Source organism: Larus michahellis, chromosome 6 (genome assembly GCF_964199755.1).
Source record: "Larus michahellis chromosome 6, bLarMic1.1, whole genome shotgun sequence".
Classification (NCBI taxonomy): domain Eukaryota; kingdom Metazoa; phylum Chordata; class Aves; order Charadriiformes; family Laridae; genus Larus; species Larus michahellis.
Window position 1 is genome coordinate 53,894,925 of NC_133901.1, and position 71,853 is coordinate 53,966,777.

General features: G+C 45.8%; 1 protein-coding gene across 2 annotated transcripts; it reads right to left on the bottom strand.

Moving 5' to 3' along the window:
- Positions 1–8,846: 8,846 nt before the first annotated feature.
- CXCL12 (C-X-C motif chemokine ligand 12) lies at positions 8,847–27,674 on the bottom strand. Of its 2 annotated transcripts, XM_074591951.1 has the most exons (5): positions 27,475–27,674; positions 22,049–22,166; positions 18,544–18,630; positions 14,747–14,844; positions 8,847–12,946 (listed from the first exon to the last, which is right to left on the bottom strand). In XM_074591951.1, the coding sequence occupies exons 1-5, from the start codon at positions 27,533–27,535 to the stop codon at positions 12,915–12,917; spliced, it is 396 nt and encodes a 131-aa protein (XP_074448052.1). In that variant the 5' UTR covers positions 27,536–27,674; the 3' UTR covers positions 8,847–12,914. The 2 variants fall into 2 exon arrangements, with proteins under 2 accessions (XP_074448052.1, XP_074448054.1); XM_074591953.1 differs by lacking the exon at positions 14,747–14,844 and having other exon boundaries at positions 27,475–27,672.
- Positions 27,675–71,853: the final 44,179 nt, after the last annotated feature.

Genomic DNA, 71,853 nt, shown 5'->3' on the forward strand with positions numbered 1-71,853 from the left:
AACAGGGTGAGAGCAAAGTGCTCTTGTACATCCCGGATGGCTTGGGCTATCCACCTAAGCAAATTCCATCCCCTCAGAAGTGAGTCTTCTGTAACTGCAGTCCCGCAGCACCTGCCTAGAAATTCCTCCTTTCTATATCAAAATGCTCCCTTATTTAAAAAAAAAAAAAAAAAAAAAGAACCAAAACAAAAAAAAAAACCCACCAAAATATACAAACTCCCCCCTCACAATCTTCCAGGCATTGGGATATTTTGCTGTACAATCTACCGAGGAAGTTTCAGGACCGAGCACTGCTCCTACTGCTGAGGGGGGTGTGTGGCAGCACATATCTGACCCACGGACAACAGGCACATCTCTGCGTTTGGGAAACAGCAAGCCTTCCAGCTCTGATGGTTTGGTTTGTTACTCGTTATGGTGTATTAGCATGGGTTTTGTCTCAGCCTTCTCTGCATTTCTGTCCCAAAGGTTGCTCCTCAGTAGGACATTTGCCAAAGTCTGAGCAACTGGGACTGCAGGATGAAAGCTACCAATAATCTAATTTAATTCCTCTGAAGGCAAATGTTCAAAGAGTTAGGATCCACAGGTCCTAAGTAACTAGTAAAATGAAATGATGAGAAGTCCAAGGGGAGGATACTTGGCCAAGTTCTAGTACTGGTTATACAGTAAAAATCCAAAATAACTCCACAGACTTTGTTCTTCATGTTATTAAATCCACATACCTGAAACTATTTAGCCCCCCCTTTTTTAATCTTTTTTTCTAGGTGGACAAAATAACTTGCAGTCATTTGGACCTGATCCTGCTTTTACAGAGACAGGTGTGTGCAATGAGCAAAAGCATGCAGTTGTGCTAGAGACAAGCTCTCTGTGTTAAAAAGTCAAGAATTAGATCGATTTCTTATACAGATATGACGCTTTCAAAGCAGTTTCACAGATATATCTGATTCAGGAGACAGGTAAGGTAAAAGAATAGATTGTTCTCAGTTTGGAATAAAATTGCATTAAAAACTCTATCTTCACCTTTGGTTGTGGTGAAATTTTGTGCCAGAGATGGGGGAAAAAAACCCAACCCACCTACCAGGGACTGGAATGTCTGTCTTCTTGCGCAGTACTTGCTTCTGTGGTGGTCTGGGTCCTGATTGTACAGACCAAGAAGGACTAGAGGTCACAGGTGTACTGTGCACATCTGAACATGGACTCCTGCCCCAGACCCAGAGAAAACCAGAAATCGTCTCTCTCATTTTTCGTCTGTAAGATGCTGTTCCTTATTTCTAACATGGACAAGATTTAGAATCTGAGATTTTGCCTTTTTCCTCAGATTAACATCTCTCTGCTCTTTCAGTTCACCCACCACTGAGGCCCCAAATATTGTGCCGGTAGGAAAAGGTCGCACCTTTGCCCTCCTCCCCTGACTCTCCTACTTTTTTTTTGGGTGATGTTGAGGCAGTGCTCTGCACCCCGCACAGCTGCTAAAGCGAAAAAAAAGAGAAAGAGGCAAGCTGCAGAGGTTTAATATGAAACAGGCAGCATGACCAAAAATACCACATTTATAGATTCATATCTTGAGCCTAATTCAAATCCATTGCACAACAGCCCCCAAAGGGAAACGTACATAAAAGACTCGTCCAGGTTGGCTGCTGCACACGCTACTTTCCACGGTTTTCAGGCACTGATGTTGCCAGAGCATCGTTGTTGGGCACCCCCACACCTCCACCTTCGAACCACTAAGGCTCCCTGCTGCTGGGGACAGGGGCCAGCAGCACGGCAATGCTATGGTATGGCTGGGTGCAAAAATTCTTCTTCTGTTCCCCTTAAGCTCCTCTCTCCCAAACCAAGGTCTTGAGAGGCTGCTAGGAGCGGGGAAAAAAAAAAAAAAAAAGAAATCTCTTTTTCCTGAGAACTGCTGATGTTTTGCCGTTTGTTTCCATTACTGGTTGGCTCAGGGGAAGTAAGAATATCATAACTTCTTGCAGGAAGACCTTTTCCACAAAAATTATTTGATTTGGGATTATATTTAATTTCAAAAAGATAAAACCATCTACTTTTGATGTTGCCCTGTTGTGTTATATTATTAGATCATATTTGAAATAGTGAAGTCAAAACAAGCCATTTTACCTTATCAGGACGACAGGTTTCAATATTAAGAAAATGAAACAATTGAGCACTATTGAGAGTGAATGAAAAAGTCACCTCAGAGCATTTGGACTTTCCCACTAAAGTTTAACCAGCATGGCCATGTTCCCACTGAATGTTTGGATTCCAAGAAAATCAGTCTGACAAAAAAATTTTTATCCAGATCTGTTTGTTAGAGAACAGGCAAGAATAATCCCCCCTCTCCTCTTTCTGCTACCTGCCCTCACAAGGACGGTGGGATTCCTGTTTGGGGTGAGCCTGTGCAGACCCACAGAATAAGCACATGCAGGTGCCGTGGGACAGAGGTGGAAGAGTGGGACGGGCCCCAGGAGTGATTTCTTCATGTGGAGTGTGCACTTCATATGAAGTTTGGGAAGCCCTCCAAGGGGAAGGAGGCGCTTGAGAAGAAATAACGCTGGCAGGACTTGGGATTGTTTATCTCCCGATCAATAGCCGAGAATGATTTCCCAGTGAAGTTGAATAAGCTGAAGAGTGGCAAATAAAATAAGGAATAGCAGCTAAGTGATAACTTGTCAGAAAATTTAGAGGCGATTGAGAATTTTCTGCCAGAGTATTTGCGCACTTAAAAGTAGTTTTCATGAAACTGGGTCCATCAAGAAGAGTGTGGCCAGCAGGTCAAGGGAGGTCATCCTCCCCCTCTACTCTGCCTTGGTGAGGCCGCACCTGGAGAACTGTGTCCAGCTGTGGGCTCCCCAGTTCAAGAGGGACAGGGAACTGCTGGAGAGGGTGCAGCAGAGAGCTACCAAGATGATTAGGGGACTGGAACACCTCTCTTATGAAGAAAGACTGAGGGATTTGGGTCTCTTCAGGCTGGAAAATAGATGGCTGAAGGGGGACCTTATCAACACTTATAAATACTTAAAGGGTGGGTGTCAGGAGGATGGGGCCAGGCTCCTTTCAGTGGTGCCCAGGGACAGGACAAGAGGTAATGGGCACAAACTTGAGCACAGGAAGTTCCACCTAAACATGAGGAGGAACTTCTTTACTTTGAGGGTGGCAGAGCACTGAACAGGCTGCCCAGAGAGGTGGTGGAGTGTCCAGCTCTGGAGACATTCAAAACCCACCTGGATGCGTTCCTGTGCAACTTGCTGTAGGTGACCCTGCTCTTGCAGGGGGGTTGGACTAGATGATCTCCGGAGGTCCCTTCCAACCCTATGATTCTATGAAACTGAAATTTTTCAGGGGAAGTTTGCAGAAATTTTTGTACTCTCTGCTGGGGACAAAAATCCTGATGAAAAGATTTCAACCTGCTCAGTGTTTGTCCAAGTTCCCAGGCTCTTCCTCGTGCTCTCAGTATCTTTTATAAGTTAGGTGCTATGGAGAAACAATAAACCTCATGAAACCCCTTTGGCTGACATGTTCCAATAAGTCATAGATGGGCCACAACAGCAATGCAGCACAGGAGATGTAGACTAGCCTGGAAAACCCAGGATGGTGTGGACTGCTGGAACTACAACTCCTATGAGTCAGTATGATATGTAAGCAAATCCAAGCCTCTGTCGATTTGAGCAGAACAAATGACTTTGTCATTTCCTGATTGAATCCTTTCCAAACTGTCCATTCCATTAGAAAACATGATATTCAGACTTTTTCTGTCCTGCTTATAATAAAAACAAATGTCAGAGTATTGGGAATCTCTCCCTCTTTCTCCTCATTGAAATTCTAATTCTCAAGCAGCTCTGGGTGCTGGGCAGAGGAGCGTCTGTGCGCGGCATGTGAGCCACACGCTTCCAGCCTGATGCCCTGCTCCGTATGCCTCTCTCTGGCTGTCCTTGTCACGGAGCCATGGTCCCTTTGTGGGTTTCAGAGAGAGGCAGAAAAGGAGTGGAAACGTTGTGCCGTTCGCTTCTGTGCTCTGTGAGGATTTTCTGAAGAGCGTCCAAGTTGCTCATTGCAATCAACTACCCTTTATTCATTGACGTTAAGGGAAAGCAGACATTTGAGATATTCACGTCACGAGCATCGTGTGGCTTTCATGCCTTCTCTTCCAAGGCAGCTAGATTGCTGAAGGCCAGAAGGCACTCTGAGACACACTGCTGTAAATCACGAGCATTTCCCTACTCCCACAGTGCAGAGCGAGCAGAATCAGGCCCTCCCACTGAAGACGCAGTATTGCTGGGGACATAGCTGGGGACTTTCATTTGTTTGCAATTAGGTGCTGGCACCAGGAAATCCCTGAAGTCACCATGGTCTCTGGGCAACAGATAAAGCTTTTGTCTTTGCACAAACGGAAGGCAGAGCAGGCCAAGCCAACGCACAGTGTGTGAGCACTGGGAAGCCTGATGAAAGGCAGTAAAGAATGTCCAAAGTCAGCAACAAATAATATGGCAGCAGGAAAGAGAAATCTTTAAGTAGTTAAAAGTGAGGAAGGAGGGAGGGGAAGCGGAGGGGAGGGAGAGGAGGAGCCAGGATGGCTGGGTGCCCAAAGCAGTGATACACGGGGTGAGCGCTGCTAAGACTCACATGGGAGCCGGCCACGTGGGAACCGTGCAGAGCGAGCTGCGCAGCTCCGACCTACCCATCTCCTGCCCGCAGAGCATCCCTCTCCGGGCTTTATCTCTTGTAACTGAATGACTGGGAGGCCTTGCTTCTCCTTGTCACTTCTGCATTATCTTTTTACACTACTCCGCCCTTCCAAGGAACTGAAATACTTTCTGTTAACCGAATCTTGCATATGGTGAAAGAGGAGAATGTGACATTAGATGATCTGTTCTTCTTTACTTGCTTTACAAGACATCCCGTGTCTGGTGTGATGCTTCTCCAACACCCAATGAAGAGATAGAGATTTGCATTTCTTGCAGCATGTATATTCGCTTCAGAGCCCAGCAGAGCAGATCTTCAACCATGAAATCTATCAGGTAGGGACTTGTCTTTATCACTTTGTGTTTGTGCAACTCCTGCACAGTGGGGCCTTGTCCCAGTGATAATAACAGTGGACAGAGAGAAAATCAAACTGGGAGGTGGGATGCAAGAGTAAGGGAGTGCAGGCTTGTACAATAGTTACATTCTGGAAATGCCCCTGAAATCTCCCCCCTTTCTTGGCACCACCAGATGTCTGCTCTGGAGATCCCAAGGGGCTGGGGAGGGTACCAGTCCCTCAGTAACAGGGCTGGGGTAGTTTGCTTAGCAGGCAATAAGGCAGATAGAAGGAATAGTGGGACAACCAAGCTGAGGAAAGCACTGAAAGTTACTATGAGGACCTTAATTTTGAATGTGGGTATTTCGCATGATGGTAGCCACCCAGCTGCTTTTGTGGCTGTAGATCTGGCATACAAGGTTTGATTCCTGTTTGCATTCATAGTATTTATCTTTTGAAAGAAAGAAGTATTTCCTCTCTTTTTCCTCCTTCTTTTCAAAATATTTTGTGCAGAACTATTTTACTAGTGCTCTGCCCTGTGGAAAGGCTCATAATTTAGAAAACATGGGCCAGGCTATGCAATGGGGCTTGGCATTTGCTCATGTAAGTAGTCTTCCCTTTGCGTAGGAATTGTACAGTGTAGTCTGAAGTATTTTAAGTGTCTCTCTGGTGCCCAGAGGCAATCAGATAGCGTGTGCTAGATGTTAAACTTATATTGATTTTATGTATTGCTGTGGTACTGTGTATGGAAGGACTTGGCGATTTGGGTTTTGTTACACACTCTGAACCACATCCAGAGAGTCTTTCCTTCAGATTTGCTGTTTTTACAGGCAACGTACAAACACATTTCAGCACAGCCAAAATCTTCTTCCAGGCACTGCAATAAATCACGCGGCATGCTAGGCAGCTGGAAGTGATTGCAGATCTTTAGGGTGGAAGAATCACACACGTTTTGGAGGTTTCAGTCAGCTACAGCAGCATTTTAAACCTCTCTCCTTCTGTTCTTAGGTTGTGTTCTTCCACCTCTCCACAGACTGTGCTAAACTTCAAGCCGTGGTGGTCTGGCTTGGGTTTGCTGAAAGCCTAAAGCACCCTCTTCTTTCTGACAGCTCACAACACCAGTGCATGTTTCAGGTCACTCTTTGCTGGCAGTGGGAAGGAAGCAGTAACAGGTCACCGTTTTTCCTCGGCAGCTACGGTGCGGATCGGCTGGCTGTAGAGGGAGGCGCTGGAAGGCATGAGAGCTGAGGACACGCTGATGAGCCAAAGGGTGGTGTCGTGTCAGGCAGGGGACGACAGATCAGACTTCACAGGTGGGAATGAGTCCAAGAGCATAAGCCAAAGAGCTCCACAGCACCGTTCAGGCGGCTCCTCTCCTAAAGGGCCCTGGGTCCTGCTCTGATACAGTGGCTGCAAAGGACAGAAAATAAATGTCCTACCACCTCTTTCAGACCCTGGAAATAGACCACTGGCCCTAATCAGAGCACACCACAAGTGTGAGGAAGCCGGAAGGTGCTGATGACTTGTCACTTGAGCTTTGGCAACTGGGGTTGAGAGGAAAGAGGAGGTCCTCAAAGAGACAGAGGAGAGAATGAGGGACAAATAAGGGTCGGGGTAAAAGGGGACAAAAGAAGCCACTCAGGGAGTTCCTATGAGAAAAGATCACCAGTGTGAGCACTCCTGCCAGAGAGGACCTATGTGAGCAGACACCCCCCTCCAGAGTCAAGGGGGTGCATGGAGCAGGGACAGGGTTGCAGCCTTCTCTCGCTGCTATGCCTCCATCCCTCCAACTGAAGGGCAACCTTTGTGACCAGAAATAGAGGCCTTTTACCCCAAATCTGTCTCCTGTGTAACAGCAGGAGCCATCCTCAGCCTTGGTCCAAGCAGTGCTGGGATGGCTGATGATGTACTGGTGTTATTAATCACAGATGGACTGAGGAATGCTCCCTTGGAACTGGGGCTTTCTCCATATGGATTGCTGAAGCCAGAGGGATCATTAGCTCATCTCATCTGACCCTATTGGTAACAGAGGAAAGAGAACCTCACCCCACGTCTCCTGAGAGCCCAGCAAGCTGTATGTTGCTAGCACCACAGCGTTCAGCCCCTATCTAAAGACATAGGAAGGATGGGGGCTTTCCCCCCCTCTCTTGGGGAATGTGTTCCAAAGGCTAATCAGTTCCACACTTGGAAATCTGTTTTCAGTTTGAATTTCTCTGGCTTCAGCTTCTAGACCTTGTTAGTTTTGGGGTTTTTTGTTTGTTTTTTTTTTTTTTTCATTTTGCCTTTGCTAGTCTCAAAGCTACATATTTGTTTTGTCTGAAGGACTCTCAGGATGACTTGGGAGCAAGTAGCTTTATAAAACAGGAAGATACTCACCAGAAGCTAGTACTGAACCTGGTCTTGTAGCATCACAGCAGCTCCTAGATAACACCCTCAGTGGCAACATCCCCACCCAGTCCCAAGAAGCAGGGGCATTTCCCATATTGTCCTCTGACCTATACCACACCAGGGCCTAATAAATCCAGACCATAATGAGTGTCAGGATGGCTGAGGCCACAAATGCAGCTGATTTCCTTCAGCTTGCTAATATGGGAAAGCTGCCTATGAAGAGAGCCAGATGTGCTAATAAGGTGGGTTCACCTCTAATTCCTAGGCAGTTAGTGGCTACATCACATTGACGTTTTGCTGAGGAACTAAGAACCCAAACTTTCACATTCAAGAGAAAAGACCTGATGAAAGGAACAGCAAAGTGCTCCAAAGATTATGGGGCCTTTCCTTAATATTAATGTGTAATTTTGTAGCTAATTACTCCCAACGCTTTTCCCAGTGGCCTGGGAATCTCTCACTGACCATCTGCGCTCACAATTACCTGCTCAGTTTTTCATTATCTCTCACTAAATCATTCCTGGATTTGCAAAGGGATCATCAGTCGTCTGGGTTTCCTTTTTTGCAAGTCTTTTGCTTTGCATCAGTTTGGTCAAGCAATATTTATTGAATAAGAAGCTCAGTAAGGCTCAAGCACTGTGTCATTGCTCTGTTAAATTATCCCTAACCTTTGCTCCAGCCAGAGGTCTACGTGGTGCTGGGATTCACCTGTGTTGTGGAAGTGGCTGAAGGGAGGAGGACTGGCATACTGGAGCAGGGCAGCAGTGGAGGGAGCAGGATGATCTGAGGAAATATTTTGCCCCTGCCTTGGGGGCTCGGAGGTGGGGGAAGGCACGAACAAAAGCCAGTTTTCAACTCATGGTCGTGAAACTCACAGCAAATTCCCTACGACGTCATCCAAGTTAGGATTATACCTCCAGGATCTCAGGTCAGTCCCCAAAGCCTATAAAACCATTCCCCACTCCAAAACTGTGGGAAATGTGTGTGCCCTGGGAAAGCCATCCCCAAGGTGGGTGATGTTCACAACATCTGCTCTTTTGTCAAACGCATCCCCTGACACCCCTCAGGCTCTTCACAGAAACCCTCAGATGATGATGGCATCCCTGTTGCTGGAGCAAAAACAGCTCATGGTTTTCAGTTCCACTGAAGTCAACCTGCTGCAGGAGGTTGACTGTTGGGGAAAAAAAATAATTAAAAAGAAGTCTGGGCTTCTGTGTAAGGTGTAAATGGTTAAGCCTTTCCTTTGAAGATGGCACATTTCAATCTGCTGGGCTGCTGCTCCCTGCCAAACCCCGTGGGCACTTTGCCTCGCATTCCCTGCAGAGTCTGAGCCCATGGGGCTACACGGAAGCATCCTTGGAATTGCACACTTAAACTACACCTGGATGTTTTTTCTGATGGGAAGCTTTTAGCTCTTTGTATGTGAGGAAAACAAATTAGAAGCAAATAATAATTTCATTTGGATAGACATTTTTATTAAGAAAATTTTAAGTGCATACAGATTTATGGGAGAAATTACAACAATATAAAAGTGATTCTTTTCAAAATATTCTACGAAAGGAGTAATTTCAAAAGCATAATACAACTCCTCCATAAAAGCTGCCTTACAGGAACACAAATACAAAACCCTTTTCACATTATTTGGGAAGATATTTCTTTTTACTTAATAAAAATATAAAGTACAGTATTTACCACATTCTGACAATACTGAGTTCTTAAGGAGTGGAAGATGGGAGGTTCATGCAGCCCTTTCACGATGATACGTTTTCTTCTCTGTGGCCACCAGAGTTTCATGTTTGCAGACAAAGCTTGTCTTGGTGGGATGTTAATAATGAAAAAATAACGGATTTTAGGTGACAAGTTCTCAGAAAACCCTGGTTACTGTAAATCACGTCACTCAACACAAGTTGCCAGAGAAAAGAAGGCTCCTCTAGGTGCTAACAAAGAGAAAATAGCAACAAAAACTTCTATAGGAACTGCATTTTCAATGAAATGTGTATATTTAACCTCTAATGTAGCCTTCATTGCAAAACGATCAGTCACCTTTGCTCAAACAACTTAGTTAAAAACACATCAGAAAGTCACCCTTCATCCTTCCTCAGGCAGAATTCAGATAAGATATTCATACATACAAGTCTAAAGCTAGTATAAATAAAAAATTGGCACAGCAATAAATACCATCGATTCTTTAAAAAAAATAATAATCCAACCTTATGATTCAAGAGCTGCACTTTGAAAATACCACACGAGACGATTTCACATTTACGGAAGCTGCTTTTTCAGCACCGGTTCGGCGTCATCTCTTTTCCCGCCTCTTCACGTGTGGTCCCTACATCACTCCCATCTCCCCATGCTTCCTTTCCCTGATTTGGTCTTTGGTCAACGGTTAAAGGCAGAAAGGAAAACTGAGTGCTCTCCCCAGGTGGGTTTCTGCTACGCGTGCACAGGAGGAGCGGCGTGTGATGCACAGGGTGGCGCAGGGAGCCTGGGGCAGCTGCGGCATTGATTTCTCTAGTGCCAAGGGCACGGCTGCCCTCCCTGGTGCACCATGCAAATAATGCCAGGCAAAGAGCAATGCTTCCCACTCAAGGTTGAATTTTGGTCTAAAGCAAGAGAAAGCTTTTGTTAGGTTCTCACTTAAGTCCTCAGTTACTCCTGGACAGGCCTGTGCCAACCTTGCGTTCACGCTGTGCTCATCAAGGGAGGGACATGGTGCTGGCCGCCGAGAGCATCCCTGTGCCCTGAGTGGTCACATGAGTAGTGAATCGGCACCAGCGCAGCAGTGTCAGGGCCCAGGCCACAGCGTGAATCTCAAGAAATGTCAGAGGCAGATGGCCCACAAGGCACCCAGACAACCACCACCTGGCTGTAGGTGTTCCCTAGCCTTGCAGGGAACCCCTTTCCTTCCTGCTGCTACTCACGCATTTCTCCCAGAAGCAAATGCCCTTCCTTTAGCACAGTCTACCCCTGCAACACTCACTAGTTTGCCCTCAGAGAAGGTTGACTGGTGACCCCATTATCTCTTCTTCCTGGATATACTGTCCAGAGCTGGGACCCTGGGGTTTGGCTGGGGTGCTCCAGCACTACCCATCTCAGCGCTTCTGGCAAAGTAGTCCATTTGCATTACAGCCCCAGCTGTAATGTGAGGCTGGCATGTGCCCAGAGACCTTTCCCTGCAGGCGCTGACCCCAGATGCACTCCCTGTTAACGAGGACCGCAGCAGAGCACCAACGAGGCTGTACAGTCACATCTACCCACCCCATCTTTTCACTGGAAAGCCTACGTTTCCCCTAGCAACAAAATCTTTATGGCCCCTATCATCATTAGCAAGGTATGCTATTGAATCAAAACCAGAGGATTGTTTAATTCTTTATTTACTCCAATGGGAAGGAATCAGACAAACTGTCCTTGGATGGGAAGCATGTTTGAAGAATGCACTTTCCTGGGTGAGAAGGGCAAGCTCCGTGTCTGTGTCAGAACCAAGATTCTTCCACACTTCCCCCAAAGTCATTCTTGGCTTTGACACTCACATGTCCACCTCTGGCAAACCACTAGTAATTGAGATGTTCATGTGGGGACAGGACACGGATCTTAGGATATAAAGTACTGCCCAGGGAAGATACATGAAGCTCTAGTTTTCTCATAAAAGTTCTGTCTTTACCTTTACAACAGAGGATCTGATCCTACTCACATTGAAATCAACACTCCAATTCTCATCAAGTACAGTGGTACCAGCCCTTTCAAAATGGAGATACAATATACTCAAAGCACCAGGTTGGTAAATATAACAATAGAAGGAATGTCAAAATCACACACACATACATTTTAGGCACAGCAGTTGGTTTCTACGTCAAGGTAAATGAGGTGATGTGGTCCCAGCTGAAGCACTCTCTGTAATAGCATTGTTTTGCAGAGAGGAAAATACTTACAAGGTTTTTACTTGAATCCACATGGAAATAAGATAATCCCTGGCTAGCCAAAGTGCCTCTTTGGCACTAAAAGATGCCTGCCACAGAAGGGAGTGCTTAGTAAAACACCGCTCTCGGTGTCCCCGGCACAGGCTGCAGGGAAGAGGGAAGATTTCTTTTGAAGCAACCCGCTCAAAAAAAAAAATACATTCTTACAACATTTTTTTGTTTACAATACACACACAGATACATACAAACACAAGCATTGTGCTGCATAAATGTGCTTCCCCCCCGGATCCCAGTGCGCAGCGTAACGGTACTGCGTATACAGGTGGGAACCGGGAGAAGGGAATTTCTGGCTGAGAGAGGGTATTGGTGCAAGAAGTGGTCCCTGTCTCCGGGTGGACTTTCCAAAGGAAATTCCAGAGATCACCCTGTTCACCAGCAAACCAGGGCCATAACCACTGGTGAAAAGCGAGTGTTGGCCTTCATTTCCACACACAAGAAACACCACTCCTTCCACAAACTGGGCAGACCCTCTCGTGCCTCAGGCATCTCTTTTCTCCAAAGATATGGCCAGACATCCTCTTCTAGGTATCTCCGGAGCAATCAAAGAAGTTACTGCCCTCAGGTATGTATGATTGTTCAGTAGCTGAGGCTACGGCATCATTGGTGAAGGGTCATGTGAATGCATCTCCGCCTACTTCAGTGCAAAGCTAGCCAGGCCAGCTGAAGCCACCTCCTGTGGATGGGTGGGAAGAGACACCTGGTGCGTGGCAGCATATCCGACTTCTCCAGCAACTTGCAACATGATCGCGTGGTTAGACACTTAATAACTCATTGCTTTTTGTGCTAAAATTTGTCATCAGAAACACAGGAACATAGGAAATGCCAGGTGACATCAGATCAGTGTTGCGGCTCCTAACACACACAACTACTACAAACTAAGTACTAGGACCTTGCAATACCAGATGTGCGTTGACCCAGCTGCTCATAGCTGTCACCAAGGTCTCTGATCTTCAGAGAAGAGCTTTAGCCCCATGGCCCTGAGTTTAATCCCTCACCCAAAACACCTATAAATACCACGCATGGTAATGCTGTTCACTTTCATCAATGTCTGATGCTTTTTAGCCTTCCTATGTTCTTGGCCTCAATGACTGCTGGAGGCAAGAAGTTCCTCCACTACTTACACAACATCATTGCACTGTACAGTTCATGTCCTTCTAGGTTTAAAACTCCAGGAGACTTGCATGAACCAAAAGAAAGTTAAATAAAGCAAGACCTCTACATAGCAAAGGAAATAAAATATTATATAATAACGTAGGGTTAGTTTAAATTCATATCTGCCCTCAGTGCTAGGTAATAAACCAACCTGTATAAAAACATATTTTTCTCAAATAGTTACATCTTACTATATAAAAATAGCACTGTGAAAGCAAGCTAACCTGTGCAAAAAAAAAAAAAAACACACACCAAAAAAAAAACCAAACAAAAAAACCTTTGGAAATGCATGAAGCGTTGCTTTGTGCTGCATGATAACAGTGAAATGTATTCATTCCCTAATACTGGTTATCTGCTCTCTGGGTCCTACAGTAAGAAATCCTGTAGACGGCTTACAATGCTTGACTCTTACATCTTGAACCTCCTGTTGATGAAGAACAGAGTGAAACACTATTAAGGTTTATTTCAATTGCAAAAGCTTTGTTATCAGGCCTAGTCAAACAGCAAATCTGTGTCTGGACTAACCCAAAGGCATTTCTTTTGCAGCCCCTCCAACCAGTGTTTGCCAAACATTTTGGGGGAAGTTCTCCACAAGGAGCTACTGGGACCCAACAGGGCAAACCCAGCAATGGGAGTTATTTGGGCAGGTTGTGCTCATCACAGTTAGTAAGGTGTTCAGAGCTAACATAGGAGGAAGGCTGGCTAGGAAGCTTGTTCTGGACTTGAAAGCCAGAGGAAAGCATTATCGGTGGGCAAAGAGACTTGACAATAAAAACAGCAGGGAAAGGAGGGATTAATCATTTGTGAGCAGCCCCAGTAGTGGAGCAAGTGGCACTGGGAATGTCTCCTCTACCTGCCCCTACTCCACAGCCCTGCTGAAGATCAGGGACTGCAGCTCCGCAGGGTGCCGGCTCTCTGTGAGGATGGAGGAACACAGAGGGAAGCCCATGCTCTGCTTTTGTTGGTGTTCAGCTCCCACCATGGGGTGGCTGGAGAGCAGAGGCACCCGAGTGTGCTGCCCAGCCAGGAACCACCCCCATGGCCTCCCTGCTCCGGGACCCTACCTGCTGTGAGCAGCTGGGCAGCATGTCGCTGCTCGTGGTGACCAGCTGCCCAGTGAAGGTGGGGTGACGGGGAGGGTGAGCAGTGCAGAGGTAGGGAGCTCAGGGTAGGAGACAGAAAAATCAAGTCTCCCATGCTCAGTGTGAGCATGGTACCCAGGAGGAGTGGTGGGTTAGGTATCACAGTAAAGTGCAAGGGTATTGTGTGCAGGGTTCACTCAGAACAAGGAGCAAGTCTGTGCTGGTGGCCTCCAGGTTTTTCTGGTGGCCCCTTCTCCTGCTCCAGGCTGATCGTCCTTTTGCAATCTAGGCGAGGTCACTAAGGCTGAGTTACAAGTGCCAGAGGGTAAACACCAGGTATTCAAAAGCCCTGATGTTCCAGCATGTCTTGTCTAGCCTACAGGATCTGAACAAGGTCTGCTGGACAACTGACTGTGTGACCAGAGCTAGAGACACTCTCAGTGAAGGTAGCCTTGGCAAACTCATCCAGGCATAAAGAGGATGACTAAACTATGAGCAAAATTCTTCTCTTTAAAGATGTCTTTTCCAATATCCCACACCAGTAACCCTATTTCTTTTGGTGCAGAAAAGCAGGACATACCTCTCTGATGGGAAAAAAACAACTGGGACATCCAGAGCATTGGCATATGGAACACCGTTCTCTGGGACTTGCCTAGCGTCTCCCATAGGAGAGGTGTCAACCAGTCACCAATGGACCAAATCAGGTTGTCACCACCCAGTGCTGCATTTGTCATTAAAAAATGCCAGTGACAAATTCACAGCGGTTTTTTGTAGTGTAACTCCATCAGTTTAGTATTGGACGAATATGGCCAGCTAAAAGAAATAGGGCTTCCAAACCTTTACCCTGCCTTTGACTTTGGCTTTGTTCAGGGTTACTTTGGCCTCTTTGGATGTCCATTTTGCATCTGTAAAATGGGAAAATTTTCCCACCTCTGTCATGGCCGAACTTTCCCCCTCTTTTAAATGTTTTATCTATATAAAATGCCTTTGCAGGGAGGGTACAGATGTTATGCTCAGCAAATATGGGGAAAAATGGAGGTCTGTATAACTTAATGTATTTGCTCAAGGTCATATAGGATGGTCAGTGGAAGAGCAGGGACTTGAACCTGAGGTATCCCAGCTCAGAAACTAATGTCTCCTACCATTCTTTCTCCCTGGAGACTTTAGTGGTGTTGCACGGGAAGGGCAGAGTGGGCCCCGTTTCTTCTGTTGCTTTTTTTTATGAGTGCGATGACGTGGTCTAAATTAAAAGAAAAATACAAAAAGACTGCCATAAATTATCCATATACAAAGGCCTTATTCACACTTATTCTATGGTCCCTTCACATCTTGCTGGCAGGGTGCAAATGACGATAACATCCCCTTTCATATATGCTCTGCCTCAGAGCAACGCTAGGCAAATGAAAGTGCCCTGGAGACAGGACATTTGCAAATTCTGAGGCCATAACAACATTTTCCCCCAAAACACCGAAGCCTCCCAGAACTTGTCAGCCAGGAGCCTCACCATCCACACGGTACCACCTGAGGTACAATGAAAGCAGAGGGGAGGGCTGGATCTCTGGCTTTCCACCCAGCATTCCCACTGACATCAACAAGAACCGGTGGCTATTCTATGGGATTTGTGGGCATTCAGTGCCTTAAAATGAGTCTGTGAAGATGTTCGCCTACGTTGTCCCCCACCATGTGGGTTATTCACCCAGTACACACTTGGTGGAGTACTGGGAGGTAGTTGTTCTGGAGTCTTGTACTTTAGCCCTTATTTACAGATGAGGTCAGAAATTAGGAAGAGCTGCCACACTATGAAGGAAGGCAGCAGCAGGGCTTGGCTTCCATCACAGCCAGCCCCTAGAAGTTGGGAGTTTCCTTTCCTTTCTTCCAGCAGGGCTCAAGGAAAGGTTTTTCCTATTTTGTTATCTTCTCCAGATCCATCATCTCTCTCATCTGTGCCAGCAGTAGTCACTGAGCTTAATGCACTCCAGCACCAGTCACTGAGCTTAATGCACTCCAGCACCGAAGGCTGAGGGGAAGTTCTGAGGTGGGACTGTATTAACGTGACAGCGGACAAGCAAGGATCGTTCTCTCATTTCTGTTTACTCTACAAGGGACTGATTTTGCATATCCTTGTGTGAAGGGAGAAGGGAAAGGCAGTCAGTGTACTGTAAATGATGACTGGGATTGCCTGGAAGTGATAAAGGACTTGTTAGCTATTTCAAGAAAGGATGGATTTGCCCCTTGTCTATAAAATGGATGAATGTTGAATGATGTTGGCCACAGCAGCTGCACGAGGATTTTTAAAGCCAGTTAAGGAATTTGGTTTCCTGACAGCCTGAATGTATTGTACGGATGTTTCATAAGTGTGTATATTACATGGAGATGTGATGAATATAAAGCAATAATAAAGGCTAAGCAGAAGTCGTGAGCAAAATAATTCCCTACCAAAAAACATCTCTGGTTTTACAATGAACTGCATTGGACTACTGTATTCTATGAACTTTTCCTTGCCTTTAGCTGCAGATTTTAACATAGAAGATACACTTATATTGAAGTGCTTGTATAGATTAAGATGGTTGACACTTTGGATTTTTCTTAAGCAATTACAAGAGCCCTTTCTACAAAACGTATTGATTTTATTCCAGAAAAATAAATTCCCATGTACAATTGGGTTTTCATAACATGAAACAATTAGCCATTTTATTGCTAGTGCATATAGGGTAATGTCACATTTCATACAATTTCAGTACAAGTGAAAAAATATAATATATGGCTGATTGAAATTGATAGCTACATTAACATTTATAGATCTATATAGATTTATTTTACAAGCTGTTAGTAGTTTAGAGGGATATCGGTGTTTTAAACTACCAACATTCATATGGCTCCAATTCAGATATATGAATTGTTTGATGCGCTATAAATATATTCCGAAGTACATTTCATTGAAGAAGTCAAAGCTGTGCACTAAAATATATCAAAAACATGCCTTGTGAAAATGCTACAGACAGAACCGTGACTGTCTGTGGAGCATGAAAATGCCACTGGTGCTAGCATTACTAGTTGGAAAATGAAAATAATGCCATGATTACAGGATTAGGTGATGGAGATATATGCTTTCTGTCACCTTATTTCATAGAGCTGGGACCAAATTCTCTTCTGTTGCTCAGTCTAAACCAGGATGAAATCCACCAAATTAGCAGAATAGCTTCTGGATTAGTGCTAGGTAAACAAAACCCAGAATCTGGCTAGAGATCGGGCACAAGCTTTACTGGTTTCAGTAGAGCTGGCTCCGGATCTTCACCAGTGGAAGTGAGAGCAGATCGTGTTCCAGCTGAGTTGTTCCCCTAAATCAGGCAGGCAGGATCTGAGCACATAATCACATTTGCCCAAACCCTACAAATTTCTTCAGTGTCTCCTAAGTTTCAGGTCTTATGAAGAGCACCAAGGGCTTCACTGGGGATGACAGCAAACGGAAACTTAGGCAGGGGCTTGAGAATTTTCCCGAGTTGGAAAACAAACTACCACAAGCCCCTAGGATAGTCAGCATGGGCCACATCTTACTCTTAGGTTCGGTTGTGCCTAAATCCAAAGCCATCCTGGCAGTGTTAACCTGGATTACCTCTGCAGAGAATTTGCCCAGAGGACAAGAGGGCTGAGTGGTGGCAGCAAAGAAGGCACTGAGCATCGGATGAGATGGGAAGAGCTGTCAGGGCTGGAATCACAGTCAGTTTGTTAGCTAGCTTCCTCCCCTCCTCCTCCTCACTCTTGGCCCACTGGGGTCCCAAAAAGACCGCATGGAGGAATCTCTCTACCTCTGGCAGCATTTCTCCCCTTGCTAATTGTAAAAATTCAGGGGAACAAAGACTTTTTCTTTCTAACTCTACCCCTTGTTTGGCAGATGCCTTTGCAAAGCAAACAGTCGAGGGCATTCAGCTACCTGTACTGCCTCACATCTGCCCTGGGGCCATACCCTTCCCAACACTTCTCCAAGAACGGATCGCTTTTGCAAATGACTGGATTCCAGCCCTGCCTTTACCCTACAGATGCGGGGGGGGGAAGGTTCAGCACGGTTACAGCGGTTACTGAGGGGTGGGAATGTGGTGGCGAGGGTGGGAGGGATACTGAGTGCACAGGTAGGCTTGCTGGCCAAAATGCCACTGCTGGATCAATCTGGATCAATCGCAGGGGCCTGGGCAAACAAGGAAATGCTTTGTACCATCATTTGTCTCATCTTCCATCCCAGGAAGGCTGGAGACCCTCCCTTGCAACTCAGCACAGGTACGTTCTCTGTGCTGCTCTTGCTCACCATAAATACGAACTGAAATAGTGTGTGTCCATCTCAGGGTAGCCATGATCACCCGCTTTCAAGGGGAATAAAAATAGATTTAAAAAGTCTGAATTTGCCAAGTATGGCTGTTTTTTTCTTGGCCTTTTGGGAGAACCTTATTCATGGCAGCGCATCTCGCTTTGGCTGATATTAATAGCACTCCACACTGGCCAGCAGAGAAACAATTTTTAACACCAAGACCTCCTAGGCCTCAGCTGCCTGTGCAAACAGACCCCAGTGTGACATGGAAAAGGGGCTCCAAAGAAACTGGAACAATATAGATTTTGAAGTAACTGTAGTTCGGCTTGGAGAAGTAGGGGCATAAAGGAAGCATTTTCCTTGGGAGAACGGCTTTTTTTAAAAAGGATGAGTTGGGGACCCCAGAACAGATTCATTAGGATAGATTTTGCCTGAAACCCTGGCAAAACTCTCAGTTTAACATTTAGGATATACTAGAAGGTGTTGTTTTAATACAGACTAGGTCAACTCCAAACCCATCTTCAAAACAATATCTGATTCCACGAGTACTTTGTCCACATGGTAAAAGCCAGCCCTTAATGTTCTACCCTTTAATAACTCAGGATGTTAGCTGTTAAGTCCATTTGTCTCTTGCCTTACTTGTTTAAAGCTTTCTCCAGATATTCCTGGATCCACTTTAACTTGGGATCAATGCACACTTGCTTGCTGTTGCTCTTGAGCCTTGCACTGCCAAAGGAGAAAAGTCAGAGTGAGTCTAGTGCGAGACGCTCCTCAGCCCACCCCCACACGCCTTATTTCGCACAGAGGTTTGTGATTCCACTACGGGCAGTACCTCGGGTGCCAGTGCTGCTCTCAGTTAAACCAGGAAGAGGATGGGTTATCCCTGCCATCCTCAAGGCAGCTATTATAAATATCTCCGGGCTCAAAGCACAATTTGTCTCCTCTGATGCTGATTCTTGTGGTCTGTACTGGTACGCATGTGGGGGTGGGACAGATACAGGATTTAAGTTGAAGTTTTCCAACTCATACCTGTGCTGCTATGAGTTCAGTGCTGGGAACAGCTAAATTTCATTTGGAAATAATGGTATGGTCATTTTTGCAAGGAAGTAATTAAGAACAGCTTTCAGATTCAATGCAAAATTGAAATTTCATGTGTTTTGAGGGCAGACACCAAACCGTACCTCTTGGATGTTCTGAAAGGGTCTGCTCACTCATTAGCTTTTTGTTGTGTACAAGACTGGACAAACAGGTGGCAGGCAGGAAGACAACTGGAAGTACCATAGTGCCAGAGGCAAGTTTTCCCTCATGTGTTCACTCAGCATTGGAAACAAAAGCAGAAACCTCCTGAGGGGTTTCTCCTGGATGTCCAAGCTGCACTTTCCAAACCAAACTGCTTAGCTAATCTGAATTCCCTGGGAATTTGGCATTTGGGCTATCTGCACCTTTCATACAAAAGCAGTACAAATAACTTTTCACCCGCATCAGCGGGTCTCGCCCTGCCTCCAGGGATCTCGGGGCCTCTCGAGAGCACTGTGATCACCCAGGTCCCCCAAAGCGCCCTGCCTCTGTCCCAGCTGCCCAGAAATTTCCCCTTAAACAGCCTGCCTGCCATGCGAAAGTGCCAAGAACAGCAATTTCATGGAAATGCCCATAGGAATAAGTTCAGTACTTGTTTAAGCATTTTGCTGGATGGAAGCCAAAATGTCCCCTGCTCTATAAAATGAAATGTGCAGGATATAAAACTATGGTGTAAGAAATAACAGGTCAAAAAGGCTCCTCGGTCTGAAGTTATGCAACAGCATAGTTGTAACATAAACACATCGAAGATCCAGTCTTGCAAGCCCTGCGCCAATAAAGAGATGAATGGGCCTAATTCATATTTCCCTTATAGCGGTGCCAAGCTGGAGTATTTCCAGCAAAGTGATACCAACACAGAGTAAGAATGGATTTGCTGATGCTAGCAATGCCTGGGAACTCTTGGTCTGGCCTCGCAGGGTACAGAAGCAAAAGCACACGTAAACAGCCTCCAGGCACATGCAATTCAGTTCCTCTCACCTAATATTAAGACATTGATTTTTTTAGACATTTATTTCTCAGCCCGTCAGCCCCTGCTCCTTGTACAGTCATGGCAGAGACCTAGGCAATGGTATGGAGTGTTAACCTAAACTGGTTTAGGTGTCTACTTTAGAATGCAATTACTTGCATGCTAAAAATGCCTATTTCCCTGTACTGAAAAGCAAGGAATTTAGGATGGGCTTTGCAGAAGTAGACACTGACAGAGGAGATTTCTGGATTTGGGGAGATGACTTCCCACAGAACCAAAGACAAAAGCCTGCCCTTAGGCCTTTCGTTCAGGTACAACTCCGCTCAGCCATAAAGGGGGAAAAAATACAAGATCTTTCCTTGAAATGTTGTGATTTTACTGAGGTTCTCTATTCCTGGAAATGGTACCTTTTAAGTTACTCACACCGTCACTGTATAATGCATATCCGCTAAATTCAGAGTGTGGATAAAACCACCAAGATGAGAAATTTATGTGTTAGTTTTGATTTGGTTTCAGCTTCTGCTGCAATAAAGACCTAGTTCGTACTCATGATGTTTCAGGGGTATTTGGAGGCAAGTTTTTAAGTACCTTGCTTTTTAAACAAAAGATAGTGAACTATAGGTTCATGTGTTCTGTGTGCCACTGAATCACATTCAAACAAACACATTTAGGTCAAGAATGGACAAGAACATGAGTTGTTTGTGTTTCTGCATTTCACGCTCTTATCTACCTCTAATGACTATGATCCCACTTTAATTAAGAGATAAATGTATACTCTATCCTGTCTTAAATGCCTGTCATTTTCTTGAAACTACTCCAGAAAATTCCTAATCCTCTACAAAGCCCTAGTGCTGGGACCCTTCTGACATCCACTGACAGTCCCAGAGCACAAATCCATACACTATTGCGTTTTGGATGCTTGCCTCCAAAATTGTTTATAGGTAGAGATCACAGCTGGTTTTGCCATTTTTGTGAAAGGAAATTATTTCTCAGCTGAGGCTTACATTTTTCTCACTGTCCTCCAGCAAATCCTGAGGCAGAGGCACACATGAGAACATGTGTAAGATCTACCCAGAGTGGTTTAAGAAAGGAAAAAAAAAAAACTATGAATAAAAAATCGTTCATGAATGGATACAGGCTTTTCAATATATCTGTACGTTCCTGAGAAATCTCATGAAAACACATTAATTTTCTGAGTGCAGAAATGTTTTGGATGACAAAAGAATGGGCTTCTACAGCATTTAAGTTGCAACTGGAGAAGCTCAACATGGATCGAAGACAGAACTGGTGATGGAAGCACAGCACAGAAACCCTGTCTAGTGACTGAGACCTTCTTACAGATGTCAACAGATGTCGATGGTAGTAGGGCTCCATTGCAATGAAAAGATGAATGGTAATTTTCTTCTTTTGAAGATTTTGAATTTTGGGAGAGGAGGGAGGAGGTCACTCATGAACAAATGAACCAAAAAGACCTTCCTAAAAACACACATGCACACACAGATCTACAACCCCATTTTTCCCGAAAATCAGTGTTTCTTTTTCAGCAAAAATGAAGAGGTTATTTTCCATTGGGATCCCACCATCTCTGTCCTGCTGTGATCTGTGGTTTACCAGAGTCAGTCACTGCCTGGTGTGTCCCTAGCTCAGACCAGCACATGTTTAGGGTCTTTACCTCCTGTGGAGGCTACACGAAATCCAGGAATTCCTTTTGCTTGTTTAGCTCCTCTCTGTGGAGAAGTGGAGCATTAGAAAACTCAGAACACTGCAAAGTCTTTTCCCCAAGGTGTGAAGCTCCACAGCCAAGGCAATGGACAGCCTGTCTGATGTTCCTGCTCACATACCCATGGGCAAACAGGACATGGGATCACAGAGTCACAGGACAATCAAAGGGGTAAAACACAGCTGGGAAACATCTACCTGTAACTTTGTGTGGGGTAAAGAAGGTTCCAGCTGTACCTCACACATGGGGTGAAGAGATGAATTGGAAATCACGGTGTGGAACACAGACCAAACTGCAGCCACCAAAGCACGAACCAGCTCTGTGACTCTTCTTTTTGACACCTGAGACTTGCACCCAGCTGAAAAGAGTAAGAGACTTACACAATCTGAAGTGAGCAGTTGGGTGTGGACAGGATTTTGAGGTGCTTAATGTTGGCTCTTGCCACGTTGCTCTCGTAGAATCGACAGGGGCATCGGTAAGTCAGGCTGACGGGTTTCTCTGCGGGACACAGGGAGAGAAAGGACACGTTACTCCCTCTTGCTCCCGGTCGGCAGCACAGATACACAGAGCAGGGCTGACAGAAACTCCCTCCAAATATGCAGGTGAAAAAAAAAGCAGTAGAAAAGCTATAGCTTTGGGAGTGCGTTTGCCCACAGCTCACAGCACAATCCTTTTACCCCAGTATCCAGCCTTTCAATCCTGGTGCGTGGGATTTTGGAAGACAAAAGAAGAAGGAGAGAAAATGGAGATAAGTAAAGAAGAAGAGATTAGAATAAGGAGCCGCTCCATTGTGCAGGGATGCTCCTGGTAATTAGACAAGATAAAGGCCAAAAGAGGGGGCACTTGTCCTCAGTGTTGTTCTTGCCAAATGATTTTGACCTGGGGCCAAATTAGAAGGTAGCCAGAAGAAAGCGATGAATTCCAAAGAGTTCAGATCAAAACGGCTGGGCTCAGGTGCAGGCTTTTCACGGGGGACTTACTGGCTAGAGAAAAAAACCGAGTCTTTCAGGCTTTCCCAGGGCCCAGCAGCTGACCTTTCCCCACTACAGCCAACCGCTACTCCCAGTCGAGATATTCACACGAGGAGGTGCGACTCGGAGATGCGAGATCACAGCGGTTTTGCGGGAGAGATTTGGAGTCTTTTCAATTCCCAGCCTGTGGCGAAGTAACGGCAATCCAGGAGACAGTTACCAGGCAGTGTGCTCCCCATATACTAATCAGGGACCACCAGACTGGATGGGAGTCTTGACACTGGCATCAATAGGGACAGAATTAAGTTTAGCCCCCTAGGCTAAAAATTAGCAATGAATATGCATGCAGAACTGAGAAAAGCAGCCTGGCTCTCACTACAGCCTCTGACGCCGTCCTTCTGCTACCTAATTTCTCCACAGAAGAGCTTAATTACTGGCAAACAAGTGCACATAAATAAGGTCCTCACTCTGTGTGTAAGCTTCAAAGCTCCATGCATGCAAAAATACAAAACACAGAAGCCTTGCCTGGAAGTCTAGAAGGCGCTACCTAGTATTTTAAACAATTTCCCTACTGGAGCACTTTTCAGCCTCTGGGAAGAATTAAATTCAGCCACCTAACCCATAAGGTCTGGCTCACAGTGTAGATCTATATCTGACAGGGCTTTAGATGCCACATGGCAATCTGCTGCCCTGTTTATTTAGCCACACAGGAGCACTCGCATCACACAAACCCGGTTCCCTTAAAGGCAGATGGAGAGCTAAGGAGCAGAGAAAGGCTTGGAATCCCTAAACCGCCGTCTAGAAAGGTGAGAAAAGAGACAGCTTTTCAAAGCGCAGCTGATCTGCATATATTGCTTATTTACCAGTGCCTGTCTCTAGCATATATAACCACAGGCAAGACAGTGAAATTACCCTGGCCTCAGGAGGGAAAACCCTTTTTTCCAAGTGCCTCTACCAAGAGATGAGCCAGAATCAGATCCCACAGGCAGATGGGCAAATGGAGAGGAATTCACCAGTAGGAGCACAGTTCCTCCAGGTTCACCCCAGGACCTGGACTATAGGTTAACAAAATTGGAGGACACTTTCTATCAGTTTTATGCCAGACCAAGCAGTGATATCATCTATGAGTTAATAAGCAGGAGGAGAAGCTCCCATCTGGAGGGGGAAGAGGAAGGAGGGCTGCAGGGTGAGCCTCAAGAACATGCACTAGAGCGACTAGTGCTAATGTGGAAGGGAGGGAGAAAGGCAGGAGGATTTCCCACTGCAAATCTGTGCCTGATAGCTACACATCAGTGAGTTTGTACTGGAAAGGGAGGCTGAAATTGAATGCAGTCACACAACAACGCTCAGCACAGCTGCAGTGGAAGCATCTCCGCAAGCTTGTACCAATGAAGTTTAAGCAAGCTTTATCCAAAACAACCCACAAGAGACGAACTGTTCAGATGTAAGATTTGAGAGTGCAATCATGACCTCTCTGAGAATGGGAGAGGGACTTTCGATCCCATCCCACTTGAAATCAGGAGCAGAGAAAGCTTAACCATGTCCATAAGTTCCAAAGTTGTTTCCTGCCCAAGAAAGGGCATTCAGCCCAGCAAGGAGGAGGGTAAACCCCAGCATTCGGTGTTCTTCTGTCACCCCAATGCAAAGCAGAATGACAACTCCCCTCCCAGCAGAAGGATCCCTTTGGCAATTCTGTGCCCCTTGCTTGGTGATCCACTACAGGCACCGAGCACCAGGGAGCAGCAGCACAGACAGCGGGTCAGCTCTTAGCATCACTAACAGGGAACCAACATCTCCTGCCACTGCCCCTCCAGTGCTCTGGCTCTGAGAGCTTGGCTGTGGCTCCCTCTGCTCTCAGGAAGGCTGAAAACCAGGGAAAACTAGTGCACGTGGCATTTCCCGACACGTGAACCCCTATCATCCTGAAGGAGGAGGGGGAAGGGGCCATAATTTGGGAAGGGAAGATTGCTGGTCTCACCCCGAGGCTGACAAATACATCTTCCTTATCACATTTCAAAATTTGAAACAAATTGTTCCATGCACAGTACAGCTGATTTAGCCAGTTATTCTACAGGTTTACACTGCAAAAATGGATGTTCTGTGGATTCTCTGATGTCTAATAAACACTGAGCGCAAGCCGAAGCCATTCTCTCGGTAAAACAAATCAGTACAGTCTATTAATTGCACAGTTCCATGAAAATACCAGTTTTCATGAAACTGATCATACATAAAGCTTTTGAGACCTTTATCTGGCACGTTTGGTTAAAAACGGTTGAATATAGTCAAAAGTTACAGAAGGGCCAGACGCTATTTAGATATTTGATAGCCCAATATGCCATTCCTTCTGCCTTATTTCCTTAGACAAAAAGAAAAAGAAAACATATATTCTGGTCGCAACTAGAAGGGTTCTTGAGTTTGGGTGTTGATTTTTCTTTAATGATAAATAGTTTTACTGTTTTCTAACTCAAAGCTAATTTTTGCTGGCTCTGAACACCCGCTTCTGCTCGCATATACAGACAAAGCACTTACAAAAATCTCCCTCACAGAGTGGCCACTAGTCAAGGTTGGACAGTAGCTATTTCATCCCGTAGGGATCTGCCTTGCCTCATCCGCACTGGAACTGGACATTAAGGGAACAAATGAGTTGCCAGTTCTGCTGCAAAGTTATCATCAGTGACTTGCTGTATGGGCTGGAAAGCTCTGGGCGCTTGAACAGAGAGGGAAGCTATATCCAGGCAAGCAGGCTGGCCATGAACAGGCAAAATATTTGATAGAAGCATCATTTTATTCCTATTCATCCAAAGGTGCATTTGTGAATATCGGGAGAGGGCTGGCGACTTTTTAAGACAAGAACAGCTCCATTTCCCTGGGGAGTGAGGCTGTGATATGTGACAGGCAGATAGAGCTTTACCAGGGTGGCTCGGAAGAATTCAGAGCTCACCTGCCCTCCAGGACAAGGAAGCCATGCAAGCCCTCATCTGGATCAGGGTTGAGAGCACTACATGACATGCAAAGAAGTAGGAAAAAAAACTTTGTTCTTATCAATGCAAGGTTGGGGCACTTTCTCCTTCTGCTAGTTTTTCTCCAACCCTTTAAAGCCACTTCCTTACACAAGTAGCCAGGTCCCGGACAGGCTTACACTGCCATAAAGACACCCGCTGCAGTTTGCTGCCAGCTAAGGAGCGCTGCCGGGCAGAGAGAAAAGCGAGGTGCAGCCGGGCAGCTCTGCCACCGCCCCCAGCCCTGTGCTAAGCGGGAAGGCGAGGAGATGGAGAGCCCCTGAGCCCCTGGTGGTCCCCAGTCCCCCACTCCCGCGCCTCCCGTCCGGGTTGCAGCCCCGGTGTGGGCCGGCAGCGCTCCCCCAGCTCGCTCAGACCCACCCTGGAGGGCGAGGGGAGCTGCTCCGGGTACCCGGGCACCGGCCGGGGGCGAGGGGCTGGCCCCACCACCCGCGGCCCCTGGGGTTTGCCTTCGCTACCTTCGCACTCGCTTCCCAGCCCGCAGCCCCAGCGCGGCGGGTCCCGGCGTGAGCGGCGGGGGCCGGAGCCCACCCGGCCGGGTCTGCCTGTTGGAGTCTCCCTGGGGCAGCGCTTGCTCCGTGCTGGCTTTTTAAAACGTGCCTCGAAGGGACGGGGTTGCTGCTGGGACAGTACTGTGGAAAAGGCATCGGCGAAATTATCGGGAGCAATTACCTCTCTCAGGCTAAACAAAGAGGGCACCGGAGGGCAGCCTCTGCCGCCCTGGGTGGAGAACACCCAAGTTTCGGTCGGTAGAATGGGAGAATGAGAGGGGAGCGGAGGACTGAAAGGGCGCTCGTTACCTAGCCTGCAAGCTTTCGATGAGGGGACAAAAGGTGACAAATCTCTGCCAGGCGAGCAGCCAGCCGCGGGAGGAGCGCCCGGGAGATGCCCAGAGGCTACGGGCTCCCCTCGCCCCGGCACGCGTGGGGAATGCGGCTGCCCCGAGCGATCCCCGCTCCCCGCGGCACCGGGCTCCCCGCTGCCCGCGGGATGCGCGGCAAGAGGCGCAGGTTGCCGCGGTCTCCGGGGCTGTCCGCAGCCGGCGGCTGCCACGGGGGCAGCTGGCGAGAGCAAGCCGGCCAGCTGCCGCTGGGCTCCGGTGGTGACACGCGGGACGCGGCGTGGGGCGGGCGGGCTGCGGGACGGCGCTGCGGCGCCGTGCGGTGAGGACAGCCACCGTGTCGCTTGCCTTGGCGACAAATGCTCGCTGGCTGTCAGACCCTGTTCCCCCAGACCTCTCGTCAGCGCACCTCCCCGCGCCCCCGCCCCCGAAACCCCTCCGTGCACCCTCGCCGCGGGTGCGGTGAATTCCTGCTGAGTGACCACTTTGGCTCAGCTCTGCCCTGATGGAGGGAAGATAGATCACGACAGAGGACAGAAAAGGAACCGAACAACCGTCTGTTTCTCATTTCTTCTAACTTTTAGGGTTGGTTTTGTTGTTTTTTTTTAAAGGGGAAATCGATATGCATATTTTGCAAGCAAACCACCTCCCTGCAGACCGAGCGCTGTTGAAAGTCTTCCCCCAGCCGATTTCAATCTGGGATAAGTTTGGCAACGAGGGACCGCTTTGACCAGACGCCTTTTGAAAAAAGCGAGCCACGGAGGGGGTCGACCCTGCCGTCTTCCAGCTCACCACAGCTATCGCTCGGGGCTCGCCAGACGCCCACATCTGAGCTGCGGCAGCAGCCAGAGAGAGCGGGCGAGCTGCGGGAGAAGGGGAAAGCGCGGGGAATTCGGCGGGACCGTAACTCCCGACCGGGCTCCCCGGCGCCGGCAGCAGGAGCGGTGCGAGTGGCGAGTAGGCAGCTCACTTACCCTCCGAGAGGGAGATGATCGCCAGGGCGAAGGCGAGCAGAGCAAGGGCTCGGAGGTCCATGCTGGGGCGGCTGGCGGGGCGCGGGGCGGGCGCTGGAGTGCTCGTCCCGGCGGCTGCGGCTCTCTGCTGGAGTCCCCTCCTCCCCTCCCTCTATAGAGGGGCCGGGACCGCCGGGGCTGGGGGAGGGGAGCCAGGGGGAGTAGCTAGCCTATGATTTATTGCCCGTGGCATGTTATTACATCCTTCCTCTGTTAAAAATGCTTGGAAAGGAACCAAAAGTACGAGGGCTCCTCTCTTCGCTCCGTCAGCCCGGCAGTCTTCCCCCAGGCAAAGCGCTTGCCCCACCAGCCCCGAGTCCCCCGTGGGGCGGCACCGGCGGTGCGCTCCCCCCGAGGGTCCTGTCCGCAACGCTGCCCGGGGCTGCGGCGGGGAGCCGGGGTCGCGGTCACCCCATCCAGCCCGGGCCGCCGGGGAAGCGGGATCACGGTCACCCCATCCGGCCTGGGCCGGGGGGAGAAAGTTTTGTCCCCAAAGTATGCCAGCCCCGGCCCCTTCTGGGCACCCCGGCCCCACTGCTCTTGAACCAGAGCTGGGACAGCTGCGGGGACGCATTCCAGCATTCCCACCGGGAAGAGGAGAAAAATCCCCCTTCACTCCCGTGGGCGTGAATTTAGGTTTACACCGGCGCCCAGGGCATCAGATCCAGCGCCTCGTACGAAACATCTTCCCAGAAGTATATCTGGGGAATTTTGAGGGAGGAAAGCGAGAGAGGGAGGCTTTCCGCTTTTGCCTCCGCATGCTTGGCTCGAAACACCACCTTTTCCCCCCTATTAGCTGAACCCAGTTGTACGTTTGCTGCCACATTTCACCTCCTTTGTATTGCAGATGCCGCTGGGCTCCCTGGCACCTCGGCTGAAAGCCCCGCTAGCGCTGCAGAGCCGGGAGGTCTAAGGGTGCCGCTTACCCTCAGCTATTACAGCATTGTCAAGTGTAATTGACTTAAGCATGTCCTCGCAGTCTGCAGTCCAAGCCCACAGGGCCCTGTTTGTTGCCATTCAATACTTTAAATAAACATCGAGGCTTTGATTGAATTTGGACCCCTCGGCTGCATTTAAAACAGGCGCCCTCGGTAAGGTTGGGACAGAGAGGGGGGCGAGTGGGTAAAGCTAATCCTGGTCAGGAGGTATTTAAACCACGATGATGTCCACGATGCCACCAAAGACAACAGCACGGTCCGTTTATACAGTGGGTAACTTCAAACTCTCCCAGCCACAGCTCATGAGGTTGGAAACAGGGGCCCAAATCCTGCTCCTGTGGATGTTTCATTCAGGGGATCTTGTTTCTGACAGTGGGGGAAACGCTGACACCAACACTGGGCCATGAATTGGCAAAGTTTATTCTCACATCCAGCCCTCCTAAATCTAGTTATTTGTGTTTCTTTGCCCCTGCTTATCAATTTCTTTAGCCTGGTCTTGCTCTCCCCCCTTTCTCTTAGGTAAGCTAGCACAGTAGCGCAGGAACTTGATGCACTGAAAGTGCCAGTAATTGTAACTAGTGCCGTAAGCCTGGCTACAACTGCTATGACTGTTGTGACACCCTGCAGGGATGGGAGAAGTGAATCTTAATCCCACTGCAAACATTGCTAGGAGCGCTGCTAGGAGTGCTCCGGCTGGCACATGGGGACATCCACACTGCCCTTCACATAAAAGGCACACTATTGTGCGTCTTTCTGTTGCTACAGGCACAGAGAATAGCAGTCCAAGGATCTAATCAAAGCGACTGGATGGATGCAGAATGAGATCAGAGTTAAATCTGAGAAGCAGTCTCCCCCTCGGCATCCTCAGATACGCACACGTGTTGTAACTGAAGGGGAAAACTGGTCGGATCCCAGGAAACGCCTGGACAGGCTTTCAGAGCTGACTCGAAGAGATGCGGCACGTAGATACGAGGGCTCTCCCTACACCTCTGGATAAGCGAGTGCAGCCAGCTTCAAACGGGGCTTGCACCCTCCTCCTCACGGCAGGAGGATGCCTCTGCTCCCCGTGCGCCTCGGCTGTCCCTCCCCTCTGCCACAGACGCCTCTGCGTGGGAGATCAAGTCTCCCGAGGAGAAGGGAGCAGGAGTACGCGGGACACTGCATCTGGCAGCATCCCTCTATCGCCTTCACGACCCTCCGCGGCAGCGAGGACCGGGGCCGGCTCCTCTGAGTCCCGGCAGCGGCGCGATGCGGCGGCGCGGAGCTGCTTCCCGCCCCGGGAGGGGGGACCACGGCGAGGAAGGGGGGGTCCCGGGGCGGGGGGGGTCCCGGGGCTCGGTTGGCGGCGGGGTGCCACCTCCAGGCGCCGGGAGGGGAGACCCCGGCGGGGAGGTCCCGGGGTTCCGCCGCTGCCAGCGTCCGGGTGCCGGGCAAAGTCCCCGGGGAGGGGACAAGGCGACCCCGCGGTGCTGGACTGCCCGCTTCGACGGCTGCCGGGCGAACCGCCTGTATTTTGCGTTCTGTTTCCCTCCTCCCCACGCACGCACACCCCCATAGGTATCTTCTCTAGTGGGTTATTTTGCCAGGGCAATTTTACCGGAGCAGCCCGGCCTCCGTGCCCAGAACTTCCCCCGCTGGGCATCCTCAAGCGGAGGAGTTTTGCTTCGGGTCAGAGCGAAGCCAAGCGCCGAGAGGGGCTGCGGGGCGAGAGAGGGACGGGAGACCTGACCGACATACAGCCTTGTACCGTGGGGCTGCCTTCACGGCTTCCCTGGCGTGTTCCCGCTACTGGGATGAAGAATTATTCATACAATAACCGAGCTCATCTGAACACCGAGCAATTTTTATGAAGTGCGATTTTTTTTTTTCTGCCAAGAGCAAATTGCTGCCTACGGTACGACGACTCTGAGCTTAAGATTTAAACAGCAACAAAACAACAAAGCAAGTCAAAACAAGGAGAAAACCCTCAACGGGGGTCTTATGGTTTGGCCCCCCAAATCTAGAATTATGAACTCATGGAAATCTGAACTAACTGTACATTTAAAGGAAAGTCGAATGACTAGGCAAGTGTTAAATTCCATGAAAAGTTCGTTTCAGCTTAATGTTAACTCCCACAGAATTGACCAGTGTTTATCTGAATGCTCAAAAAATCCAGCCTGCACCCCTCGATGAGCTGGGTGGCTGATCCCCCACCCCCAGCAACCAGCTGCAGCCAGAACTCCTTAATAGCCAGTACATTTAATCTTTTATCTGAATGCTGACAAAGAAAGGATGAATTCAGAAACCTTAAACAGACCTACTGTTGATTTCAACACAGCTTGAGACAGCCTTTTTTAATAATGCAATATTCCAAATTTTTAGTGTGTTTGTATCAAATTACATTTCCTCTTAAATGGGGAGATGGCAACATTTCTGTTGCTTAAAATTTTAGATTGGCATAACCCAGCAATGAAATCATTATTATCTGAAGTTGTTTTAAATCCCCACAGATTATGACTAAAGTAAGCGATTTCTGGCCAGTACAACACAACTCATTGTTATTAAGAAACTTTTTTTGTGAGTTAAGAATTAAACTAAATGTCTCAGCTCGGGAAAATAATACCCCTGTTTAATCTTGTTCTCACTAATAGTATTTGACTGTGATCTTCCTTAATATTTCCTGGAATACTTATCTGTAACTAAACGCATCATTTTTTGGATGGCCACAGTGTTCACGCAGAATCTATATTTAAGTGGAGTTAAGATTCACAGTGCATCTCAGCAATCTGCAGTAAAATACATTACAAACCAAGCGTGTTAACACCAGGAAAATCAGTGATCTAGAGTTAAGGATAATTAGATTCAGGAAATCTATATGTATTAGGCTGTGGGACTGCACAACTAAGACACCAAATCGACCTTATCTCTGCCTTGTTGTAACATCATCCATTAGCCCACATGATAATGACTACAGCAGTTTAATATCTCTGTCTCTAGGTGCAGGTCTTTTCTTTTTTTTTTTTTAAAGATATGTTTTTTAAAGCGTGCTTAAGCTGCTTATTTCCACATAGTATGATGCTGTGATGGGAAGGAAATGAAAGAAGCTAAGACGTTAAAATCAACATTAACTATTGCATGGTATCCTTAGGGTGCAGGGTTAAGAGAGATTTTAAGAGATTTTGAGTATTCCAATATTCTTATGTATTTATATTCTTTTGTAACTTAACTCTGAAATTCTTTGATTTATCATACTTTCAAAATAATATTAATAAAGGCATCCATAAAAAGTTCTTCTTTCTTCTATTACTGACTATATGCCCTTAGATTTACCTCCATATTACTGTTATTCTTGTTTTGCTTAAGAATTTTTTTTTTAATAGTAGTCTTATTCTTGAGATATTCCTACATTATCCCCCCCCCCCCCCCCAAGACTTAATCAGGTGAAAGCTTGAAGGCTTTGCAGTCTTGCTGAGCATCCAAGCAGCAGCTAGAAGAGGACAACCCTAAAGTGGTTTGAAGATCATTCTTGACTCCTGGCTTTGACCTTCTTGTTTCAAGCACTAAGACTATTTTCCCTCCTTATTGCCATGTCCAAGTTCCAAGCTCATCCTTTACATATGTAGTGAACAGGACTTTTGGCATTAAGTATTTGCAACAAAGCAGTATAAACTAAGAGAAGTGTCTTGTTGTATTTGTCTGCTCTGTGAAAGGAAAAAAATAATCTCCCCAAATAAGCAGGTTACAGATAGAATTGCAAGAGGTCTGTTCTCGTTACAGTAAAATAGCCTCAAATGTTCATGTGCACAGAGATATCCATAATGTGTGTTGGCCCTGAAAGATTCCTTGGAGGGCAGAGGGAGAGATCAAATAGAGGTCAGGTGAGTAACTGTTTATAGATGGTTAACTAGAGTGACAGAGAGCTGTGGTAGCTGCTTTTCTAACAGTGTTTAAAGGTTTTAAGCTTGCTTCCCTGGGAGTTTTGCATGCGATTTCAATGGATGTGAAATTGGCCCTTAAGGGCAGAATCCATCTCTCCTCTTATCCCAGCAGAGAACATCCCGAGTTGGTCTAACCTTTCATGAAGAAACTCAAAACGTGATAAATTTTGCTTGGGTTTAAGTTTTGTTATGAACGTAGCTCTTGGCCTCCCTGTGAGGGGTTTCCTGAAAGCTTGGGGGAAAGCAGAGCCAAGTTTGGCGTGTTCTGCCTCTCTCCCTGAGCACTAAGCCGACGCTGTGGAGGGGATTTTATTCCGAGAGTGTTTAAAACTGTGTGGCTTTGCTTGGGTTTTGCTTGGAGTGTTCAGGTTCATTGACCTTGCAGGCCACTTCAAGGAACCTAGACCTCAACAATAAAGGTTCATTATTCCAAGCAAGAAGAGGCACCTCAGAGGCTTGGCCAGGGCCAAGCTCAGCACTGCCTTTGCACTCCCTCCATGGGAAACTGACGCACAGGAGACCAAAGCACCAGAACTGAACAGACTTGAGTCTGCAGGGAAAAGATCTAGCCTGATGGCCAGGTCAAGATGGTCAGAGCTCCTTATAGCACCCATCTCATTTCTTTCAGGCTTTCCTTTGACTAATTGAGTCACATGTCTCTTGGGATCTTTTTTTATTATTATTTGCTTTTAAGATAGGCACAAATGAAACAGCATAACCCAAATATCTATACACTTTGGGGATTTACAGGCTCTGAAACAAACTTTCCATCTGCCTTCTCCCTCAGCAAAGTCTAGGGGCCTCATGGCTTTTTCTATATTAGCAACTTGCGCGGTGAAGAGCAGATCTATAGAGCAAAGCGGTTATTCCATCCCATTTCAAGAGTTCCCTTTAGTCTAGCTGCAGTCTTGTCCTAAGGACTGAATTCCTCTTTAGCAACTGTAGTACCTGCCCTTCTGGAGTTCATTTTACGACTTTGTTTCCCCTCAAAGCGATCTAATTCACGCATTCAGAGCCAGCTCTGCGATGCAAAGTAAATAGGGATAGGCCTTCAAGAAGCCCACTCCAAAAGCACATCCCTGATCCCAATTAAAACCCTGAGGTATGTGCAACCTCAGAGACACAAAAGCCAGGTCCGTACCCGCCCCCCCCCCCCGGCATGGCCCCGTAACCCCCCCCGCAAGGGGACCTGAAGGCGAGGGAGGAGGCAGCGGCCGGTTCGGTGTATTGGGGGGCCCTCTAGTGACCGGAGCCCGGGCACCGGCTGAAAGTCAAACACCGTGAAAGCCTCTCCTCGAACTTTCTTTGTTATTTGCTTTTGGTTTTCAAATGTCTTTTTTTTTTAAAAAACAAACAAACAAAAAAACCCTTTCTGTGAATATTCGGGAAGTTTGAAAATTGGAATTTTTTAAACCCGTTTTTATAATTTGAGAAGTTATAGAATCACAGAATGGTTCGGGTTGGAAGGGACCTTAAAGATCATCTAGTTCCAGCCCCCCTGCCCTGGGCAGGGACACCTCCCACTAGACCAGGCTGCTCGAAGTTCATTACCTTAGTGTTGTTTTGAGTCCTAAAGTCAATTAAAACCATGAATATAGCCATTTTAGAAAAGAGTAACCACGGAGTTACATCACATAAAAGCCCAGAGTAACAGGTAGGATAAAAAGGAGCACAAAATCCCCAAAACAATCAGGTGGGAGGCTTTGTCCGGGGGAAGGGAAGGATAGCATGCTGTGTGCCAGAGCAGGCATTACTGCCTGGGCAGCATGTACTCTGGATACACGGAGGGCTGAAGAGGCAGATAATGTAAACTAAATCTAGTTTGTATTTACAGATTTGTTCTCTGGGCGACAGGCAGCTGTATTAATCTCACATTGACACAAGATCCAACAAACAGCTTATTTATGGTGATGGAAACATTTCTTTTGCTGGAACTGTTCTGACATTCGTCATCTAAAGTTGCCAGATGGTAAAAATGTTTAGTTTGCAATAAACAATCATTAACATCACTTAACATACATGTCACTCACACAACAAGGACATGTGTATTACAGGACCAGACCTAACTGGGATACAGGAGACTGGGACGTGCCAAATCCTACCATTAGCTTACTTGCCGGAGTTGTGTTTTACTCAGAGCCTTACTGGATCTTATAATCAACAGCTAATTGCATAAACCAAGGTTTTCAAAGCCAGCTCCTAAGACTTTGCTCATTTAGAGGGAAATACTAGCCCACAAATGAGTCCCTGAAGTACACACCCGTGACCTGTCTCTCCCCCAGTATGTTAGCAGAAGTATCAGCTCCTCATTTCTCCTTTTTTGAGTAGGTCTGGCCTTGTGTCTGTAGCTATTCTTCCTAACTTCTGCTTCAGAATTTGGGTGTGAGCGTATGTTTCAGGAGATTATCACCATACATGCTGAAACACAGAGAGAATGAGACCAGTTGGTACTCCCACAGTATCTTTCAACCTAATGGATCCCCAGCTGCTTATAAAACTTCAACAGTCCACAAAGAGCATCAGAGAGTCATTCAGTTACAAGACATGGAGAATTACAGTAAAGCCATCTAGCCCTTTTTTTTTCTTACAGTGCAGGGCCATTTCTGATTGAAGTTTTATTGTTTTTGTATTCAATCTCTGCTTCAAAGTTTTTAGAGACTCAGCTTCTATTTCTTCCCTCAAGAAGCCTTTCTATAGTCCAATACGTCTTATCATCAGAAATCTTTTTTTCTTAATGTCTCTATTTTTAACTCCTCCCTTCTGGAGTGTAAAAATTCTACTTATACTTATATACTACTTTACAGTAGTCCTCTCTGGAGATGGTTTCTATTTCCTCTTTGACCCACATAACCAAATGATAAATGCCCATATTTTTTCACTGTCCTATATCATAAGTCCCAAAAATGTTGCTCTCCTCATATTTCAGTTCACAAATAGGGACTGACATTTGCTGATGTGCAGGGGACTTTATATTTTTAAGCATTTGTGGCTTTGCTTGCTCACCAAAGGCAGTTTGGCATGTTATTTTCAACCTGCCATACAGGTAAGGGACTCATCCAGACTGAATTTCTTTTCAAGAAGTTCAGCCATGATTTTAATTGACCAGACTGGAACACAGTTGTGCAAATGGTAAACATTTGACGAGACCATGAGAGAAGGGTTTGTAATCTTGATTTCAGGAGTTGCTCAAAATTACTGACCTCAGAAAAAATAGTATATTCGTAACTTTATGTCTGCAGGAATTCATTCCTCAAGAATTTCTTCATTGAGTAAAAACCCCTGAGATCTAAACTACAAGGCAACTTAGAAGAAAACACATGAGACAGTTTTGCATTTCTCCTCATTTACAGTGATTGCTCACATTTTCAGGAAAGACACCTTGCTCAAAATGCCTGTATGTATGTAAATCCCCGCACCTTCTCTCTCATGAGAAATGTGAGAGTTGTCTTGTTTCGTGACATATACATTAAGCTAAGCTCTAGGAACATCAGCCTCACACAAAGAAATAAAATAGGTGTTTAAATTTGGCACAGTCACCCCCTTCACACTTGCATACAGTCAATTCCCCAACATCTGTAGCACAGTTAACTTACAGCTTTTTTTGGTGCGTGTTAATTTAGTGCGTATACGAAGCAGCGACAGCATATTCCAGGCTGAGGGCCCGATCCTTGGCCCTGCTCCCGCTCCACAGAGCAAACACAGCACAGAGGTGTTGACATTTGTTAGAGCTTTGCAGCTGGAAATTCCCCATGTGCGATGAAGTGCCCAACACAAGCCCACCCAGTGGATTAGATCTCATCCTGCCCTGATGCAGCTCCCTTGGTGGTGTCTGGGGACAGTACTGGTGTTGGACCCGAGCTTGGTGTGTTACAGAGAGGGAGGACTTCACTCTCAGAGCACAACCAGCTAACAGGCACTATGACATTTACAGATGCAAAGAATCCAGAGGAAGATGCATGAGAGCAGCACAAAGGCCTCATTATTTCAGATCAAAGGTCTATGTAACCCAGAATTCTCTCTCCAGCCATGGTCAAGAGCAGATGCTCAAGGGTGGAGGGCAAGCATGGCTGAGACTTCCTACAGCATGCCCTCTCGGCATGTTGCCAAGAGTCTGGGCTCAGCTCCAACAAGGATGTGGAGCTCCTAACTTCCCACTGATCTCAGCAGTTCCAAGCACATCTCACATCATTTGATTTTAGCAGGGAACCAGAAACTTCAGTAGAAATAAAGAACTGTAGGATATAGACTCTACTTTTTAAAAATCTTGCACCACTCTCCCTGAAAAACAAAACACAGCTTCATTCCTCACCCCACCCCTGATTATAAAGAGGTTTTTCCAGTTCCTGAAAAGTATGAAAAACTGCAGATGGAATTTATGGAACAGTAAATGTCTACCCTGAAGATAAAGTCAAGAATACTTGGAAACAAGAGTAATATTGAACCTTCCTCTTCCAGCAGGAGCTGACTGCAGTATCCCCGTGCAATAAAATGCCTATCAATAACCTCATGGGAAAAGCCAAAATGGTAGAAATGCCAGGACAGCATGCGCCAGGAAGCCAGAGAATTCAGAGTAAAGAGGGGTCCCAGGATTGGTCCTAGAATGCTAAATCTAGGACGTTATCATGGTCTTTCTTCCTATGTCCACCTAGCAGATTATAGCTAACTAGTTTTTCTTATGAGGAGGAACAAAATGCATTTCTGTAGGGTGTCCATCTAAGGACATAAACGTTTTTTCTCCCAATCCCCTTTCCCAGAACAACACCACAGCAAACATCCCCTGCTCCTGTAACTGGGAAGGAGGGGAAGGAATGTGCCTGGACCAAGCCACTCTGCACGAGAGGCCAGTATCTGATGTGCGGGCTCGTAAACGACACGGGAAGATTTTCTCTGGATTTACAGCTTCGTCAATTCCACGGGGGCCATAGTTTTCCCTTTTACATTTCTTGGAGGTGTTGCGTGCACTCTCAAACAAGAGATCCGATGTGGAAACAAAAGCCCTTCAGATCTCTCACAGAAGGTAGCTTTTTCCTTCCAGCAAACACCCTGACCAGGTGGACTGCCTGCAGCTGGGATGCAGGAGCAAGTTGTTTAAAGGTCGTAAAAACCCTTGGGCTTAGCTTTTATTTGTGGAAGAAAAACCCAGGTGGCAGAGGGTTCCCTGCACTCCTCCTAACATGTGCCAGTGAGAGCAAACCTGCCTGAGAGTTGTCTACAGTACAGGTGAAGAAGAAATCAGCTGGGTTGGCTGTATAAAATATGTCTTTATGTAGACATTTCTGCGGAGTTCTTTATGGGGATGTCTTAGCACCTCGTAGACCTTAAGAAAGGGAGGGTCAGTTCCCTGAATGTAGACATCTGGTCATTGTAGGTCTGTGGGGTATCTGCCCGGCCTCCAACTGCCATCTCAGAAATACATGGGTCTATAAGCTTCTTATCATCACCTGGCAGGCATGATGCATACCCAAGGTGTTCCAAAAAGCACTAGGAACCCATACCTAGGCAACCAAATCCACCCAAAGGGTTCTGTCCTGGCTTTTTATTCCTATTTTAAAGTTGGAGGAACCAAGGTGAAGTGTTATTCTGGACAATGGCTGCAAGAGTATCCTCTTGTTCTGGATGAAGCGGCTTCTGGGAGGCCAAACCTTGTTTAAGAAGATGCTGAATGCTGCCAGCTCCAGCTGACCTCAATGCCTGATGTGAATGTTCTGGCCTTTGGAAAACAGCTGCTGAAGGAGTGCTATGGCACTGAGACCTATTTATGGAATTTGGGATTACACAGAAAGTCTGTATTAAAGACAAGGCTAAGCCTGGGCTCTTAAGCAGTGCAGTTTACTGCTATAGCTGCAGTGATCCGCAGCTACAATGGCTCCTTGTGAAAGCTGAGGGAATTGCAGACATTACCAGAGATAATTAATATTCTTTGCCTTCCATTTACCTACTCCAAGTCATGGAACTGACCCCAGGCTCCACATGGGACACAGCACATGCCTGCTCTTGCACCCTGCACTGAATTGCCCTGGACATTTCTGTGCTGCCTTTAACCCCCATGAACACGTACACACTTACACATAGAGCACCCCAAGCACCACTTAACTGCTCTGTACCTTCATCTCTGCCTAAGCCCAGCTTGATTTTAGTTCCATGCTTGGAGCAGGTGGTAAGGGATGTTGCAATGATCTATGCAGCTTACAGCCAATGGCTCTGGGAAAGTATCTTGGGTGTCTATGGGGAAGCCTAGAATTTCTGGCACGTACATATGCAAGGCAGCAGCAACATAAACAAAAGCAGATGAAGCGCATGGTATGGCATCTTCTGTCTTGATTGACACAATGACAGTTGTATCAGAGCATTGATTGAGAAAATAAGGAATGATTTGGCTGATCTGTATTGCCCCTGCTTTGCCGCCTGGGGCCTCAGGAGGAAATTGCTGGGAAGAGATCAACACTAAAAAGCAGCAAGCGCAGTTCCAGGCATGGAGAGTTCAAGGCTATCAGATCCTTGGTGGCCTGGGACTGCTGCCTCTAGAAGGGTCAATACAGAAAGGATTAACTCTCTGGCAAAGGGCCCAGTGAACGTGGGGCTTCCTTCCAAAACCTCCCAGCCTGAAGGGCTTTATTCAGCCCTAGCTCCAGATGCTACAAAACAAGGGAAACAGGAATTTCCCAAACATTTACTCTACCAGGGTTGTGAAGCTGGAAGAGAGAGGGGGAGGGTCATGGTCATCAGGGAAAACAGCCCAGATCAGCAAGGCAGGACACTGCAGTGAAGCAGGGGCACAGACAGGTGAACAAGAGCTACCTGAGCTACCTGACTCAGAGATGTGAGCTTCCTTAACTTCCACTGCCTGCAAGCCCAGAGATTGCTTAGGGCATGCTCAGCAGCTGGCCTTTCCATTCAGTCTCCCCTATTTCTTATTTATGCCACCCTCTATCCCCCTTCCCATCCCTCAGCCTGCCTCACACATTTATACTTTGTTGATTTCTGTATATTTTTTTATTTTTGCTCCTCCAGCTCTCCACTTCCCCTTGCCTTTTCTCTCTTTCTTGTTCTGCTCTCCCTCTGTTCTGCCTTTCCTTTTTCTCATCTGTAGCCTGCCCTTCCCAGATCCTCCGCTCCATTGGAAGCCTCTACTAGGAAAGGGGGTCTCAGGTGGCCCATTAGAGGTGCGTAAGCACTGGCATTGCCCTTGGGCACATAGAACCTGCGTCCTTACAAGAGGCAGCCCAAGACGTCCCATGAGGTCCTTCCTGAGCGATGGCCCTGCATTCAGGAAAGAGGGCTCAGAAATATCTGCCATCCATGTCCTCGGCTCTGTGGGAGTGTCTCTGTCCCATCAGACAGTTCTTTCAGCATCCCTGCATGACCTTCAGACAATACTAGCTCCTCTCTAACATTCTCTTAGAAAACGTGTAATCTATAAGAGCTATAAAGTTGTGGAGGTTAAAAAATACATCAAGGTTTGTGGCCTCTAAGGTTACACAGTACAGGGAAGGATCTTCTGGGCTGAATCCAGACCCTGTTATCACACAAATAACCCTCTGATTCTGCACCTCTTTCATCCAGTCTGCTGGCAGGCTCTTCCAAAGCCTGGCTGCTTAAATAGTTAAGGACTTTCACCTAATTGCTGCCTCAATTTACTCCTCATTTATCCCTAATTTGCTCTTGCATGATACAGTCTGTGGTGTAATGAATCTCTTCTGCCTCACTTAGAGACAAAACTATTAGCTAGTCTTTTGGGGAGTTTTTGCAGATTTAGCAATGACAAACATTTTGATGCTTGTATGTCCAGTGCAGTTTGTATAGAAGCCACGAGCAGGACTATCAGCTACGGCCCCATCATGCAACCTTCAGTGTCATCCTTCATCTATTTCTACTTGAATGGGGTTATCTAGCTGGTGCCATCTAACTCTGGAAGGTTACACTTCATTTAGATGTATTGAGTAAATTCTCAGCTCCACTGATACTCCATCTTCCAACGGCAGGGCTAAAAGGGCACAGGATTGTTTATGTTGGTTTCAGGCTCAATCATAATGTAGGGTTTTGTCTGAGTGGAAGTGTAGAATTGGAGCAGCTGGCAGAATTCAGAAAAACTATAGGATTCCCTTCAGATCAAAGGCAGACACTTTCTTCTTCATTCCCACAACCGATGTTAAGGAACTCTGCTGTATGCTTCAAAAAAGAGAAAAAAGTCATGGTTTCATGGTTTCCTCCCCCATGTCTTCTCTTTTTTTCATTGGATCTGATTGAAAATTTCTCATCAAAGGATTTTAAGTGGACATTTGAGCTCTTGATGAAGAGAAAAAAGGTTTCAGTGCCCTTGGAAACATTTAATTTTTCACTGAGTAAACAAACCAAATTATTTTTAGATAAGAGCAGCAGAGTCAGGGGAGAAGAGCAGGAGGATACTGGGTCTCAGTGGAAAGGCAGTATGTTTTGTGTCAAAATGGAATATTTTTCAACAAGCTGTACAAGCTCATCAAAAGTTCCTTAATTTCAACTTCTGAAAACCTCCAATGTCAACCCAAAAAAGTGCTGAAAAATAACAATTAGTGTTTGCTTGCCAGGCTGTTAACTCCATCGCTCTTAGTCATAAGACAGGCTTCTGAGTGGGGACTTGTATCTGTCTGAAGTTGAGATACATGCTTTTACCTGTGTTCCAGAGTTAAAGTTTTGTTTCAAGGAATCCCAATTTGATCCCATTTTTTGACATCATACGGGTTTTGTTAGATGGCCATTTGCCCATTACCTATCAGAGCAGTCATGCAATATTAGGAGAAAGGGCTCCCTTCTCTTCAAAAAGCTCCCAATCCAAGGAGAAACCTCCCTCTTCTCACAGATGGCTGACAGCAGAATATTGTGCTGAGGAGCTGAGAGCCCATGTGGTGCATAAACCTGCCTCTTCCTCCAAGATCTGGGAATTATCTGGTGTCTGGATAATCTTTTTTTCAGAAATAGGGGTCTTGAGCCCTTATAAATACAGAATTGTCACCAGGGCAGAAGCAAGAGTGCTCTGCAGCTGAGCAGACTCAGCAGCAAGAAACAGCTTGAACCTGCGTAAACAATCCTGGCATCCAGCAGCTGGCAGTACTCATGGTCGGACTCCCAGATACTGGAGATACCGACACATTCATGCTGCAGGCTGGAGGAGCACAGTTATATCAAAAGTTGGGTATTTTTCTAAAAGCCACCCAGAGGAAACGAGGGCCGCCAAATCCCAGTGACCTGAATAAGAGCCATAGGTTCAGCTTCCCACCCTGGATTCAGCTTCCCACCCTGGATTCAGTTTCGTATGGGCTGTGAAAAGAGGAATAACCTGGAGAACAAAGACAGGTGAAGTCTGTATGGAAACGCAATGCAGGTCTGGTGCCAGGGCTTTGAGGCAGATGGGATTATTGGAGGAGTTTCATTTTGATGTCAGGCTGCTCTCCTTTGCAAGAGCCAGTCATGAATTTTGCACTGCTGAGTTATGCTGTCCTATGTGACTGTAGCTCTGTTTATTTTGAAATCTTGCTGTGGTGGAGGGAATTTACGAGCCAGCAATATTTCTACTTTATGGCACTTCCTTCGTCCACATTCCTTCGTCTGGTCATTTATACGGGCCGGGCCCACGAGGAGAGGTCAGGGGGGCACCCGAGTGGTATCTAGAGGCTCAGAATGGAAACATGTTTTCTCACGCAAAAATAAATAAGGGAGAAATGTTTCCATTGCAGAAGAGAAACAAAGGCTGGGATCGCAGCAGAAACCAACCAGGGAACAGCAGGCTGCCCAGCCAAGGCAATTAACAGCATTTAACAACAAGCACACACTGTACATAATGTGTCTATTCCAGTGACACCCTCTTTGGCTTTGGTGCATTTTAAGTTTGATTGCTTTAAACAGTCAGTAGCTGAAATGCAAAATACAGATGCAATTATAAGTGAATCTGAATGAACAGCCAAGGAACTACCCAAGGGGCACGCACTTGTCTCCCCTGGGCTGCTTCTGAACATAAAACAGCATCTCCCCTTGGATGACAGCTGAGGATCTTACATTTGAAGGGACAACAGATAAAAAATAAGTTCTCCAAACTGATTCCCCATTGCTGCCCTTCTCAAGACTTGAATGAGCATCCCAGCTGGGAATGGTGTTCATCTAGAGCTGCCTGAAATCTGAATCTCACCTAATTTCCTCATTTAAAACTCTGCAGCAAAATGAGGAGGAGATCTGCAAATTTTAAGCGTATAAACACCCAGACTATCCCACCAAAAGATCAAACAACCACCGAAGCCTGAGAGATCTACAAGATCAGCACAATCTTCCTAACATACCAGGACGCCCAAAAGAGCAATGGGACTAGCGTCATGGCCGGGGTAGTTCTGATTGGGCTCTGATTTCCAGCTGGGTCAGCAAGGTGCCACAGAGTGGTGTACACCCAGGGGAAGCTCTGTCACCAATGCTTCTCATCCAGCAGAAAGGACTGAGCTCTGCTGATGTTATTTGGCCGTGTATATTATTTGACCGTGTGTATCTGCGCTGCATGTCTGACCGTCACTGCAGAGGACTTCCCTCCTCCACATGCATGCAGGACACCACCTGCAGTGAAGGAAGGGCCTCAGCCACTTTAGTACTTTCCACATATTTGTTACAAGTCCAGTTGGTCTTACTTCTGCCTTCCCACCCCAAGGTGGTTGTATTTCTGCTTTAGATTAAACAAGGAATTCCCACACAGGCAATTTGTTAAGTGTCCTACAATGACAGACAATATCTTAGAAAGGCACAAAGCATTGATTTATCTGAGGTTACTGGCTACAGCACGTGGTTTAAATCAGATCCTGGTCCATGACAGTGATATAAGGGAGAACCCCACTTAATGGTAGTGAAGGGAGCACATCTCCCTTCCTTAATCACACACAGATTTCCAATTGGGTAGAGGCTGGACTGCCTATTTGTCCTTCATTATATAAACCATAAACACACGCTTGGATACACAGAGCTCGTCCACTCTAATCATCTATCAAGAATTCCAGATTCCTTCTGTGCAATCCAAAGACTTCTTTATTATCACATCCTTTCCTAAAAAAGTATACAAACTAACTTCTGTTCTCATCCCATTCTCATCTTTTCCAGCTGAACTGAAAAGATCAGGTTCCCAAGGAAGCTGGTTCTGAGGCTTTATGCAGTTGTTCTCATCTGGATAAGTGCAGCAGAGTCACTTGCAGAGATTTTAACATTCAGCAGGCTCGATTCTGTGGAATCCTCTTCTACTCTATTGCTAAAATAGCCCATGTAAGTGCCACTCATCAACCCCAGTGCAAAGCCAGCCAGATTAGCTTGTGCCATCTCTGAGCAGCAGCTTAGTATTGCACTGAAAGACATGAAGAGTGCTCATCCAAACCTGTTTCACAGCTGGATGGTTGTGAGATAATCTCTTCTTACTGAAAGAGGTTCAATGACAAATGGTTGGACAACAGTGTTATCTTACGTTGCCATGCCATTTTAACAGCTATGTCAAAATCTAAATCAGATGGGACATTTATAAAGGCACAAACAGAATTAAGTGCCTGTTTCTCAGTGCCTCTCATGAGGAGCTGGACACCTCATAGATATTTGTGGCTTTGAAGAGAGAATCCAAATACCGGTCATTTGGGTCTTGCCTGAAATATCCTTGCTAAGTTTTTTTTGGCAAAGCCAATTCTGCCAGAAAGATTCAGAGAAAGCTTTTGAAATTCCATTTACCATCGGATGTAACTCAGACACGACATTTGTAATGTCATCAGAGAAGGACTGCTGACGTGAACAAGAGTGTTGGCAGCGACTTCCATGGGACCAGGATTGGGTCCAGTTTTCACATTTCCTAGGCATTCTTTGCTAAACATTATTTTACATAAAGAAGCATTTGTTTGGACTCCAGATGTTCAAGTAACCTCCTGTCACTTTTTGTCTGCATCCCAGCTCTCCCATCTGTGATCTGAAGTGTTACAGGGAAAAAGTGGAGGGATTTATTTTGATCTCCCTTCCATCTGTTTTGCACTCCACTGACTCCCCTCTTGATTTGTACCAGGGTTTAAGAACAGGGCTGAAGCATAGCGGGTGCAACTCTGCACTGCTCATACCACTGTAAATCCAGAAGACAGAGCATTCACTCTGAACTGACCTTAGGCAATTATTTGCAGAGTTATTTGGGATAAACAGTTCTGATTCAGGAAATCAGCAAACCCTGTGCGGGCACTTGTTCAGGGAGAGGAACATCTGCTATGAAACACTTCAATTGTTACCAGTGCTTAACAGATGGGCACTGCTGAGGCTAATGATTGTGAAATATGAACTTTACGATGTTTCTGAGCGACCCACAGTAAAGTTACTGCAGCATGTCCAGTGCTGACATCTCCTTAATTACTCACAGAGTGCTCTGAAGGCAACACTGACCCGGAAGCCCTGGGGCTTTTGCGTAGGTGCCAGCCTTGGTTACAGAATAGGAAACTTACGAATACTTCCCTTAATGACTGTGCTTACAATCAAACTCATAAGACAACCTGATTTGGGCCAGAATGTCCCCTGGTCGTTGATGGCAAATGCTTCTTATGAGTGTCAAAAAAGCTGCATATGCTGGGGAGGGTGTCTTCCCCCTCTAGTTGTTAGGAAATGCTCCTCTGCTCCAGGGCCTGCACCAGAATTGTCCATGGCTGATGTGGAGAGGGGATGTCTGAGGGCAGAGAACGGTCCTCACTAGCTTGAAACCTGCCAAAAACAAGTGTCAGGGAAGGCTGTGTGGGCACCTAAGATGAATCTAGACTTTGCACCGGCTTCCACAGTTCAGGTATTTATCTGACACTGCTGAGTGGGTGAAGATGCTTCTGGAGGCAGTTAGAGACTCCTGATTCCAGCATTTGATTCTGTAAGCACTTTGTGCTGCAGAATCCCAGCTGGAGGGAGCGGGATCACCAGCATATGAAACAGGGAGGTTTGAATTCCAAATGGGTAAAAGGTATCCAAAAACCATACAGAGGAAAGCAAATCAAAACAAAAAAAACCCCACCACTGTCCAAGAAATTCAGAATGACAAAAACCTTCTGCTTCCATCTTCACTCTGGCTCTGCAGAAATGGGAAGCAGATCCAAAGTAGTGGGGGTGGTTTTTTATCCCCTTACACTGCGAGAAAAAATTCTCAGAGCACTTTGTCGGAAAGAAATAATTAACACAGGAAACAAGAATTAACAGAGACTGCAATAATCCTTGCTACAAATGAGATGGACCCATTTTGCCTCCCAGCTGTATCATTGGAAATCCACCAAGGGAAGCTTTCTGGACACAAAGATTCTCCAGGGCCTGGTGCAAAAACCATGTCACAAAGATTACAGGAAGTCGCCTGCAATGTAGCATTAACTTTTTTTTACAGGAGACCTGAAAAATTCCATGCCTGGTCCAGAACAGAATCCCTTGATGCTCGGCTATCCTGTTCCTCCCCAGGCCTGGCTGCTGGACCAATCCTAACACAGCCAGCAGCCCAAGGTGATATCACTTGCTAAGTATGAAGTTTGGCATTAAAATGCCTTGCTCTTTCTCATTTTGCTTGCCAGCGCTATCCCTCAGCTCCAGTCAGGGCCTCTTATTTGCCTGAGAACTAAATTTAACCGAAATAGTAATAAAGATACTTTGCATGCTCATCTGACACTAAGAGAGAAGAATTGGTGGACAGATTATTGGCATGTGGAATGATCTCTTTTCGGACTTTCTGTAATACTGTGGCTATTAAACTAAAAGATCGTTAATAATCCACCATTTAGCTTGTTTTTGAAGGGTGGAGGAAGAACTGAGAATATACGGATGAAGAGACCGAGGAGAAGAAGCTGGAAGCTTTACGTCCTCCTGGCAGCAGGCAGGGAGACAAACCCCAGCTGTGCATGTAGCACACTTTGATGTATTTGTAAGGCGTTGCAATAGCACAGTCATTTCCAAATGTATTTACTCACGGTGGTAGTCCAGCCAGCTGGTGTGTCTGTGTGCTAGTCAGATATCCAGCCTGGGAAAGATCCCTGGTCAGCAAAAGAAGATGATACTGGAACTGGGGCTGTGAAGAAGCCTGGCTGTTTCCTTCAGAGAGTGTCTCCTGGTGAAAATGTGAGGGTTTGCTTTTAAATTTTGCTTTTATGACAGGAAAATCCAGCATGGGCTTGGGGGATGTAACATTCTGCCGCTTCTCTTTCTTGCACTAAGAAAGGAGCATGAGAGCTGAGATACTCTCTGCTCACTTAAGCACAAAATTACAATCTTCAGGTTTCTCTCTTTCTCTCTCTTTGTGCTCTTTTTTATTATCATAAGAAAGATAATCCCTCACCTCTGAAACTGAAACGGTATATCAAAGGGAAGAAGAGTACAACAATAGCAAGTAGAAGACAGAGTTCAACCTTCCCCCCTCCCACCAAGCGAGAAATTAATTTTGGGAAAGTACCTCACAGAGCCTTCCAAATCTTTCAAAGCCCTCCAAATCCACAATACTGGATTTAGAAATGCGGTACGAATGGGGGCTGCTCAGAACCTGGGCTCTCAACACTGTTATGCATCACAATCAATTTATCTCATACTGTTTCTCTGCTGCCCGATAATTAGTGCACGTGAGCTGCAGTGGGGCTGGGAGTGATCCCCAGCTGTTTTTAGTAACAAAGGGGAGCCTTTGGTCTAACTGGAGACCCACGAAGGCACCCATGAAGTTACCACTCCATAAAGGTAGTCACTTCATGCCGTAGCTCTTGATTTCCCTGGGTAATTGGTTGTCTTTGTGGACTCTCTTACACAATGTTTAATGCTGTGCCAGGCACAGGAGGAGCTCGTAAGACCATTTGACACTGTTCAGCCCTGGGACAGGTGAAGGTGCTGGTTCTCACCTGATAGATGCAACAATCTCTACTACATTCACGTTCTCCACATCTTCCCTCACGCTCTGCCTGGACTGCCCTAATGCAACTGAAGGCTATGGATGTATCCTACCCAAGGGAGTAGCTCTTATTCATGCAGGCGATTCAAGAAAAGTGCTGGCTACCTCTTTACAGCATTGAGAAGACTGTACTTGGTCAGGATCAGCCAGGTCACCCCCCTCGTTGGTGCTCAGCAGCAGCCTGTGGCATTGTGCCTGTAACACGGTGGCTGCTCTGGCTTCACCCAGCAAACTCTCACCCAGCTGGCAGAGAGCACAAAAGGGATTTGGTAATTATCTGCTAAAGCCTCAGGCTCTCCGCAGGTGCCACCTGCTGTGGCCAGCACTGCCACGTTCAAAAAAGGCCACTTCGCTCCCCATCAGGTTTGACGCTCTTTTTATATGCCATTGCTCTTCTCAGATAGGCAACCAGTGCCACCGCAGGTTGGAGGGGGAGAGCCCTGCAGTGGGAATGCATGCTGCTTTCTTTAAAAATCCATTCTATGAAAGACTGACCCTGGAAAGGTATTTTTGCCTTTGGCTCAAGATCCCCTGTGCCTGGACAAGTCATCTCAGCAGACAGAGAGTGCACTGAAGTAGAAATAATGGGAAGAGTGAGAGTGCCTTCGTCTAGCAGGCAGGACTGACGCTGCCGGAGCGGCGGGCTCTTCCCTTGCTGCATGAGAACACGGCGCGTCTCATGGGAAACTGCAGCCCTGTAACCCTGACGTGCGAGTGCCCAGCCTCACGAACGGGTTGTGAGGGGCTGACACATCTTCACAGCTTCTCTCCTGACTGCTGCCCTTTCGTACCTCATTATTCATGTTTATTCTGAGGTATATGTTTTGGCTGGGTGGGAGAATATGGGTTTTTTTTCTTTACAATTTTTTCTGTCTAGAGAGTGATCAGAGCTCCCATTCCTCCTGTAGGCCAAATTCAAAGACTGATGTACAAGACACTGTAAGATGGACATCTTATGCTTCCTTATCACCTACCTACATCTCCAGGCAGATGTGTAAAACACTCTAATTACATACCTGGGGCAGAAACAAGCATCATTTCAATTAGAAAACTTGTCTCTGGCATCTTTTTGCACTTCCCCCCCCCCCTTTTTTTATTTTTACTTTTTACTTCTCAGCCACGGCAGCGATCAATTACAGCAAGGTACAAATGATACCTTAACTTCACAGATAATTCAGGCCAAATTCAGAGGTGATAAAAAGGAATCAAAGTGGAATTAATAACGGAAGAGTATGGAGCGACTTGCTCCCACGTCATGTGCTGTCAGGAGCCTAGAGGAAGGTGTGACACATACAAATCTAAACTTCCTCTTTGACTTTTCTTTACCAACCCATCTTTGTAAAACAGCTCAACAGACAAAGACAGACAATACTTTTTCATACAAAGGCTTTGCAATAGTTATACTCCTGCCATAAGCTATTGATGAAATTATTCAGAATGGAATTATCATTGATTTGCTGCCTACAGTCAAGCAAAGACAAAATATCCTCACAATAAGGCATCAACGTTTTGGAAAAAGTAGTAAGACAGCCCTCTCCTTGCGATAACTGGCATGGCTGTAGCATTGCTGATTTTGCACCGTTTGCATTGCATTCACCCCAGAGACTTCCAGAATGGACCCGGGTGCTACTAAGTTCAGTTCTGCACCCACACACAGAGCAGGCAGTTCCTAGCCCTATAGAACTTTCAGGATTAAGTCAATTTTAATTTCTGTAGCTCTTTCTCATGCCACCCAGAAGAATCCCTGCTGCTGAAGGTCAGTCAAATATCATCTTTTTTTTTTTTTTTGGCCTTTTTTTTTTTTTTTTTTTTTTCAATGGGCTGCATTGGTTTGTGAGCAGCAATACTGTTTATAGCTGTGCAGGTAAGAGAGGGTTAAACAAGTTTTATGTTCAGAGCACCTAAAAGGGTCAAGGGGTCACTTCCTTCACGTGTAACCATTTGACCAGGTGCAACTGTGGAATTTTCCCTTCCTCAAAAGCCTCAAGGTACAGACTATTTCCCAGAGGTGCATAATTAGATTTAATGGCCCAATATTCTTTGGATATGGCAAACTTAAAAATATTGAGCAGACAGTGGCTGGAGAAGAATGCAGAGATTTGCTTGACAAATACCACCATCAGCTGTAGCCTCACTTTTACGTGAATCGTCATTTAGGATTAGAGAGGAAACAGAAAGGGAAATGCTCTGTCTGAATCCCACCGAAGTGTGTGAGTTCAGCACTGATTTCCATGAGCTATTTCTGCATTACCCTTTTAAGGCATCTGCTCTTTCCCTTGGCGCTTCAGTGATCCAATGCCCGAGAGTAAATGTTAAAAGCGCACCAACTTTCAGTGTCCTGGAACCCCACTCTTCTAACAAGAAGCAGGTAACATCTTTAAAGCATTCTAGTGAATCCCATTGCTTAGGAATAACCCGAGGAAAAAAAAACATATGATATATATTCTTTTTTGGTTCTTTATTATGGATGCAGTAGACCTGAAAGTTTGTCTGACTTAAATATATATTTCTCCATTTTGTTTCTATGTAGGGAATGACATACACACCTCGCTGGAGCCAAAGGGAAAATTTCTCTTTTCTTCAGGAGGACTGGGATTGCATGCCGCAAATAGGAATTCTGGATAAGAATTTCAAGACCATGCAAGTCAAGAGCACCAGCCCAGATGTTGAAAGACTCCACTAGACACTGCAGGGCCTAATGCACATTCTTGCAACTGTTACAGTCCTAGGTCCTGAGTGGTGCTGAGGTAACGTGGGCAGTCAATATTTCCTAAACTCCACTGAAAACGAATAGAATCAAAGCTCCAATGTAAGTTAACTGTTGGTGAATGAAAGACCTACACCTCACTTAGCTTGAGGTTCAGCCATGCAAAATCTAAATATCTAAAAATAAGGCATCCAGTAGAAGCATGTTTTCCTAAGCTGCCTGTGTCTGCTGTCGAAGGTGATTTATTTCACCTGACTTAGGTTGCCTTTTGGCCCTGTCAGTCTCCCTCTACATCCATTGTAAGGATTAAGACAACCAGATCCAGTAAAAGCTTGGCTGTTGCCTGCCTGGTTGGATAAAAGGTATGCCTGTTCTACTACTTTTCAAATGTTGCCCCTTTTCCATCTCAGAATTTCATGTATACTTTCAGAACTGGTGGCATTATGATATCTGAAGACACTGACCTACAGACTCATGCTGAAATTAGGGTGGACTTAGTTTTTGGCATATATTTTTAGTTTGGGTTTGGGTTTTTTTTTTTTTGCTTTTTATTAGCAGTGACTTAACTCAACACCTGAGAAACCCTGCATGAAAAGAAGGTCTTCATTAAAATTTCAACACCCTTGCTGCTTCAATTTAGAGTCAGGAGAGCTCCCACTATGTATGTAATTGTTTTTCCATAGTAAAACACACTTTGCTGAAGAATAATTGATATGAGGCTTAAAATTCTAACACCAAAATACAAAAAAAAGTTAATAACTTCTCTAAGTATTTGTACGGGCCCCCGATTCCATCCTCTGGAGTGCCATCATGTTCTTCAGGGGTGGGCTAGTAAATTGTCTACTTGGCTGCCTCATTGGCCAAGTTCACCCACACACATCTCACGTTGCAAGGAGTCTGATCCCATAGGTCTGTGTAACGTAACCAGCTTCTCTCCTGCAAATATGCAATGAGAACATGATATCATTTTCTTTCTGATGTTAGATCACAGGCAATTGACTGGCCCCTGAACTGATGGGGAAGAGTTACCAGGCATGCAGTCTTCATAGGTAGAGATGATTAATCCATATGTAAACGTGTGTACATACAGACTGTGACTATATCAGTTAAAAGCTGAAAAAGATGCAAAGGCATAAAATGACTGCCTACTAGCATCGCCAGCTGAAACTCTCTATGAACGCAGGACTTTGCTTGCTATTAGCAATTTTGCTCCTGGTTAGCCCATTCCTCAAAAAATGAGGGGCCTTCTACACACACTGGTTCACCAAGCAATGTCTCTATCCTGTTCACAGATTAAATGAGGGAACCCTGGGCACCACTCAGCCCTCATGCTGCCGATGCCCTGCCCTTGCTTGCTGAGGGAAAAGCTGGTGCAGCCCATAAAACATGCTCAGATTCTGACAGCTTCCCTCATCCTATGCTATATGGGCTGTATTACAGTCCCCTCAGATATTCACAAAAATGCAGCCACTTTCTAGCCCAGAAAGTCCTGCCAGACACACAGCTCTAGTGTTCTTGCTTATAGAGCCAGGCTAAGCCCCAAAATACCTCGCTCCGGCAACAGAGACCCCCCAGATGAGTTTGATGACATTAGAAATGAGTGCTGGGGACTGGTAATTCCTCGGATGTCCTTGGCCCATCCTGTCTTTACCATGTTTATGGCTCTTTCTCCTAACCAAAAGAGCTAATGAGAGCTCAATGGAATAAGGTAGCAAACCTTCTATCTGGGGAAGATGGGAGATCATGTTAAATAATACCAGTTTTAGCCAGGCTATGGGCTAGTGGTGTGCATACTGATATTCTCCAGCACCTGTCCAGTCCAGGAGTAACTCTGAGCGAGATCTTTCTTCCTGTGATAATGCCTACACAGAGGATCACAGTGGTGTGACTGGGACAACAAAACTCCCAGTGGTGGGAGCATTCCCAGGACACCTGCAGCTCACGAGGAACTGCTATGGAGGGTTTCAGGTTGGAGATAACTGGTATATTCTGGCATGCAAATTCTGCCTACAAGGCTAAGGAGTTTCTGAGGTACACGTTAGTCCAGAAGACAGGTTCATCCAGGCTGCCTCAACTTTGGCTTCAGCTGCAGCACAATTCTCTCCAGCTCCTGGAGTAGGCTGAGGCTGGGAAGGCACAAAGTTGGTTTGAAGCCACTGTCCCAGCAACCCTTCCCAGGGATGGGAGTCATGTGCTGTATCATCTGGAAGCATAACACATAACCTCACACTGTCAGCCCAGACCTAAACACAGGTCCCTGGAGGCGTAGTTGTCTCTTTGCATGCAGTCTGTTCAAAGCTGTGGGTGCACGGGACAATGTATGGTCACAAAGAGCTCACTACACCTGACCAATGTTTTGCTCTGAAGGATGGGCCTGGACTTCAATAAAAGTGATCAAGAAGTGAAGGAAGCGGTAGACATTAACTAGTAAAGCCACTCATGTTGTAATCCTTTAGGGATGGCTTTGGTAGAGCTGCAATGCTGATGTATAGTAGTGTTCTCCTGGGGTTGGAGCTGCTTAGCTTGACAAAGCTATCCAGGGAAGCTAACTGTGGAGACACTGCAGTTATTTACACATATTGAAAGCCTGTGTGCAAGTGCCATGGAGGACAGACAAATTCACTGAGGTGTCAGAAGGACAGATAAGAAGGAATAGAGAAAGGGAATTAACAAGACAGCATTGCTACCAGGAGGAATTTGCTGATATTACTCAGAGGAATAATCTCCTCCCTGCTCCAAATACATACAACTAGACTGGAAAAAATACTAAAAAAATATACAGTAGAAAAAGCAAACTGGACTCAGCTTCCAAGGGTGGAGTGAGAGAGATCCCAGCAAGACTTTGCTGTCTATCATCTCCAGGTTTCTCTGAAATTCAGGGTCTCCTGGGAGTGCTCATTCAAATTTATGCAAAATTGAATTAAATAACATTTATCTACTACTGTGTATTCCACCATAAATTCCATTCAGAATAAAATAAGAAGATATTTCTGAAGATCTGCAAGATCTTGTTAAATGAACAAAACCAAGTGGGACTTCCTGCCTGGATGTCTTTATTTTGAGATTATCCAAAGGCTTTTTCTTGACAAAGATTCCTCAGATTATTATTGTCATTGTTGTTTCCTGTAATAAAAAAATTCCTCAAAAGCTAGTTTGAATTAATGCTGAATCTGTGCTTCTCCAGCCAGGGAGCCCTTCCCCAAGATCACTGGAGGCTGTTTACCACTGTTTTATGTTAGCCTGTCACTACCAGATTGACTGAATGCCCAACTGTGTCCGCCTGCCAAAGATCAATGGCTTCCTCCAGAAAGAAGTAGCCTGGGGGGAAGAGGAATGCCTGGACCAAACAGCTTCCTGGTCTCCCATGCAGTTTATGGGTCTGATACTCTTCTTTCTTATCTCAGGGCAACACCAGGGTTCATCCCCATCCAGACTGAGCAGAGATATGCAAGATAGCAATGCTATCAGTGCAGAGGTCATCGGTAGCTTAAAAAAAAAAATAAATCACATAGATCTAGCTTTTTTAGGTTTCCTCAACATTTTTTTATCAGAAGAACATAAGGTAAAATAAGATAAGGAAGACAACAGTCTGGCAGACTTCCTTATGCAGCAAGTGATGGGTGAACTTTACAATGTCATTTGGTCTGGATCAATATCTGAAATACATTGAAGTTCACTTTTGTGCCAGCCAATATGAAAGAGATACTGACAACCGTAGAGAGTCCCAAGAAATGCTGCTAAGACAGACAAGACTCTAGAACACATGAAATATGAGGAGACCCTGAAGGAACTCAGTTTTTCTAAGCTGGTGAAGAGAAGGCTAGAGAGGGGAGGAACCAATTGCATCTTCTACTTTCCGAAGAGTTTGGTACTGAAGACAGAACCAGACTCTTTTCAGAGGTGCACAGTGAAAGGACAAGACACAATGGAATCAGGCTGCAAAAAGGATAATTCCAACTGGATATATGGAAAACATCCATCACTGGGAGAGCAGTTAAGTATTGGCTCAAACCGACAAAAGATGACATGGAATACTCTGGAGATTTTCATAACTTCCTTGGATGAGACCCTGAGTAACCTGATCTAATATTGAAGTTGTCCCTGCTTTGAGCAGACAGACAGACTAGATGAGCCTCAGAGGTACCTTCTGATCTAAATTTGCCTGTGATTCTGTGATTGTATGTGCTTGAACCCACTAACTCAGGCTGAAAATGCCATTGAAAGCCACTGTATTTTGCTAGCAGGGCTTCTGGCTCTAACTCGGAGAGCAGAGTTTGATTTGGATTCTAGGAACTGGTGAGCTTTATGTATGTATTGATTTGCCTGTAGCTGTGCTCAACATGTGATACAAGGTCAAGTACATTTACTGTAGCATTTTATTGTTCACTGAGTGAAGAACACCTGAAGACCTAGCAAATTGTGATCCAAGCTCTCTGGCAAAAACCCTGTCAGGGCTCAGAAAACATTCAAATTCATGTCAGTTTTTAGATTAAGGTTCAGACTGGATCTTGTTTCTTGTTGGGAATGAATTTAAAACTGGAGTAGTGGCCTTTTGTTTGGCTTCTCTTCCCATACTGGCTCTAACCCAGGGCTCTTCCATCGAATCCAATGAGTTTATCACTGATAAACATGAGGATAAGTGGGAGGAGCATTTACAGACCTCTGCAAGAGCAACAAAATAAGTTCTGGCTGCTTCTTAATGATGGTCCACCCTACTGACTCATCCCTGAGCTAAAGGCCTTATCACTCCCACTGTGGAAGGCTGTATTACTCTTTCCTTCCTCCAGAAAGAAAGGGCAGGAGATGCAAAGGAAGAAACAGTGGGAGAGTGGTTCACTTACTTTGTGACCCATTCCTAGCTCAAATCCTGTCCTATATATCCATCTGTGGTTAATTATGAAGCCACAGAAACCAGAAGAAAAAAAAGAAAAAAAAAAAAAGAGTCAAAGAAATGTTTGTCTTCCATGACAATAGGGTAGATTGTTCCTATCACTCTTGCTCCCCCAACCCCTTCTCTTATGCCCATTGACTTCTCCACTCCTTTATACTCTCACTAGTGAGCCTAATATATGCAGCAGGAAGAGAGAAATTAACTCAGATATAAGACTAGATGCACTCCAGGACAGAAAGGAGCAATTGCCTTGAACACAGCAGTAAACTTGATCCATTGCTTTTAACTAAAGCTGAACCCCTAATCGTATTTCTGTAAATTGTGTGCTTGTTTCGATTTCTTAGACACACCAGCGTGGAAAACTGCTTTTCTGTTTTAGCTGCAGGTAGGATCTTCTTCTCACTTGTGCCAGGCACCAGGAAAAGGTTAGACTGACCTGCCTGAAGGATGACTGCCCCTTCCTATCGCTTCAGTTATCCCTGCTCTGCACAGACCATTGCACTTGCACTGCTGGAGCCTTCAAGATGAAAGAGGAGATCACCAAAAAGCAGGAGGTCAAATAATTTGCTGGGTAAAACTGCTGGAATAAGTTTGGGTCATTATCTTTAAATATCATGTTTGCACATGACCTCTGCAGAGACATATCTTTGAATGGCACTGCCAGATGAGGAGTCAGGCATTTAGGCAGCACAACTCAGAACCACTTGGACTGGAGTCAATGGAGTGATGCTGGATGACACCAGATGAGGATGTGGCCTCACAATATTTGACATCTGCCCCTCTATGAAGGAAAAGGATTTCTTGGCAGATATCCTACCTTCAATATTTAAAAAATGAAAATAGCCTTTATTGCTTTTTAATTGGGATGAAGGAGGGAGTATGTTTTCTTTGGATCTTACTTCAAAGCAGATGATCAGTGTTGCTGAAAATAAAGAGCCTTGTTTAGGCCTCTTCTGATCTTACCCTCTAACCAAAATAAACTCAGATGGAAGCACCCACCTCCACTTGTGCTCTCAATGCAGGTCATTTCCCTTGCAGGTTTATTTGAAAAGTAAGAAACATCAAGCTTCATTTTGCAGTGAGCAGTTGCCCATTCTTAGGAGATATAGATACTAGCACCCCTCTCCAACCTGTGCTTTTGTTCCCACACAGTCAAAATAGAAAGACAATAGTCAAGAGCCCTTGTGTTTGAGCGGTTTCTTTCTGCACCTTGATGTGTTACAAGAAATCACCTTGAAAGGCCACTAGCTAAATACAGGACATCATATATGAAAGCTCTCATATGAATCCTACCCCTCCTCTAACCCATTGTTTCTCCTGTCTAACAGAGAAAATAAATTAATTGATGGGGAGACAAGATTGTTTTCTTTCCCTGGCCTTCATATGAGTGTCACCTTTAGTTAAGATGAGTAGATTGAAGATGGGAGATAATATTCTGTTGTAACACTGATATAGAGCTCTCAAAGTTGTTCTCTCTTAGTTGTTTTCTTTACCTAGAAATACAGCATTCAAGCTGAGAGGACTACTTCCTGCCCCTTTTCCTTCCCCTGAATACAGAAAACTGGATCCTCCAGGGTATCTTGTGCCACCTCCAAATAAAACTCAGGACCAAGTCACTGATAGTGTCCCAAAGGTACTAGACAATCTAGACACTGAACAAGAGTGACTGGAGCACACCTGATGACCAGAATGTTTGCTGTAGTCCTGAAGAGCCATTTAACTGTCTGCTGGGCAGAGTTCCTTCCCTATAGTGTATGCTTTCTCTTTTTCAGTGACAGGGCAACATGCTTTGAGAGTCACCTGGATTCATCAAATAAGGTTATGGGGGACTTATGGATAAACTTCAACCTGACAGCCTACCATGAGACCAGAATACGGGGCCTCGGATACAGCCAGAAATTACCAGAAAGTGTATGCACATTAGCAGTTTCATAGTGAGGAAAAAGTTGCACACACCTCCTGTCGCAATGGGCTGAGCTCTCAGTATAGGTTTCTGTGTCGCCATGTGCTTCACTTTAACAGACACCAAGTATATGGGAGAGTGCCAATTAACTTCTGAGTCTAGTTAAAGCCCCTAGTACAGGGCATGTTGTTATTTAACATGTGCACTCAGGGTCTGGGAATGTGTTACAGCCATTTAGAAAATGATCCTTATGCATCTTTTTTAAATAGTAAAATTTCAAAATCTGAAAATATTTGGCTGGAAACCATAATGGCTATTTCAGGGAGGCCCTGTGGGACCTCCTGGGAGCTATATTTCATGTGCTTCACACTCCCATCGTCCCCCAGGCATGACCCTAGGTTGGGATAGATCTCCTGTGATGCAGGATCTCCTCTCCTCTTGTTCTTTTCTCAGGCCTTGAGGGTGAAGCAAGAAGCAATAGATGACATATATCTTGAGTTCAGTAAGGCTTATGACACTGTCTCGTGTGACGCTTTCATAAATAGTGAGGGAAACAGAGTCTAAGTGAAGCTTCTCAAGACTCGATGCCAAAATGATCCAAAAAAATTTTAAAATTTAGAGGACAGTTATCAATTGCTTAGACTTACCCTAGAAAGATATATTGAGAGGGATTACTCAACGGTCTGTTCTGGCTCTGGCACTACTCATCGTTTCTGTTAATGATTTTGGCAATAGAAAAGGGATTACCCTTATGAAGTCTGAATATGATACCAAAGTAGTGAGATGGAGCAGAGGGAATAAAGGCAGGACATTGTATTTAAGTTGAAAAAAAAATAAAACACCACACCAAAAAACCATCAAGACTTGACTAATTGAAACACTCATTAGAAAGAAAATTTGGGGATTGCCTTTTTGCAAGTCTGTATTGACAAAAGCCAAATCCTATGCTTAGGCAGAAATAACCAACTGCACAAAAATCAAGAGATGGTGAATGACCAAGACAACAACACGCCTGCAGAAAGTGTTCTGGGGACTGCAGTGGATAAAAATCTGAGAGAGACATGGCTGTGGGAAAGCCAACTTGAAACAAACAGAAGTGCCCTATGAAAGGCTTTGCAAGAAAGTCCTTCAGTCTGTTCAGTAATAGCAAGGTCTTAACTGGAATACGGACTGCAGTTTCAGGCACTGAGCTAAAGATACAGATCAGTTTGGGGGGTTTCTCTAAAAAAAAAAAACCAAAAACCAGTAATAATGATTGGAGGAAAAAAACAAACACCACCAAAACCCAAACCAAACCAAACACCCCCCACCCCTTACATGAGGAAAAGAATTTAAAACTAGTACTTAACCTTCTGAAGAAAAGCCCGAAGGCCACAAATCTTCAAGATAATAAAGGGAAAACAAGAAAACAAAAGTTTCGCATATCCATAATTAAAAAAAATACTGGAATGTATGGCCTAGGGAAGTTTGAAACTGTCATTGCTGCAGATTTTTAGAAACAGACTGATAAATACATGCGAGGAAGAGGACGGGTGCAATTAATCTTGCCTTAGGGCAGCGAGATGGTCTAGATGACCCATTAGATGAAAGTATCTTCTCCTGTTATATCTACAAACTTGCAATTCTATGTATGCTGAGCACAGTACCAAGACCATGGAGTTGCACAGGGACGTGAAGCAACTAACTTCCGTGAGACATTATGAGATCATTTAAAAGTGGAATTCTGTCTTTTAGCTAGGATGTTTTGGCTAAAATATTTCAGTTTTCAGGCATTATAGATTTTTGACAAATATAATTGGAGATTTCTGCAGGAAGCAGACCATTTTTCCCTTCCTGGAAAGTTTCCTTCTATTTAAGTCCCAAATTCTACATAGAAAAGTATTCTTTGAGGCAAACTTTCAACGACCTCCTTGTATTGGGTACAGCATACTGGAAACGTGATGGGGATTGCTAACTCTATAGCCTTCATTGTTTAGATAGGAATTGAAGAAAGGGAAAGATGATGGCTTTCACGCTGGAGGGTGTACGTATTTGTGAAAGGTGATTAATTAATAGCAATGCCAGACCTTGGGAGCAACCTAGGAAGGCCTGGGAGACAGAGCAGGGAAGGTTTTGACTTCAGCATCCTCTTTTCTCTCCTAAGCATGAGGTTGGGAACAGGACTTGCCCCCAAGAACTCCCTGAGGCTCGGGGCAGTTAAACGCACAGCTTCTCTAGGCTTCTTAGGGAATCTCACTCTGAACTGACCTAGCAAATAAAAATCACATCTGCTGTGATTTCTGGCACCTCTGTGGTCCTTTCACCGTTTCCCTGTTGCTCTCCCGTCAAACAGGCTTAGCTTAGTGGCTCTGTTGGCACTTGGCAGTGAATCATCACAAAACATTGCTGGTTTAGCTATCTTTTTTATCTAGTCCAATCCACAGAGAGTTTAAGCATTTGGAGTCTGAAATTCAAATGGTAGAGTTGTACCCTCTTCTCCATCTCAGTGTTAATTGTGACCACTCCTCTCTCTGCCCCTTGGCTCCTCCTGCTCGCACTAGAGCTCCCTGTCCCTTCCTAGATAGCACTGAGGAGTGGGTGCAGTGCAAGGACCCCTGTAGCTCCCAGGCAAATTTCCAAATGGCCTTAATCTTAATTGGGGGGGGGAGTGGAACCACAAAAAAAAAAAAAGCACACACCACCAAAACAATAAAGGAGCAAGGGGCTCTGGTCTCGTTCTCTCCTCCTTTCCTTCCCCCTCCCTGCACTGTCACTCCAAATCCCACTGACTCCGTAGTCGGGGTGGCAGCTCACAACAGTGCTGTCTAATGGGTCAGGAAGGTGGCAGGGGCACCACAGCACAGAGGTGCTCCACACCAGCTCCCTATCCCAAAAGGGAAAGGTGACAGCCAAGAAAACTCTTCAAACCCTGGAGGCTCAGTGCTGCAGTGGCTTTCCTGCAAAACCAACAGCTTTTGCAGGCAGCATCATAGTGAAAACCCAAAAGATAAAGGAACAAGACCTCAGAGGTGTTTACGCTCTTCAAATGTGCTGATTTGAATGGGCAGCAAGTACTCAATAGCCAAATTGCTAAATATATTCAAGGTGACTAACTCAGTGAAACCCCTTGTGATGCAGGGAATAAGTGTGGTTGAGGAATTAAGCCTGAGGTCTTCTGTCCACAAGAAAGAGACAACTAAGGTACTGCATGGTAGGTGGCCCATTTACGCTTTCACCCATCCCCCTGAGGAGCAAATAAGCCTAAGCCTCCCCTTCCATTTAACTTTCTTTAAAGACTCCTATTCCTTCTCTGCCATCTTCCCAAGACACAAATACATGCTCTCCATAAGAATAACTCTCCTCTGCAACAAGATTGACCCCACCATACTTCTTGTCAGAGCTCCTAAGGTGATAATGAACCTGAGTTACATCTGGGGTGGGCTGAAGCTACAGTCATTTGTCGCTTAAACCATTACACAAGGTGTTACTCTAATTACTCGTGGAGCCCACAGGGGGTGAATAGCAGCTCCCAGCCTAGTGCAAAATGGCAGCCCCTTGATTCAGAGATCAAATTAGCGATTTGGTGTAGAGCAGACGGGAAATGGGCTGGGGGGGGGGGAGGGAGGACAGCATGCTGGTGGGAAAGGAGCCCTTGCTTTTCCTGTCTTATCCAAGCACATCAGCCTTGGCCACGCAGCCCTGCTGGTCCCAGAAAGCTTCTCTTTACCCCCTCCAGGCTTGAAGAGCTTTTATTTTTAGAAAAATCAGTGCCACATGAAACTGTCTAAACCAACGGCAAAAAAAACCCCAAAACCGAACAAACTTGCGAGATTTGTATGCAGTGCAAATCCAGGGTTATTCCTTCACTAATGGGGTTTGTCTGGTGTTACCAAGATCCAAGCCTGGGCCACTGGTTACAGGGAACACAATGGAATTTGAAGCCTAATTAACAAAAGAAATCCCTCCACCTGCCTTTAACCAGCACACGTGTTTCCAATTGGGCTCACAGCCACAAATGGCTAAAATTGTGCTAAACAACTCTATTCAAGAGCACGTGGCAGAAAAACAGCCTCCTGAGTCATGAGCCAGATCCAGATGCTCGAGGGACCACAAAAATCAAAACAAGACCTTGTTGAGGGATGTGGGTGAGGGGAAATGGGAAGGATAATTTCACTAAGAGAAGACTTTAATACTCGGCAGCCCAGTTAGCTGTAAATAGCAGTCATTACCAGGCTTGTGGTAAGATGTTGGTACCTGCGCTGGTGACCATCTCAGCATGGAGGAGTCAGAGGAACAGATTTCTCCACCTCCCAAGCTCTTTACCCTCTGCAATTAGGACTCTCATACAACCTACTACATGAAACCTATGCACTCCAAAGCAGTGCAGCTGTCTTCTTGTCTCTGCGCATAGCTAGGCATTTCAAAGGAAAACCTGCAGCAAATGTCCAGTCAAATAACAACAGGGCTAAGTCGGTAACATTTTGCTCCTCAAAAGGAAAAGGTGTCTCTCACTTTTGCAAAAGATAAAAATCCGCCAACCATCTGCTTTTATCCTATGGTTGAGGTATGCTCAATAGCACTGTATGTTGACTGCCCCAAGTCTAGCTCTTTAGACAGACTTGGTGACAGATTCTAACAGGCCTGCTGATACCTACTGTGACCCTGAATCAAAGGATTCACAGGAATCACTGCTGGGCTGGAGTTGCTCCACTTCTGTAGTTGAAATGCAAGTGTCAGTTGCTAATTACAAGCTCTTTTCATCCTAAACCAGAGCCTTTTAAGATCTCTCTGATAGTTACTAGCAAGTTGCTGCTTGCATTTTTTTCTTATTTAGGAATGGTAGCATCCCCACAAGATCCCCATGAGACCCACATAAAAAATGCAAGGAGAATTCAGATAAAAGTTTTGGGTCCTGCTGTGTAAGAAGTGCCATCCAGCCAGATCATTTGCATCCAGCCCCAGCCCTGAAGCACTCCCAGGGACCCGCTGCCTCCTGGAAACAGGAGAATCACTGATGCCCAAGAGAAATAGTGATGCCTAGCAACACTCCCCCAGCTCAGGGCACACTGATCAAATAACGCTTGCTTCCAATGAAATACCTTAGTTTGAGCCTTCTGAAGTTTTCTAAGAGTTACTGATGAACTAGAAACTTATCAGCTCTCCCTGGCTCTCTGCTTTCTACCAGTCACACAGACAGTTGTGAGCCGCAAACTCAGGCAGTCCCCAGTATTCAGGGACTTTCCAAATACTGGAGCAGCCACTTCCATTTCAGACCCAGCAGGGCCAGCTCCGGAGCTCACAGCCTGTACAGATGAGGAGGAGGATGGTGGTACTACACTGCACAGGTGCACATTCAAAAGCACCTATACAGCATGTGTTCAGCCCAAGAAAAGACTGGGTAGCCCTGGTATGGGATATATATGCTATGTGCATGGCACCAGACTGGCAGAGGTCTTTATGTTACTCACTGTCAGCCAGCGGCATTGGTACAAGAGCTCAGTGCTGCCAAGCGTTATCTTACAGGGGGAAAAGAGAGCCTTGTGGGCTGTTCCCACATACCCTTTGCCTGGGACAGTTTGGTGTCAGGGTCCTTCAGGTGGCTGCTGAGGACCTCTCGGGTTGTGGAGAGGCTCTGATTGTCAAGGCTCAGCATTACTGTTCTGTGAAAAGAAACGTGATAGGCACCTGGGATTAAAGAGGAGAAAAGCGTGGTTAAGGGTCTTTGCCGCGTAGGCCTCCTGAGCTGAACACCGCTGGTGGGATCAAACCAACTGTGCTAAGGACATTCTCTTCCCAATAACACAGACTGGAAGGGTAATGCTAGTCCCATGCTGAAGTTGCGTGTTAGAGAGGATGGAGATGCACTGTGGCACTGGGAACAGTCCTGCCCCAATTGTTTCTTGATCACTTGAATTATTATCACTGGAACTTTCCTAGCTCTAATTTCTATTAAAAAATTAAAATACGCTTTGCTAGCTTTAAGGTTGCTGTAAGTTTATTAGATTTAAGCTTTGTGAAAGCTACAGCCAAAAAACAATTTAAAAGAAGCTGCAGCTTCTGATACCCAGTCACATATTTCTGGAAAGATGGAATTAGATTACTGTAGAGATACACACACCACTCTGCCTCAAACCCTGTGAATGCGTGGCTGGGGAGGCAGCCAACCCACTGAACAAATCTAGTCCAAAGCCAAGTGCAGGGGAACTGGGGGATGGAGAAAGGGTGGGTTTTGCCTGGCCAAGCGCTTGAAAGTGACACTAGCTACGTGATCTGCCAATTCTGCCGGGGGCAAGTTTGGGATGCAGCCCAGCTTCTCAATAACCTTACGCTGTGCCAAGGAATCTCATGCATGCTGCGTTGCTAATCAACCAGCGTGGGTCCTGCCGGCTCTTCAGTCCCTGCCCTCACCTCAAACTGGTGACAGGAATGCAGAGATTGCACCTACCAAACCTGCTTCCAAAAGGGATTAGCAACCCCAGCCTTCTCCCCACAGAGGCGTTCTGTGCCAGCAGGCCACTCCAAGGAGAGAGGGGCTGCTGAGCCTTGTCTCCCGCTGTAAAATGGAAGTGTGCTGCGTGGCAGCGACAAAGCAGGGATGTTAGTGATGCATCTGCCGTTACAGTGCTGAACGTGCTGCCTGGAGCTGCCCGGTGCGCTGGTTAATAGCACCTGCTTGGAAGTCTAGGAGGAGAGTGGGGTTGTCCTCTTCCAGAAAGGGAAAAGGAGATATCAAGACAGGGAAAATAGGGCTGCTCTCCTGAAGTTTTCCTGGGAGAAGTAAGGTTTCTCCTTCAGTAACATCAGTAGTAGACCTTATAAAGATCAAAGCAAGTCACAAGGCTGTCTATGTCCTCACATCCCTCCTTCCTCCTTGCTGCTGTTGGTCGTCGCTCATCCAAGCCTGCAGTTGATGATACCTGCCCTTTGACGTGGAGTGGAGCATGGCTGACAGGACTGACTGGGAGCACAGGCAGACGGGATGAGAGCAAGCCAGGGCAAAGAGCTGACAGTACAGGATTACCTAGGCGTGTGAATCTGTGCATGCAGGCCTGGAGCAGTTCTAGGTCCCTGTACTCTCTTGGAGACTTTGCGACTCAGTCATAGATGCAGATGGGAACATACCTCCCTGCTAGCAGACGGAAGCTGGCTTGAAAAGAAAGGTTTCCTGGAAAGAAGAGAGTGAAGACAGATCTCTGAGAAGGCTGAGACAAAAAGTCTAGGATTTAGGAATAGGGGTTTGGATGAAAGAGGACTTGGAACAGGATGTCTGAGAAAAGAATAAGGTGCAGAAAGACAAAGGAAAAAACCAAACATGAAGAGAAGGGCAGAACAAGGAGGCAGGACAGAGAGAAAGGACATGGGGAATGTGGAAGGAGGAATTCAGTATGGGAAGATACATCAGCACCAGCCAGGGAGGCAGGTAGTGCTTCTGGAGACTGGATGTAGAGCATCCCTGCTGGTAATATGACAATCATGTCTTCGTGCCCAAATGCAGAAGCCTCTCAAAAAAAAAAAACAAACACAAACAAAAAAAAATCCACACAAACCACAAAAACCTCACTCACACCCCTGGGTCAAGCTATTCACCAGTGGAAACATACCTGTGGATGAGCCATAAGAAAAAAAAAAAGGGAAGATGCTTCCCTACATTATTTTTAATGTCATAGTTAATATCTGTTCTTAAGTGATATAAGCTATTGTGAAAATTCTAGGGTCTCCTGGCCAAGCATATAGCACCAGCTCTGTGGGCACAGAATGGACTTTTTTAGAATTTATCTGTCTGTCCAGTTATTAGTTTCTAAAGTGAAGTTCACTTAAGAAAAACCCAAACCAAACAAAAACCAACCAAACAAAAACCCTAAAGAAACCCCAGTGAGTTTGTTTTGTTCTAAAGAGTGACAGACTATTGGGATAATCTTCCTTGTTTTAAATTACATCAAGAAAAAAAAAATATATGCATTTCAAACCTCCATGCTATTAGCATTAATTGAAGTCTTCTATGTACCCTGCAGTGTGCAAAATAGTTTATTGACTATTGCTGTTTTGAAAGCTGCAGAGGTGTAAGTGTTAGCCCGAGGTACTTAACCTAAACAGACCTGACTTTTGCTTCACATACAAATCAGGTTAAAGCACAAGTCTACATCTGGCTGGAAGGAGAAACAAATGACACTTGGAAATGGAGAAGGGGATGGATTTGAAAGTTTTGGACTGGGATTTTAAAAGTTATGGTGGGGATTCAGATGCACCATCCCATTAATTTTAATGAATATCTAAAATTCCCTAGTAGGCTTTGAATAACCTCAAAGTTAAATTCTTGTTATTTTGGGATATTTCCTTTACTTGACCCAGCTTTGTCCCTTCACAGTGAAAAGAAAGAGGTGAAAAGAGTGTTCTGTGCTTTCTGCTCAAAAAGAGCTCTGCAGAGACTTCACTGCCTGAGCTCGCGGTGGTCATTGTCACCGCTGCCTTCTCTCCCAAACACTCATCTCAAGCCCCCTGAATGCTATTTGTTTGCCATGTTGCTGACAGAGATTGTACAGATCGCTTGGGAGAGGACGGTAAATCATAACTATATGACAAGCTGCTTCTGACAGCAGGTCCCTCTTGTCCCGTTTCTTGAACCTTTTGGACTTTGTTTTATGTTTTTTTTGTGGTCTGAAATATTCTATAAATCTCTTTGAACCTTTCAGAGCCTCCCTTTGTATCTCACTCACACAGTTCTGCAATTACCTATTGGACTGGGAAGGTCCAAAGCTGAAAACTCACTTTTAGCCTGGCTACAGTTACTGTATCATTTCACTAGCCAGCTCCTCATTAATTTTCCGTATTAAGTTTTTATGTAGAAAAAAATTATTTGAGCAGCTATAGAAGATGCATAAAGGGCAGACACCTAAAACCTCAAGCTCAACGCCTTTCCGTCTGCAAAAACATCTTTATGCTTCTGGTTATTTTAAAAAAGTTCTTCATTAAAGAAATGTGAACACATAAAAACATAAGAGCTCTGTGAGGGAAAGTGGTTTACCTAGCAAAGGGCAGAGACTGAGGCTTTCAGCATTTCCACTGTAATTCAGCCCCTTTGTGCCCCAGTTTTCTCTTCCATGATATAGAAATAATAGCAGGGCTCATTTTCCTTGCTAAAAAACATCTTTTTGACAGATTTCTTTTTCCATGAAGGAAAAAAAAAAATTAGATTTTTTTTTTTTTTTAAAAGTTAAAATGGGGGCTTGCAAACTGAAAGCTGGGTTGCTTTGAGCAGTTCTCTAGGTAAAATTAGAAATTAGGAAAGTACTTGCTCTGTTCTGCAGCTCACACCCACAGGCGTTATGCACGTTAGGGTTTAATGCTAACTCATTCGTGTCTCCACAAGCTCCTGGTCTACTTTCTGCACCAATATACCCGTACCAGTACACCCACAGGTCACGGGCCCGCCCTGGGCAGAGAAACCAGCTGCACTTCTGGGAGCAGGGTAAGCCTGGTAGCACAGTGCTGCGCTCCAGCTAAAGCCCCTTGATACTCAGCAGAGCTAATGACCTAGGGATACAGGGAGATGCTGGCACGCATCTAGCTCAGGCTCATCCACAGTCAACAGGGGGTCCTGCACTCCACTGCCCAGCCCTTGTGGGCCAGTCTCTTCCAATTGTCCCACGCTCAAGACAATATGACTTTGTGTTGAACTGAGACTTTCATGAAGGCCTGGGACACTCCAAACAAGTACGTGCAAATAAGAAAATTAAGTTAGTTAAGATTGCCCTTTTTACGAGCTGTAAAAATGAGGAAACAGAAAGCTAAGGACAAATCACTGTATAAATGATACCACTCAAATAGCAAAATCCTACCCAAGAAATAAAATTGAAAGCTACCGTCAGTTCTACCTAAGAAGCATTTCAGAAATATTATCAATACTTGCATATCCATTTCAGAACCATCACAGTAAACTAATTTCATTACACTATTTACTCCTTTGCAATCTTTGAAATAGATGAAACATATGGTTTACAAGCAGCTTATCCACATTCTTGAAAGACATATGTAACGTCAGTGATTTGAAAGTGTCTTATCTGATTCCATAATGTTGAGCAGTACATTAGTAACATATGTTTTATAATTTTTTCTTCTGTATTAGTGACATAAGGAAATGCATGAACATAAAAATCTTAAGAATGGGAATAAGAGTTCCACAAATTTAAAAATCCAAGGTAATCACAATGCAATGACTCTAAAGAGTGGCAAAGAACTTGTAGGTCTAAAGAACCAAAACTGACTGTCTGCAAAGTTCTTTCAACTGAAAATAGGAAGAACCTTAGAGACAAGGAAAAGGATTTATTTCCTGAATAAACACAGCTAGACACCAATTCACAGTGGCTTCTGTGTCCTTCCTTATAGAGGGTTTAATTTTTTAAATCACTCTAAAATAAAATAATACCCTAATTTAAGTCTTCAAAGCTCCATGAAAACAGTACTTCTCATTTCAATTAAGGCTACCACACACCTGGGTTTCCCTGGAAATTAACTGTTTTTCCAGCCAGATACTTTATCAGGGTGAACATTACTCAGTCTGTGCAGACATCTGATATACGGGCAGGTCAAATACTTCCATGGAAGGGCTCCTAACAAGGCTACCCATACAGCCACAAGTCCTCTACAAGCATGTGGATCAACTCAGTAGCAACTCCACTGCACACACATACAACTCTTTAGCTCCAGAGAAGAACTTAAATCCCTGCATTCTGTTTAAATCAATAAAATATATATACTATATATATATATCCAATGTTCCACAGTACACTTCAAAAAAAAAAAATCACCTCTGAAAGCAGACACTAAAAAAGCAACCAAAAAGACCCGCTGTAGTTCTATTGCCCAGCAAGTTTTTAGATGCGGTATTTTCCCAAAGCAAAGCTTTCCCTCTCCCCATGCAATAAATAATCCAAAGTTGTCATCCCTGCATCTGAGATCTTCTTATCTCAGAAGTTTTAAATACATGAAAAATTACTATGCAAAGTGAACTAAAGCAGTGATGCTATTTTAGCTAAGGATTGTAAGGGTATAGATAAAATAGCACTGGCTTCTATGGACTGATTTTTCTGAGACTTGCAAAGTTATAAGAACATTGCATTTAGTCCAGAAGTGGCACTGCAGAAGCTTGAGCTCTTGGAGAAGTAAACTTGCAAGCAGCTGTTTGTGAGCAGAGTTGAGCCCACTTGTGGCAGACGGCATCAAAATTTTGGCCATTAAAACAGCTCAAGCAACAGTGCAAGCTTCTGGCAGGGGGCCCTGAAGGAGGAGAGAGACACCACCAGGTGGAAACTAATCATCTTTAGGATCCTAACCCAAAGCTTGCTATGCAGTTTCAAAAACGTGTGGCTCTGCATTGGCACGCTTCTGGAGAGATCGACCTGCCCCGCTGAGACGATGTCCTTCTCTTAAAGCAATGCTGGGTCTCAGCTCCGTCTGCGAGGGCTCTGGTGGCTACTGGGATAGTTTAAGCGCTGATCTCCTCTAGCAATCCCTCTTCACACTACATATTCTAGATGTTACCCTGAAATGAAAACAGCTGAGAAAGCCCCCTTTTCACCAGACAGTGGTGTAAAGCTTTTGCTGCCAATTACTGTTTCTCAAATGGAATAAAGTTGACCAATAATACCCTGAACTTGAGACTCAGGAAGCCACAGCTTTCTTTGCCAGAGGAGTCATTTAGAGGAAAAAACATGCCCAAACAGCTCATACACTCTCCAGGGGTGCCCTGGGGCTATATCGCCTGAAAAGGGAAGCATGGCTGGTATGAGTCCCTGTGACCATAGGGCCCTCCTCCTGCTTTTAAAGGCTCTGTCTTCTGAAAGACAGACCCACAGACATTCAAATCTTAGGCAGGGTGTGCTGCAAGTCCACGGTGAGTATGGTGAGGGCAGCAATGGGAGCACTTCTTAGTCTCACAGTTCCCCCCAACTCTGTCTGGAAAAGGAACAAAAGCTCTTTCCGTGGCCATGATCCGGAGCGCTGACAGTAGTTTTCAGTTGTGCAAGGATCATTTGTGCTGGTGTCTGATTCCCAGCGCCAGCCCCTCCCTGCAGCTCTACCCCAGTACTTGTTCTTTGTTCAGCACCATATCCACAGCTGTAAGCCAGGGGAATTCAGGTCCTGCATTTCTCAGGCTCCAGGACCCACCAACCCAGGGATACTTCAGCATTTAATGAGCTGCCTTCTCTTTTGACAGGCATGTCTCCAGACAGGACAGTTTTGACTAGAGCAAATACATTCTACATATGTTTCTGATTAGGATCCACCCCTTTGTCCCAATATGTTCCCTGCATTTCTTTATGCCGTGTTACACAGGGTCAGCTTCTAGATCTACATGTAACATAACATAATTATCAATGACAGGGCGCAAAGCCCCAGGGCAATGCAGAAAGGAAAGCCCACACTGCTCAGATCAGATGTCCACGGACAGCTGTTTGGGTGTCACCTAGGTGACACACAAACAACATGTCAAGTTTCTGCCAGTGCAGAGTTTTGACTTTATCTTGCTAACTTGTTTGTTCTTCCTTTAGTAGCCAGCAGAGCCAGAGGGCCAGGATGGCCACAGGGCATTTCCAAGAGATGTGTCCACGTTACCATCGCCACAATGTTCAGAGCCGACTGGCGTACCGAGGAGCACATGAGACCCTAAGGTGCTCTGGGATATGGCAGCCATCAAAAAAAATTTGCTGTTATGAGGAAGCCACAATGGGAGAGCTGCTACAGGTCAGTGCCAGTGCTGATGGCTGTGCTGAGGGAGGCCATGGGCTTTCTTGTTTCCTGCAGACATGCAGAGTGTTGAGGCTCATATACTACTTGTGGGAGAAGGAAGTGGCCACGGAGTCCTCATCCTCCAGATAAGGCTGGGACCCCTCTCCCACTGAAACCACAGGCAGTTCAGCATTCAGAGATGTTGGGGTGCAACCTTTTCTGCCAAAAAATGAGTACCCTCCATCCATGCTGTTTGCCTTGGCAACAATGTCTGGACTTGCTGAGTAGGTTGGCTTTTTCCTCCTCATTTTGCAGTGTGTTGTCAGAGGTCTGCTGAGAGGCTGACCCACAGGCAAGGGTCAAACTTTACCTAAGCGTTCATGGGCTGAGTTCATCCTGAGAAAGGGGTATTGTGGAACTGCTCCCTAACTGCAGGCATGCTCATGTTAGCGCCAGGTGATCCAGGACAGCCTTGGTTCCACCTTAAGCTGCATTGGCTATATATTGCCTGAAAGAAACTGTGTATTACTTGACCTGTAGCATACATGCACTTGCCTTCTCAATTTCTGTCCCACGGATGGGAAATCTGAGACACCAAACAATTCTGGGACTTGTAGATGTTCCAGAGAGCAGACAAATGCACTCGCCTTTGCGGACTCCTGCCCTATACCTTACCAACGCTACCTCCACTAACTGCACACGCCAAAGCTAGAAGCCACAGGTGACCTATAGAAATGGATATGCTAAAAACAAAGTGAATCCACCCCAGATCAGGAAGGGGCCAAGGCCAGTCTGCTGAATGAGTTCAAAAGAGTTCTCAGAAAGGAGGAATAACAAGGGACTGAAGCAGGTGATCTGACTCCAACTGGGCTACAGGGCTGGCCAACCCCTCTCTCCAGCAAGGGGTACCTCTGCAGCAGGGAAGATTTTCCCCTTCCTTTCTGTGCTGTGGTGCTCAGCTGCCCCTGCATTTTGCAGGTGCACTCAGCTGAGACTCGTCCCAGAGCCCTGCATTGAGAGCACATAAAAGCTTATGCCTCCCCCTGTGCACACGTGTCACAACAGTGTCAGCCCATGTCACCGATCAGAAGTGAACTTCAACAGGGCTACTGCACAGCCCCCCCGCACGGTTCTGGCCCACCAGCCACTGAAAGGAGGCTTAAAGACATGACTGAATGAGGCACTTCTGCAGGAAAGCAAAGATTCAATACAAGCTTTATAGTTTTGCATTTGCAATATTTTGCCTGCAAAACAGTCTACGTGAAAGAGTGCATTTGACTTGCTCAAAACTCAGCCATTTCTGTAAACTTCTCCAGGCTGAAAGGCTTCTTCTAGTCTTACACAAGCATGACTAGAATCATAATTTGGCCCACAGCCCTTTCCCCCCAGGACCAGCCGAGCTGCCTGCCGTACATCAGACTGTAACACGGGGGCACTTGGATCTCCTGTAACCCACCACCTGGTAGCTGTTGAAGCGATCCCATTTCCTTCTATTTACTACTTGCCCCTTTTTTTTTTTTTTTTAAATTCAGTCATCGAGTAAGATCAAGTGGTTCAGAGAATTTTGTAGCAGTCAAAAAATTGCTGCTAAAAATGCTAAAATGCTCTTGGCTGTGTCCTGTCAAACGAAATCCAAACCTCATCGGTTTTCAGCAAGTCTCTGAGAACACATTCAATCGATATGAAATCAAACAGACAAGGACATTTTGCTGGAGCCAGCCAGTTTTGCTGAGGGTAAATCACACCCAGCTCTACCCCACAGCCATGCTCTCCAGCCAGCACGGCTCTTCTCGAGTCACACAGCCAAGCGCAGACACACAAATGAGTTATCTCCCATTCGGCTGTTGTACGGTAATGGTCTTTTTATAAAATTCTGGTTAAGCATCAGCTGCCTTCAGGAAAGCAAAGGCCTTGTGCTGAATGTAAACACTCTAAGGGCAACTTCAGTCTGGGACTCAAGCTCTTTGAGGAAGGTTTTGCCTTTGTTCGTGAATAAAAAGATGACTGATGTGGTAAACTGGATTATAGCAATTTAAACTTGTTAAATGATTAGGAAAGAAGCTAGGCTTCTTCTAGGGTATAACATGACTCTATAAAACATGAAATATGTTATGCATCTCCTTCCCTACTTGGATTATACCTGAACATAGTCACCATCTTTTGCATAAAATGAGGCAGGGACCTATTTTTCTCAGGGTAGGTACGTAGCCTACATGCAGACGCATAGGTGAGAGGAGAGGGGCTATACATGCCATGTAACAGAGAATAGGGGAGGTATACGCGGCCGACCACGGTGCTGGGGAGTCAGGAGTGGCAGAGACATTGACACAGGAGATGCTATGTGGCTGCCACATTGTCAGGGGCAGCA

Excerpts from the sequence above, each read along its gene's own strand:
- CXCL12 (XM_074591951.1), bottom strand. The coding sequence starts at position 27,535 with ATGGACCTCCGAGCCCTTGCTCTGCTCGCCTTCGCCCTGGCGATCATC. Across the intron at positions 22,167-27,474 it reads GATCATCTCCCTCTCGGAGG|AGAAACCCGTCAGCCTGACT; the intron begins GTAAGTGAGCTG and ends TGTGTCCCGCAG. Across the intron at positions 18,631-22,048 it reads AACTGCTCACTTCAGATTGT|TGCAAGGCTCAAGAGCAACA; the intron begins GTAAGTCTCTTA and ends CTCCTTTGGCAG.